This window comes from Lolium perenne, chromosome 7 (assembly GCF_019359855.2).
Source record: "Lolium perenne isolate Kyuss_39 chromosome 7, Kyuss_2.0, whole genome shotgun sequence".
Lineage (NCBI taxonomy): Eukaryota > Viridiplantae > Streptophyta > Magnoliopsida > Poales > Poaceae > Lolium > Lolium perenne.
In genome coordinates this window covers 128,608,744-128,680,832 of record NC_067250.2, presented here as the reverse complement: position 1 = coordinate 128,680,832, position 72,089 = coordinate 128,608,744, and the positions used below count along the sequence as shown (strand labels likewise).

General features: G+C 45.9%; 2 protein-coding genes and 1 pseudogene across 2 annotated transcripts; 2 read left to right on the top strand and 1 right to left on the bottom strand.

Moving 5' to 3' along the window:
• Positions 1-31,229: 31,229 nt before the first annotated feature.
• Positions 31,230-32,401, top strand: LOC127318541 (E3 ubiquitin-protein ligase RSL1-like). Its single transcript, XM_051349018.1, has 2 exons — positions 31,230-32,125; positions 32,236-32,401. Exons 1-2 carry the CDS (start codon positions 31,230-31,232, stop codon positions 32,306-32,308), a joined length of 969 nt encoding a protein of 322 aa, XP_051204978.1. The 3' UTR covers positions 32,309-32,401.
• A 7,244-nt stretch (positions 32,402-39,645) lies between these two features.
• LOC139833700 (protein FAR1-RELATED SEQUENCE 5-like) lies at positions 39,646-59,014 on the bottom strand (annotated as a pseudogene).
• Positions 59,015-60,201: 1,187 nt separating this feature from the next.
• On the top strand, positions 60,202-61,573 carry LOC127318408 (E3 ubiquitin-protein ligase RSL1). The gene is made up of 2 exons (XM_051348891.2): positions 60,202-60,879; positions 61,115-61,573. The coding sequence occupies exons 1-2, from the start codon at positions 60,299-60,301 to the stop codon at positions 61,236-61,238; spliced, it is 705 nt and encodes a 234-aa protein (XP_051204851.1). The 5' UTR covers positions 60,202-60,298; the 3' UTR covers positions 61,239-61,573.
• The last annotated feature ends 10,516 nt before the right edge of the window (positions 61,574-72,089 follow it).

Below are 72,089 nucleotides of genomic sequence, written 5' to 3'. Positions count from 1 at the left end.
CCAGCCGACAATCGAAACGTAAGATCCGATGAGTTCGACGCTGCAAAGGAAGTTAAGAAGCTGCAGGTGCACCCTACTGACCCTAAGAAGACGGTCAATACTTCGGCTAACCTCTCTGACGCATAGGAAAGCGCGCTCATCGAGTTCCTCCGTGAGCGCTGGGAGATATTTGCATGGGAACCATCCGACATGCCCGGTATCCCCAGGGAACTCGCTGAGCACGCCCTAAATGTTGACCCGACGGCCAAACCAGTACAGCAATCAATGCGACGATTTTCCGAACCAAAGAGAAGAGCAATCGACGAAGAAGTTAATCGACTCCGCAAGGCGGGATTTATTCGAGAGCTTAAGGAATCTAAGTGAGTGGCCAATCCCGTCATGGTGCCGAAGAAGGACACAACCATCCTCCGCATGTGCATCGATTACACCAGCCTTAACAAGCACTGCCCGAAAGATCATTTCCCGCTGCCTCGAATAGACCAAATAGTCGACTCCACGGCCGGATGCGACCGTCTCTCTTTCCTCGATGCATAATCCGGGTACAATTAGATTAAACTAAAGAAAGAAGACCAGGAGCTAACCGCGTTCATCACTCCACGCGGCGTTTTCTGTTACAACGTCATGACCTTCGGGTTGAAAAATGCAGGAGCAACTTACCAACGCTGCATGCAAGCCTGCCTTGGGGAACAGATCGGAAGAAACATTGAAGTTTACATCGACGACATCGTGGTGAAAACAAATCACGCAGCCACGCTCATCGATGATTTGCGGGAAACTTTCGACAATCTGGACAGATACAAAATCAAGTTGAATCCCAAAAAAAATGCTTCTTCGGAGTGCCAGGAGGACAAGTACTCGGGTATTTCATATAAGCCAGAGGAATCGAAGCCAATCCCTTGAAGATCAAAGCTATTCTTGATATGGAGCCGCCAAAGAATCTGCACCAAGTGTAGCAATTGGCAGGCCGACTAGCGGCGCTCATGTAGGATAACGTTGCATAGAAAACAAAAAATTTCCTACCGCGAACACGCAATCCAAGCCAAGATGCAATCTAGAAGACGGTAGCAACGAGGGGTTTATCGAGTCTCACCCTTCAAGAGATTCCAAAGCCTACAAGAGGAGGCTCTTGTTGCTGCGGTAGACGTTCACTTGCCGCTTGCAAAAGCGCGTAGAAGATCTTGATCACGATCCCTCCGGCGCCACGAACGGGCAGCACCTCCGTACTCGGTCACACGTTCGGTTGTTGATGAAGACGACGTCCACCTCCCGTTCCAGCGGGCAGCGGAAGTAGTAGCTCCTCTTGAATCCGACAGCACGACGGCGTGGTGTCGGTGGTGGTGGAGAACTCCGGCGGAGCTTCGCTAAAGCATGCGGGAGCTATGGAGGAGAGGGGGGCGGCTAGGGTTTGGGAGAGGGGGCGCCGGCCTCAAGGGGTGCGGCCACCTTGGTGGTTGTTGGGGTGGCCGGCCCCCTCCCCTTGGCCCTCATTATATAGGTGGAACACCCAAGAGTTGGTCTACAAGTCTTCGAATAAGACCCCAAACCAAAACCTTCCATAACTCATGAAACCTACCCAAGCTAGGACTCCCACTAGAGGTGGGAGTTCCACCTTCCTTGGGGGGGGGGGGGGGGGTGGCCGGCCCCCCTTGGGGAGTCCACTTGGGACTCCTCCCCCTTAGGGTTGGCCAGCCATGGGAGGTGGAGTCCCACCGGGACTCCGCCTTCCTTGGTGGTTTCTTTCGGACTTTTCTAGAACCTTCTAGAACCTTCCATAGAACCTTCCGCATCATTTTAATTCACATAAAATGACATCCTATATATGAATCTTATTATCCGGACCATTCCGGAACTCCTCGTGATGTCTGGGATCTCATCCGGGACTCCGAACAAATATTTGAACTCCATTCCATATTCAAGTTCTACCATTTCAACATCCAACTTTAAGTGTGTCACCCTACGGTTCGTGAACTATGCGGACATGGTTGAGTACTCACTCCGACCAATAACCAATAGCGGAATCTGGAGATCCATAATGGCTCCCACATATTCAACGATGACTTTAGTGATCAAATGAACCATTCACATATAATACCAATTCCCTTTGTCACACGATATTTTACTTGTCCGAGGATTGATCTTCGGTATCACTCTATACCTTGTTCAACCTCGTCTCCTGACAAGTACTCTTTACTCGTACCGTGGTATGTGGTCTCTTATGAACTTATTCATATGCTTGCAAGACATTAGACGACATTCCACTGAGAGGGCCCAGAGTATATCTATCCATCATCGGGATGGACAAATCCCACTGTTGATCCATATGCCTCAACTCATACTTTCCGGATACTTAATCCCAGCTTTATAACCACCCATTTACGCAGTGGCGTTTGGTGTAATCAAAGTACCTTTCCGGTATAAGTGATTTACATGATCTCATGGTCATAAGGATTAGGTAACTATGTATCGAAAGCTTATAGCAAATAACTTAATGACGAGATCTTATGCTACGCTTAATTGGGTGTGTCCATTACATCATTCATATAATGATATAACCTTGTTATTAATAACATCCAATGTTCATGATTATGAAACTAATCATCCATTAGTCAACAAGCTAGTTTAAGAGGCATACTAGGGACTTCTTGTTGTCTACATATCACACATGTACTAATGTTTCGGTTAATACAATTATAGCATGATATATAAACATTTATCATAAACATAAAGATATAAATAATAACCACTTTATTATTGCCTCTAGGGCATATCTCCTTCAGTCTCCCACTTGCACTAGAGTCAATAATCTAGATTACATTGTAATATACCTAACACCCATGGCATTCTGGTGTTGGTCATGCTTTGCCCTAGGGAGAGCTTTAGTCAACGGATCTGCTACATTCAGATCAGTGTGTACTTTGCAAATCTTTACTTCTCCATCTTCGATGTACTCGCGAATCGAGTGGTAACGCAGCTTGATATGCTTCAGCCTCTTGTGTGACCTTGGTTCTTGTGCATTGGCGATGGCACCCATGTTATCACAGTAAATGATTAATGGGTCCAATGCACTAGGAACCACACCGAGCTCTACAATGAACCTCTTCATCCATACCGCTTACGATGAAGCCTCTGAAGCCGCTTATGTACTCGATTCTGTTGAAGACTTCGCCACCGTGCACCGCTTCGAGCTTGCCCACCATCTGCAGCACCATTCAATATAAACACGTACCCAGACCGTGACTTAGAGTCATCAGGATCAGTGTTCCAACTTGCATCGGTGTAACCACTTACAACGAGCTCTTGGTCACCTCCATAACAAAGAAACATATCCTTAGTTCTTTTCAAGTACTTCAGGATATTCTTGACCGCTGTCCAGTGTTCCATTCCTGGATCACTTTGATATCTGCTAGTCAAACTAACAACATGTGCTATATCCGGTCTAGTACATAGCATGGCATACATGATAGATCCTACTGCCGAGGCATAGGGGATATTACTCATCCTTTCTCTTTCTTCTGCCGTAGCCGGTCCTTGAGTCTTACTCAAGACCTTGCACAGTAACATAGGTAAGAACCCTTTCTTACTTTCGTCCATTCTAAACTTCTTTAGAATCTTGTCCAGGTATGTACTCTGTGATAGCCCTATTAGGCGTCTTGATCTATCTCTATAAATCTTGATGCCTAATATATACGATGCTTCACTAAGGTCTTTTATTGAAAAACTATTATTCAAATAACCTTTAACACTGCTTAAAAGTTCTATATCATTCCCGATCAATAATATGTCATCTACATATAATATCAGGAATGCTACAGAGCTCCCACTCACTTTCTTGTAAATACAGGCCTCTCCATGACACTGTATAAACCCGAAGTCTTTGATCACCTTATCAAAGCGTCGGTTCCAACTTCTTGATGCTTGCTTCAGTCCATAGATTGAACGCTGAAGTTTGCATACTTTGTCAGCATTTTTAGGATCGACAAAACCTTTGGGTTGTACCATATACAACTCTTCCTCAATGTCTCCATTAAGGAACGCCGTTTTGACATCCATCTGCCAAATCTCATAATCGAAAAATGCAGCTATTGCTAACAAAATCCTCACAGATTTTAGCTTCGCTACAGGTGAGAAAGTCTCATCGTAGTCAATTCCTTGAATTTGTCGGAAACCCTTTGCGACAAGTCGAGCTTTATAGACAGTAATATTACCATCAGCATCTGTTTTTCTCTTGAAGATCCATTTATTCTCGACAGCCTTTCGGCTATCAGGTAAGTCTACCAAAGTCCATACTTTGTTATCATACATGGATCCCATTTCGGATTTCATGGCTTCTTGCCATTTGTTGGAATCTGGGCTCATCATCGCTTCTTCATACGTCGCAGGGTCCTCATCATTGTTATCCACAATCATGACATTTAGACAAGGATCATACCAATCAGGAGTGGCACGTTCCCTTGTCGATCTGCGAGGTTCAGTAGTTTCCTCGTTCGAATTTTCATGATCATTATCATTAGCTTCCTCTGTTGCCGGTGTAGGCGGTACAGGTACAACTTCCGGTACTGCGCTACTCTGATCAACGAGTATAGATTCATCAATCTCATCGAGTTCTACTTTTCTTCCAGTCACTTCTTTAGTGAGAAATTCTTTCTCAAGAAAGGTTCCGTTCTTAGCAACAAAGATTTTGCCTTCGGATCTGTGATAGAAGGTGTACCCTATAGTTTCCTTAGGGTATCCTATGAAGACGCATTTCTCCGCTTTAGGTTCTAGCTTGTCCGGTTGTAACTTCTTTACATAGGCTTCGCAACCCCAAACTTTCAGGAACGACAGCTTAGGTTTCTTATTAAACCATAATTCATACGGTGTCGTTTCTACGGATTTTGATGGTGCTCTATTTAAAGTGAATGCGGCTGTCTCTAATGCATAACTCCAAAATGATAATGGCAAATCAGTAAGAGACATCATAGAACGAACCATATCTAAGAGAGTTCGATTACGACGTTCGGACACACCGTTTCGTTGTGGTGTTCCCGGCGGTGTCAATTGTGAAAATATTCCGCATTTCTTTAAATGCATGCCAAACTCGTAACTCAGATATTCACCTCCACGATCAGATCGTTTTAATCTTCTTGTTACATTGATTTTCTACTTCACTTTGGAATTCCTTAAACTTCTCGAAAGTTTCGGATTTATGTTTCATGAAATAGATATACCCATATCTACTCAGATCATCTGTGAAGGTTAGAACATAACGATAACCACCGCGCGATGCTACGCTCATTGGTCCACACACATCGGTATGTATGATTTCCAATAAGTCAGTAGCTCGCTCCATCATACCAGAAAATGGAGTCTTTGTCATTTTTCCCATTAGACATGCTTCGCATCTATCAAGTTACTCAAAGTCAAGTGATTCAAGTAATCCATCAGTATGGAGTTTCTTCATGCGTTTCACTCCAATATGAAAAAGATGACAGTGCCACATATAAGTAGAATTATCATTTAATTCAATTCGCTTAGCATCAACGTTATGTATATGCGTATCACTACTATCAAGATCTAACAGAAATAAGCCATTCTTTTCTGGTGCTCGACCATAAAAGATATTATTCATAAAAATAGAACAACCTTTATTCTCAGACTTGAATGAATAACCGTCTTGCATTAAACAAGATCCAGATATAATGTTCATGCTCAACGCAGGTACAAAATAACAATTATTTAGGCTTAAAACTAATCCCGAAGGTAGATGTAGAGGAAGTGTGCCGACTGCGATCACATTGACCTTGGATCCGTTTTCAACGCGCATCGTCACTTCATCTTTCAGTAGTCTCCATTTATTCTTTAGGTTCCTGTGTCGAGTTACAAATATGAGCAACCGAACCAGTATCAAATACCCAGGTACTAGAACGAGGACCAGTGAGATAAACATCTATAACATGTATATCAGATATACCTTCTTTCTTCTTCTTGACAAGGCCGCTCTTCAGATCAGCCAGATACTTGGAGCAATTACGCTTCCTGTGTCCCTTCTCCTTGCAATAATAGCACTCAGCATCAGGCTTAGGGCCGTTCTTAGGTTTCATTGGAGGCATGGCAGCTTTCTTGCCACCCTTCTTGAATTTTCCTTTAGACTTGCTCTGTTTCTTGAAACTGGTGGTCTTGTTGACCATCAACACTTGGTGCTCTTTCTTGATCTCAATCTCAGCAGCTTTTAGCATGCCAAAGAGTTCAGGTAACTCCTTGTTCATGTTCTACATATTGTAGTTCATCACAAAGTTCTTGTAACTTGGTGGCAGTGATTGAAGGACACGATTAATCCCCAGTCTGTTAGGAATCACTATTCCCAAGTCACTGAGTTTCTTCGCATGCCCGGTCATGGCGAGCATGTGCTCACTAACGGAGCTGCCTTCTTCCATCATGCAGCTGAAGAATTATTTCGATGCTTCATAGCATTCCACAGCCGCATGAGTCTCAAAAATAGCTTTCAGCTCTTTCATCAACTCATGAGGATCGTGGTGCTCAAAACGTTTTTGAAGATCGGATTCCAGACTGCACAGGATGGCACACTGAACTTGAGAGTACCAAATTTTCCGAGTCTCGTAAACAGCTTTTACTTCATCGGTTTCAGTTTCTGCAGGAGGGTCACCTAGCGGTGCATCAAGCACATATTGCAGATTTCCGCCAGAGAGGAAGATCCTCACATGACGGAACTAGTCGGTGAAGTTGCTACCGTTGCTCTTAAGTTTTTCTTTCTCTAGGAACTGGTTAAAATTGATTGGGGACGCCATCTCTACAACATATATTTGCAAAAGTTTAGACTAAGTTTATGACAAATTGAGTTCAAATTTTAATTCAACATAATTAAAAAACTAAGTGAACTCCCACTCAAAACAATATCCCTCGCATTGTCTTAGTGATCACACGAACCAAATCCACCGCACCTAAGTCCGATCATCACGAGACAAGGTGTGATTTCGATGGCGAACACTCAAAGTGTTCATCATATCAACCATATGATTCATGCTCTACCTTTCGGTATCACGTGTTCCGAGACCATGTCTGTACATGCTAGGCTCGTCAAGGCCACATTTGTATCCGCATGTGCAAAACTGTCTTGCACCCGTTGTATGTACTTGTTGATTCTATCACACCCGATCATCACGAGATGCTTCGAAACGACAAGTCATGGTAATGGTGCTACTAAGGATGAACACTTTATTATCTTGAGATTTTAGTGAGGGATCATCTTATAATGCTACCGTCGCGATCTAAGCAAAATAAGATGCATAAAAAGGATTAACATCACATGCAGTTCATATGTGATATGATATGGCCCTTTTGTCTTTGCGCCTTTGATCTTCATCTCCAAAGCACGGACATGATCTCCATCATCTTCGGGCATGATCTCCATCATCGTCGGCGTAGCGTCAAGGTCAATGGCGCCATCTTCATGATTGTCCTCCATGTAGCAACTATTACAACTACTTTGAAAAACTACTCAACATGAAATTTAAAGACAACCATAAGGCTCCTGCCGGTTGCCACAATACAATAATGATCATCTCATACATATTCATCATCACATTATGGCCATATCACATCACCAAACCCTGCAAAAACAAGTTAGACGTCTCTAATTTGGTTTGCATATTTTACGTGGTTTAGGGTTTTCGAGAGAGATCTAATCTACCTACGAACATGAACCACACCGTTGATACTAATGTTTTCAATAGAAGAGTAAATTGAATCTTCACTATAGTAGGAGAGACAGACACCCGCAAAGCCTCTTATGCAATACAAGTTGCATGTCGAACGAGGAACAAGTCTCATGAACGCGGTCATGTAAAGTTAGTCCGAGCCGCTTCATCCCACTATGCCACAAAGATGCAAAGTACTCAAACTAAAGATAACAAGAGCATCAACGCCCACAAAACCATTGTGTTCTACTCGTGCAACCATCTATGCATAGACACGGCTCTGATACCACTGTAGGATAACGTTGCATAGAAAACAAAAATTTTCCTACCGCGAACACGCAATCCAAGCCAAGATGCAATCTAGAAGACGGTAGCAACGAGGGGTTTATCGAGTCTCACCCTTGAAGAGATTCCAAAGCCTATAAGAGGAGGCTCTTGTTGCTGCGGTAGACGTTCACTTGCCGCTTGCAAAAGCGCGTAGAAGATCTTGATCACGATCCCTCCGGCGCCACGAACGGGCAGCACCTCCATACTCGGTCACACGTTCGGTTGTTGATGAAGACGACGTCCACCTCCCGTTCCAGCGGGCAGCGGAAGTAGTAGCTCCTCTTGAATCCGACAGCACGACGGCGTGGTGTGGGTGGTGGTGGAGAACTCCGGCGGAGCTTCGCTAAAGCACGCGGGAGCTATGGAGGAGAGGGGGGCGGCTAGGGTTTGGGAGAGGGGGGCGCCGGCCTCAAGGGGTGCGGCCACCTTGGTGGTTGTTGGGGTGGCCGGCCCCCTCCCCTTGGCCCTCATTATATAGGTGCAACACCCAAGAGTTGGTCTACGGGTATGTTTGGTTTAAGCCCAGAGTAGCCCAACCAAAATTTTGGCATGACCAAAGCAAGGGCACGACCTAAATTTTGGTACACTATTGTTGTTTGGATTATAGCCATTGTACGTTACCAATTTTTTGGCAAAATCTTGGGCCTCCATTTGGTTTGTAGCCAAATTGATACATCTAGCAACTTGGACTGGCTTTTCCAATGGATGTTAATTAGATTTCTAGCTTGTTAAAAAAAAGGATTTCTAGCAAACTGAAAACCATAGATAGTAGAGAAGAGTCCGGAGGAAAATCGTACTCCCTCTGTTCCATTCTATAGTGCCTATTGTTTTTTGGCACGGAAATTAGCGCAAAATTATTTTTTACACAAGATCTCTAGCTGAACGATTTGAGATCAACGTAAAATTTGGGAAATCCATATCTTCATAACTTACCATAACACTTTTGGGAGCTGAACGGGGAGGGGGTAATTTAAAAAAAGCTAAGCTAAAACCTTATATTCTGACACAAATGCCAAAATATATAGGCACTATAGAAAGGAACGGAGGGAGTATATCACAGAATATAAGGGCATCCCAGCCGGGAGCGACAGTTTGCGTTCGCGTGAGCCAAAAATTTGTCTGGGACGCATCGCAACAGCCCGACGCATATTGATCGTCCGCGACGACGCAAACGCAACGTATATTTACGTCTGGGATGCGTCACGGTGGACGCTGCATGTCCCAAGTGACCGCTCGCTTTTCCAGCAGGTCCGCCTTTCAGCGAGCCATAGGGCTATATCAAGCGTATCGCTTCGGCGGTCATCGCTTCCGCGACTGCGACGCAGCTTTCAACATAATTGTCGCGGCTGCCTCTTCTGCATGTGCACTGGCGGGCGGCGGTTGGGCTTCTGCACCACCATCAATGGAATCGTGTTCCGCGCGTGCTCGGCCTTAAAAGTCGACCGGTATCATCCCTGGCATCGCCCACACCACGTAAACCTCCACTCCCACCCCTCACCGCCAAGCGCCACCGCATCACCATGGGGAAAAAGAAGAACAACTCCAAGGCGCCCGGCAGGCGGCAGGCGGCACCAAGAAGGCGGAGCGGACGCATAGGGTGCGACTTCCCGTCAACGTGGCACGGCTCATGCACATGAACTAGATGCCGTGCGCGGGCTGGCGGGACTTGCACCTACCAAGCGGCGGCTGGTGGCTCAGCTTCCTCCGGGTGCCTGTCCCGTCCGTGCCTCCGCGCGAGCCAGAGAGGAGCGCCGAGATCCGACGCAGGCGGCGGTACCTGCCTCCGAACCTCCGCGCCGATCTCACCTAGCCATCGACTACGACGAGCGCTCGAGGACTCAGGCCCGCAACCGGTGCAACCATCGCCTCCACCTCCGCCCTACAACCCGTGGGCAGCCCCACTTTCACCACCGGTGTGGGCTGCTCAACCTCCACCACCGGTGTGGGCTGCTCCACCTCCAGCACCACCGACGGCACTGGCGTATGTTCTGCCGCCGCTTGCCAACTGGCTGTTCCCGATACCGGAGCTCGTCGTGATCGAGGACGAGTAGGCGCATGCGTTCTTATGTTTTATATTTTATTTTCCTTTCTATTACTATGTAAATTATGTTTTTATGTTAAAAAATGCATAATTGAAAAAAATGGTTGTGCCGCTGGAGCCACCTCGACGCAAACGGATGCACGATCAATTTTGACCATTTAAACCGACGCGCGTGCGTATATTTTGGATACCCAAAATAACCGTTGAAGATGCCTTAAGCTGCAATAGACCTGAACGGCCCAGCCTTTGTTTTTGAGCTGAACCTGATCTGCCCAGGTGTGAATAGAGTTGCAGGCTTCCGGCCATCAAAGCATCGTTCACAAAGAAGAAGAGTAGCGAAATGGGATCTACCTTGAAGGAATCGCGGGCGTGAGCGTTGCCAATTTGTTGGCGCAGGTTTTCGCCGCCCTCAAGTTGCCAACGATTTGGCAAGAATAGCAAAGGCGCGGGCGCGGCAGACCGGGCAAGCCAAATATTTGGTGTCCATCCAAACCACAGCCAATTCTTGTTGGCTCGCCAATTTTTTGGTATGGTAGTAATTGGTTGTAAACCAAACATACCCTACAAGTCTTCGAATAAGACCCCAAACCAAAACCTTCCATAACTCATGAAACCTACCCAAGCTAGGACTCCCACTAGAGGTGGGAGTTCCACCTTCCTTGGGAGGGGGTGGCCGGCCCCCCTTGGGGAGTCCACTTGGGACTCCTCCCCCTTAGGCCTTGTTTACTTGTCTGGTATTTTTGGGTTTGGGAGGGTAAAATACCGGCCCACAACCGAATCCCGAAAATTACCAGACGGCCCGTTTGCTTCTCTGGTTTTTTTGGGTAACATCCCGGCCCATTCCAGATCTTCCCGACCCGGTGACCTACACCCTCCGGTTTTCTGAACCATGAGGTCGACCCCGTGTATTCTATCGTGGAAAGGGAGACGAGCGACGGAGGCTACGCAACGGCGGCGACCGGTGGCGGGGAAAGGCGACGGCGGCGGCAGCGGGAAAAAACTAGCAGATCAAGACGGCGCCAACGAGATCCTCCTCCGGCAACAAAATTATCTTGCTGCTTGCACTTTATGTTCCGGGCAAAACATATTTACTGCTTGTAGTTGATGTGAAACCATCCAATCTACATCCTAGAAAAGAAACTTGGTAACAGCTTGTGTCAACCCAGTCAAATTACTAGTAATTGTTGCATAGTATTATTACTATTATTATTCAAGGTAGCACATTTTGTTTTGTGACATGATATATTGAATAGGCTGATCGTAATACAGTTAGACATGCTCTGAATCATGTTTGATGCTTTGGAATGCAATTTGAGAGATCACTAGGTCAGGTTTCACGTCACTATAAACCATTTTCTGAACATCCTACTATATATGAAACAGAGCTAGAAAATATTATGGTCAATATGTAGCATTATACACTATATAAAAGTCATACACTTTTACCTCTTCATAACGATTTAAGTACTGTAGTTGAGCTAATTTCCTACGTTTTGCCTGCCCCGTAACATGACGCGTGTGCACCTGGCTCTGGTCGTTTGGGTATGACAGTTTTTATTCTTTTTATTTTTAACCGCATAGCCTACCGGTTACCGGCTGAGATCCTCTTTCCTTCGTATCCATTCAGGACTTTTCCGGTCATGTTGCTGCATTACGGTCCGGCTGAACTGTGCTACTCCTGTTTTTAGACCTAGCTTTGTCATAAAAAACGTGGCATCCGCTTAGACAAATCTAGAGATATCCTGCCTCATTGACTGCATTAGAAAACTCCGGGCCTCCACTTCTCTTTCGGTCCTTCCCACAAAAAAAAGGAAACTCCGGGCCGCATCCTGCCCTCACCTCTTCATCTACCTCTGCTACCACTGCTTTTCCGAGGACGCAAACCAAGACGCTCCCTTTGCTCACCACCTGTAGGCTGTGGCCTCACCCACCTCAAAAATTTCCCACGGCTCTGAACCTCCTGACCATGGCGGCTGGGACTCAAGGCTGAAGACGCCGTCCGCGTCGATTTCGTGGCCGGAGGAGGATGGTCACGGTGTTGGCGAAGAACATCTGGAGGATGACCCCATATGGGTGGTTGTCGTCGATGTCCTGGTGCAGCGGCACCCGAACCTGCACTCATCACATCGAGGGGGACAGGAAGACGGGGAGCAGTCCAGGGATGGGGTGATGCCGTCCCAGCAGGCAGCAGCAGGTCCCCAGCACGCCGCCCCCAGGAGCTCGACCGGAACCGGCGGCCACGAGTCCGAACGCGACCGTGATTACCACCTGGCCTTCTGGAATTCGAGGACGGGTAAGATTATTTTGACAGAACGAGGCCTACACTGGCGGCGCGGCTGCTTTGAGCACATCGTCTTTATCTTCCTCAAGACCAATGAGGTATGCAGCGCTACTGTTTGCAACAGCACTCTTTGCCTCCAATGATGTGGACAGCTCCAAATGCGGTTGTTGAGCCCCATAGATGATTTGAGGAGTCATTTCAAGGTGAGCCATGGGTTGTCTGATCGTATCTGTGATTAAATTTGGGGATTTCAGGTTTTTACACAGATCTCTGAACTCATCCTCTTTCATTGTGTAGGATATTTGGATTAAATGAAAAGGTGGAGCAGAGGTGAAGTGTGGCCAGTTTGAGAGAAATACATGGATATTCAGAATGCAATCCGATGAATTTTGCTTCTGTTTTTTCCTTTAAATTGAACCATGTTTGCATTTGAATGATATTTTGCAGTTACAATAGCACGAACCTATCCATCATTCCAGTAAACACAAGCAACAAGTATATGTCTTTATTTCAGGCCCATCACTCTTCAGATTTTACGCCACGGGCGCGGCGTGCCGCCGTGCCAATGCCTCCTAGTCATTTTATATGGGAGGCGCTCTAGTCTGCCGTGTTCGTATCAGCCTGCGTTTTAAAGTACTCCTACCTGATTATTTTAAAGTAGCTTGGCCAATTCAATCATGTCTGAACTCTGAACCTGACCACTAAAATTATTTGCATGTTCATTCTTCAGTTTGAGTGCCCAGGGATGCAGCTGTGATATTCAATTTTATAGTACTGTGCAAGAATAATCACTCAAACTGATCAATTTTCTACTGTTTGGTAGCTTCGGTTACTTTTTACTGTAAGCAATGTATCAATACTAAATTTTACCTCTGCGTGTATTTTTAGCTGGAGGTCCTCTGGCGGCGACGTGGTTTCCGGCGTTCGGCGAGAAAACTTCTAATGTTCTTCAAACTGTATGACAATGAGTTTATGGCGACTTGGTTGCTCATCTGTTGGGTCGAGCATTTATTTATATGTGTGTTCTTGTTTGAGAAAATCGCATGACAAATTTGCATGACACTAAGTTTATGTTAAAGCCGAAGTTTTTAATTTACTGATTGTCCATTATTACTTCTTGGGATGCAAAGATTGACTTTATATTTTCTGATCACAATCCTCTCATATCCCCCCTCATCCCAAAAATAAAGTAACTAGAGGCTGTGGGGGAGGGTGTGGTGAAATGAGGGGAAATTAGGGGAAAAATAGGGATTTGGTGAAACGGGGGTTTTCACCCAATCCCCTCTCATCCCCAAACCCGTAGGGGATGGAAATACCCTAGGAGTAAACAAGGCCTTAGGGTTGGCCGGCCATGGGAGGTGGAGTCCCACCGGGACTCCACCTTCCTTGGTGGTTTCTTCCGGACTTTTGTAGAACCTTCTAGAACCTTCCATAGAACCTTCCGCATCATTTTAATTCACATAAAATGACATCCTATATATGAATCTTATTATCCAGACCATTCCGGAACTCCTCGTGATGTCTGGGATCTCATCCGGGACTCCGAACAAATATTCGAACTCCATTCCATATTCAAGTTCTACCATTTCAACATCCAACTTTAAGTGTGTCACCCTACGGTTCGCGAACTATGCGGACATGGTTGAGTACTCACTCCGACCAATAACCAATAGCGGGATCTGGAGATCCATAATGGCTCCCACATATTCAACGATGACTTTAGTGATCGAATGAACCATTCACATACGATACCAATTCCCTTTTTCACGCGATATTTTACTTGTCCGAGGTTTGATCTTCGGTATCACTCTATACCTTGTTCAACCTCGTCGCCTGACAAGTACTCTTTACTCGTACCGTGGTATGTGGTCTCTTATGAACTTATTCATATGCTTGCAAGACATTAGACGACATTCCACCGAGAGGGCCCAGAGTATATCTATCCGTCATCGGGATGGACAAATCCCACTGTTGATCCATATGCCTCAACTCATACTTTCCGGATACTTAATCCCACCTTTATAACCACCCATTTACGCAGTGGCGTTTGGTGTAATCAAAGTACCTTTCCGGTATAAGTGATTTACATGATCTCATGGTCATAAGGACTAGGTAACTATGTATCGAAAGCTTATAGCAAATAACTTAATGACGAGATCTTATGCTACGCTTAAATGGGTGTGTCCATTACATCATTCATACAATGATATAACCTTGTTATTAATAACATCCAATGTTCATGATTATGAAACTAATCATCCATTAATCAACAAGCTAGTTAAGAGGCATACTAGGGACTCTTTGTTTGTCTACATATCACACATGTACTAATGTTTCGGTTAATACAATTATAGCATGACATATAAACATTTATCATAAACATAGAGATATAAATAATAACCACTTTATTATTGCCTCTAGAGCATATCTCCTTCAGCTCAGCAGGTTCATAGCAAAGCTAGGGGAGAAAGCTTTGCCCTCAGGGGCGGCTCTGGCCCAGGGCAGCGGGTGCGACGGCCCGGGGCCCAGCCAAACTAAGGGCCCATAGCGAGTACTGCAGTACAGGAAAAAAAGCGTCAGAGGCCCATCTATCCAATGGAAAGCTAAAAGCAACGCCTTCCCGGAAGGGCCCATCATCTATCTACTCTCAACGCTCACGCACGACAACTTCCATTCCATGGTTCTCTGGAGTCCTCTTTGTTTTCCTACATCCCAAAACGCACAAAGAGTCAAAGACACAGGTGATGACGCGACTGCTATGGCCTAGGGATGGAGATCGGACCAGTGCAATTTTTTACTGGTAATTTTCGAATTAATTTCTATTAGGCCTGGCTCTGCCCTCAACTTTCTTGAGTTCTCAAACCAAATTCGGCATGACACTACCTAGAATTCTAAGCAATTATATGTCAACAATGTCGAAGCACAACATCATGAGAATTGAAATCTAGTTGAGGGAAATGACGCTGATGCGATGAAAGTACAAAAATTTGTAGAGACCATGAGAATCGTGGGATATAGATGAACACTAATTTTGTGTATGTAATAGATATTTTCTCCAGTATAACTGTAGGGCCCATTCGTAGAGTTCGCCCTGGGGCCTCTGAAAATCTAGAGCCGGCCCTGTTTGCCCTTCTACAACTTGATGAAAAAGTCGGAAAAGTTCGAGTGGACAAAGGAGGCACAGGAATCCTTCGACAACTTGAAGAAAATCTTATCAACCTCCCCAGTGCTTGTGACTCCGCGCGAGAAGGAGACGTTGCTCATGTACATAGCCGCAACAGCACAAGTCTTCAGCAGCGTTTTAGTCGTCGAACGAGAAGAAGCAGGGAGAGTTCATGGTGTGCAGAGGCCCGTTTACTACCTCAGTGAAGTGCTCACTCCCGCAAGGCAGAGGTATCCCCATCATCAGAAGCTGGCGTACGCAGTATGGAGGTCAGCCCGCAAGTTGCGGCACTACTTCACGGAGCACCCGATTATCGTTGTAAGTGAAGCACCCCTGAAGAGCATAATGACCAATCCGGAAGCCACAGGTCGAGTGTCTCAATGGGCTATCGAAATAGCGCCATATGACATAACTTACGTTAATCGAACGGCGATAAAATCCCAAATCCTCCCAGATTTCGTGGCAGATTGGATCCAATCACAGACGCCAGCAGCACCCGACATGTCGGGATCATGGATAATGTACTTCGATGGGTCAAAACGGAGTACAGGTGCAGGAGCAGGAGTGGTGCTGATATCACCGTAGGGAGATAAGATGAAGTATATACTACGTATGAATTTCTCTCTGCCGACGAACAACGAAGCAGAATACGAAGCGCTGTTGCACGGAATGAAAATGGAAAAGGCATGTGGTGCTACTCGTTTAGAAATCTATGGAGACTCAAACTTGGTGGTACAGTAGTCGATGAACCTGTGCGACGCGGACAGCGACAACATGATCGCCTACCGGCAGCTGTATCAGAATATGGAAGCTAAATTCGAAGGATGCGAGCTCAAACATATCAGCAGAGCTAGTAATGAGGAAGCCGACACTTTGACAAACATCGGGTCTACGTGCTCCCCCATCCCAGACGGGGTGTTTTACGAAGTGATCACTCAACGATCAATAAAAGAAAAGACGTCGGCACCTCCAAAACCATCGGCTGATGAATTGGAGGCAAGCTCGCAGCAAACTCCTCCGGCTGAAGAATCTTCAACTCCTCTTGCCGAACAAGTCCTCCTCCTCGAGCCACTATGGACCAAGCCGTTCCTAGCGTATCTGACAAAGCAAGAGCTGCCAGAGGACTCTGTGGAAGCAAGGCGAATCGTCAGACGTTCGAAGGCCTTCGCCGTGCTAAATGGTGAGCTTTACAAGCGTAGCATCTCAGGGATCTTCCAAAGGTGCATCGCCATTGACGATGGAAAAGCACTATTGCGCGAGATACACGAGGGAACCTGCGGGCATCACGCAGGGAGCAGGGCCCTTAAGGCAAAAGCCTTTAGGGCAGGATTTTACTGGCCAACGGCAGCGTCGGATGCTAGAGATCTAGTCATGAAGTGTGATCCCTGCCAACGTTTTTCACCAAAACCACACGCTCCTGCAACGGACCTAATGACAATACCCTTGGCATGGCCCTTCGCTCAATGGGGACTCGATCAAGTTGGACCGCTGCCAAGATCGTCACCCGGAGGACACACGTACTTATTGGTTGCAGTCGACAAATTCACTAAGTGGATCGAAGCAGTACCTGTGCGAAACCAAAAAGCTGAAACGGCGGTTCAATTCTTCAAGGGAATAACTTGTCGATTCGGTATGCCCCACAACATCATCACAGACAACGGCTCCAACTTTGATTCCGAGGAGTTCAGGAAATTTTGTGATGATGGAGGAATCAAATTGAAATTCGCGTCAGTCTCTCACCCCCAGACCAACGGCCAGGTGGAAAGGATCAATGGTCTAATAGGAGATGGCCTCAAGAAACGCCTTATAGGCGCAGCCGGAGCCTGGGTCGTACCATCTGTACTCTGGAGTTTGCGTACCACACCCAACAGGTCGACTCAATATACTCCATTCTTCCTGGTGTACGGAGCCGAAGCAGTTCTACCGGCCGACGTCCGATTTGAAGCTCCTCGAGTGACAGCATACACAGAGCCCTCCTCCAACATCGCGCTACAAGATGCTGTCGATCTCCTTGACGAAGCACGAGATATCGCCTTGACAAGAACAACCGTATACCAGCAAGCGCTGAGAAACTACCACAGCCGACGAATACGCAGTCGAAGTTTCAATGTTGGGGATATGGTACTTCGGCTGAAGCAAAAAAGATCCTCGAAGCTAGAATCTCCATGGGAAGGACCATACATCATCACCGAAGTGATACCAGGAGGAGCATATCGGCTCAAAAATCCAGCTTCAGGAAAAGACGTCAAGAATCCATGGAACATCGCGCAGTTGCGACGATTCTATACTTAGGACACGATTGTTTTTAATCATTCAACAGCCTATAAGGTTGCTTTTACATTATGAATAAAGATCTAATCAGATTTTCTACCTTTTTCCTGCTCCAGGCTTTGGCACCCGAACATAACGTTTGGGGCCCCTACCATCGGCTCTAACTCCCATCGGGAGCGTTGGCCCAAAAGAAATGTGCTCATAGTGTCATTAATTAAATACTCTCAGCGAGAGCTAAGATTAATGACACACAAAAACAACCAATCCAAGCCTCGAGAAAATACGCGAGTGCTGCAGTCGATGGTTACATTATCACAAAATAAGGCTCAAACCGGTGCACCGCGTAACGAAGCCAAGCTCTCGCAAAAATTACATATCGACTTCGCAATAACATTGCGTAAAATTCAACGAAGTCATCGAGAAAGCAGGTTGAACTGATCACTCAGCCGCACTCGACAATAAAATATCAATCAAACTAACATAGCGTGCAGCGCACGCAGTAAACAATCTTATGCAGATACAAGGTTATTACATTCGTGATCGGGTTCCCCGGTCCCAGTGGGCCTTCAGTTCCTTCTCAAGGCATGACTCCATCCGAGAAACAACGGTGTAAGCAGGACCTCTAGCAACATCATAATACTGGCAGAAATCCCTCTCAGTATTTGCTACGGCTTTCAAGTCTAAAGATTGATGGCACGCCAATATCGAAGCAAAGGCAAGCTCAGCACCAGCCAGAAGCTCTTTCCGCACCAACTGTCGAATCCTCTCAGGAGACTTGAATCGGGTGAACAGGCCAGATAAGGTTTCGGGTGCTTGGTCCAGAGGAAACAAGGTGTTCCAAACCATCGTGAGATGAGCATAGTACTTATCAAAATAGTAATGCGCCTTCATCACCCGGTACTTAAACTTCGCCATGACGACAGCCTTCGGACGATGCAGCCATAAACCATGCGTCGGGTGCACAACATCGGTCATCGCTTCAACCACTTCATGAATCCTCCTGTTCTCTTCAGCTGCATCCGAAGCTACGACTGGAAAAGGAACGAATGTCAGTTAAAAGAACATTCAAGCTATGCCAGAAATTAGAAGATGGGCTAACACTTACAGCCCAAACTTTCGGTAGCAACATGAAGACCATCGAGAGCGTATTGTTCGACAGCGGTCGCTATCTCACCCTTTTTCTTCACTAAGGCTGCCATCGCGCGAAGAGAAGTGATGTCTTTATTTAGACAAGACACCTGATCACGTAAGCGACGAACAAGGCATGACTCGTCATTACTCGAAGGGTTCGGAAAGAGCTCGGCACGGGAAGAAGATGAAGGAATCTGCAGTACAGTCCCCAGTTCAGACCAAGCATTAACATAAAAACTCCCATCGGGAGCGCTCAGCATACATTATACAGACAAAAGGATGTTTGAATTGGCAACAGAGCCGAATTTTAATTGAGCTACGTCGAGTTACGGATGATCTTATTTACAACAAGTCAAATAACAGTTCAAGGGTTCGCTGACGATGAACCAGGGGCAGACTCAGGAACAGGCTTGGCTTGCGCTTCATCCACCAGCTTCAGAAGTTGGTTGGCGCAAGTTATTGCCAATCTTTTGAAAGGCTTAAGGTCGACCAGATGGTTGTCATCATCAACAGGCACTGCCTTAGAAAACTCCTCCAATTCTGACCCCATCCCATGGCCCATAAGCAATTGAAAAGTAAGAACCGCCCCAACCAAGTGGCTACGGCGTTTCAGTACCTCCACGGGCTCGGAAGGATCAACAAGGAAAGCATCCGCCATCTCGTCGAGAGTCTTGTCCTGCTTCATCTTCGGGAAGATCATCGAATATAGCCTCGACAATGCTCCCTTGGTCTTTTGCAGTAGTCCAAGGACCTGGACATTAGACTCAGCGGCAAGTGACAAGGCATCGGCTGTGGAGTCCTCCCGAAGCTGATGACGTCGGCTGACAGTTATATTGGCGGCCTCTGAAAGAAAGACATATCAGTAATCAATGAAGAAACATCAAGAAAAAGGCGGAATACCATGGATTTTTACCTAATAAATCCTTGACGGATTCACGGAGGACGCCTTCCTTCTCATCGACTGCAGCCGCCGCTGCACGCCTGGCATCTTGTTCATCCTTCATCTGCCGCTTCAGCCTCTTCACTTCCTCCTTCAACAAGGCGTTCTCATTCTTGGCATCGGTAGCAAGCCTGTTGGCCTCAAGCACCTGGCCAGCCGAAGATTTGAAGGTCTTCCGAAGTTGGGAGTTTTCAGCCTCGAGGCGAGTGAATTGCTCGGCAAAATCCGCCACAGCATCGACTGTAACGTAAATCGGCTGCAGCCAGAAAAATCAAGAGGAATCAGACGACAGAAACTCGACAAAGCCAGATAGATTAAATACTTACATGATCGCGGCCAGTCGATGGAGTGGGAGCATCATCGGGAGGAATGACTTTCGATATTGGAATCTTCTCCACACCCGTTCGCGAGGGAGGTGTTGACTTGGCGGGAGAAGGATTTGACTCCTTAGCCGATGCTGCTCTCTCAGAGACTAACTTAGCCCTCTTCGCGAGAGGAACATCCTCATCATCAGAGCTACTTAAGTACAGTGCACAGTTAGCATGCAGGATGACAAGAAATAAATCCAGAAAAAGAGTATAGATGCTCACAGGTCTAGATCATCTTCGCCCGCGAAGAAACTTGTTGAACTCTTCTTAACAGGAGGAGGCGAAGCAGCTTCATCGGCATCATTATCTCCTCCTCTAGGACTTGATTCAGCCGATGTGATAAAGTCGTCATGTACCTGCTTACGACGTCTGCTCCTGAGGAAGGCGTCATCTTCGACAGCTTCCTCCTCTTGGACATCACTGTCCTCAAGAACATGCTGAGCGTCCACGGTTCCCTCAGAATCATCATCATCATCGTCCAGTACCACGCCACTCTCGGGTGAGGGAGGATAACATTGAGCAACGGTGGGAGCCTGTCGAAGGAGAGAAACTTGTAAGGCACAACAGAAAAAGAAGTAATAACAGCAAGCGAGGAGCGGTAAGATTACCTCGGACGGGAGGTGGTCGAAATCATAGGGAGGACGAGCCGATGTCAAGACGATGGTGTCCTTCGTACTGAGGCATGTTAGGCGACGAACCTCGTCCCGAAGCTCATCTGCCGATAGGTCGGCAGAGTTGATCCTTGACTTGTCGTCGTTGCCAGTATAAAGCCATAACCGGTGAGGGCGGGACATCAGCGGCTGTACTCGACGTTGTAGGAACACTGAAACTACTTCAGTGCCGCACATCGTCAGGCCTCCTGTATTCTTCAAAGTGACTATCTGCTCAAACAGTTCGTCAGCTGTCGCCTTTTCTTCGGGAGAAAGGGCGTTTTGCCAAGACTTCTTCTTCTGAGTTACCAAGACGTCATCAAAGGGAGGAAGATTTGAACGCCGCCCAGAAACGGCGGGATCTCGCAGGTAGAACCACTTGCTGCGCCAGCCCTGGACGGATTCCTTCATTGGGTAGTCGAAGTAGTCGACCTCCTTCCTGACGACGAAGCCAACGCCACCGACAACGGGGGGGGGGGCATTACTATCGTTGTCACGCTTCACATAGAATATCTTCCTCCAAAGACCCCAGTGAGGATCAATGCCGAGGAAGGCCTCGCAGATGGTAATAAAAATGGAGAGGTGGAGGATGGAACTTGGGGTCAGCTGCCAGAGCTGAATCCCATAGAAGAAAAGGAGGGAGCGAAGGAACTCGTGGGCCGGAAGAGAGAGGCCACGAAACAGGAAGGCAGCAAACATGACAGTGAAGCCCTTCGGGGGCTTTGGGCGAGAAACCGAACCTGGAAGACGAATGTCTTCCTCAGATGCGGAGATGAAGCCGAGGGCGCGAAGCTTGCTGATGTCGCGGTTGGAAATGGCGGAGGCGCTCCAATCGCGGCTAACTTTGGCCGCCTCCGAGGTACTGCCGCTCTTCTTCTTGCCCATGGTGAACGGAGCTTCTGATGAAGAGGCAGAGGAACAGGAAGGCTTGAGAAAGAAGATGAGCAGTAAACGGGGTAAAAGATAAAAAAGAGAGGAGGCCCCCTATTTATGCTGTAAGAATTTGTGCCAAATCGTGGCCATAACTCCACAAAGCGTCGTGGGAGGTGGAGCAGATCTGACTGTACACGTGGCGCTTAAAGAAGGAGTGGAACCAGCGGCCCATTATTCCCACGTTGTGCGAAAATCGAGGAGATGCCTCGATCGCCACGCGTGCATTGGTCAAGCCCTAAAAACTGCCCGCGCAGAGCTAGGGTGGGCCCGTCAGGTCAAGTCCTGTCAATCAGCCCACAGCAGTTACACGTCAACAGTGACGTCATAAAAAACCTTGAGGCATTCGAAGGAAAAATAAAAAGTTATCGGATGAAGGACTTGAGTCTACGCCCGGCTGCAAACATCCGTACCTAGACTCGGGGGCTACTCCCATCGGGAGCGCTGACGCGCACCCGATAGAATGAAGACTCGAAGGAAGAATGCTTTAGAGGAAGAGATAAGTGCTCGACTTAAGTCTGCACCCGGCTGCAAACACTCGCGCCCAGACTCGGGGGCTACTCCCATCGGGAGTACGTGATGCGCACCTGGCAGAATGAGCAGTCGAAGGGAGAGGGGATTGAAGAAAAATTGTTTGAATAGCTCAAGTCTGCACTCGGTTACAAGCACTCGCACCCAGACTTGGGGGCTACTCCCATCGGGAGCGCGTGACGCGCATCCGATAGAAGTTTTTTGCACTCCAGGATCATGCCCGGGGACTTGATTCTGCGTAGGGTAACGTTGTTTTGCCATCGGCAGTTAACCAACAAAAGTTGGGCATGTTACTCATTATCCCTTGCATAAAGAAAATATATCGGATGACCTATGAAGATTTGCAGAAAAAACTTTGGTAGGACGAAATATTCGAGTGGTACAACTTGAGTCTACGGACGGATTGCAAGCATCCGTACCTAGACTCAGGGCTACTCCCATCGGGAGCGCTGACGCGCACCCGATAGAAGAAGGTGAAGCAGATTCAAGATGAACAAGGACAATGAAGGAGAAGAACATCAGGAGGAGACGTGTTTTAGTCTCTACCCGAACTATCTTCGGCTAGACACTCGGGGGGCTACTGACGTGGGCATTACCCTTCGGGTAACCGACATTGCCCTATCCTGTATTGATTAGTTGGAGGCCCATGAAGACACCTGAAGGCAAGATGGGCCACCTGGGCGGCGCACAAGAGGAATCCTTGGCGGGCAAGACAAGGAAGCGGCCGAACAAGGAAAGATTAGATCTAAAACTACTGTAAATCTAGTCGTATTCGGTTAGACCTCTTGAGACCCGGCCTCCTATATAAAGGCCAGGAGAGGGGCTGCCGAGGGACACGATCAATCTTAGCAATCTTAGCCAACAAAAGCTTAAAGCTAGGTCACCTTAGCGATTAGCCATCTCGACGAGATCTCAGCCGAACTATTCGGCACCCCATTGTAACCCATTATCATCATAATCAAGAACAGACAGGCAGGACGTAAGGGTTTTACCTCATCGAGGGCCCCGAACCTGGGTAAATTGCTCTCCCCGCTTGTCTGTGAACCGATGTCTCGTGTCAGCTTGCAGGATTCCATCAACCCTAAGCCCCTATCGGAGGGCATTGACGAGGAGTACCCTCGACAACGGTATTGGAGCGATTTTTCTACTGGTAAGATACCACGAAGAACACGCCACCAGAAAACCCTCACTTTTGGAACCACCTGTAGCTTCCATAGCCTGTTCCATAACTGTTTTTCAGAAATTGAAGTACCTGTATAAGTCCCTTCCGCTAGAGCAAGATGCTTGTTCCGCGTCACCAGAGCACGATATGCCGTTTTAACAGAGTAACAACCTGACTTCTCCAAAATCCCGGCCAATAAATCATCTCCCCTTCCCGAGCTCAAAGGTATATTCAGAATAGCATCAGCTTCAGGAGCAGTAAAGTTGTTTCTTACCACATCTTGCTTCCAGGTCCAATTCCCAGTATCAATCAACTCAACCGCTTTGGTAAGGTGTGCTTGTCCAATCTGAGCTGACGGTGTCATCAACCGAATACCCGGAATCCACTTATCCGTCCAGATAGAGACCGATGAGCCATCCCTAATCCTCTTGATCAAGCCAAGCGACAGAGCCTCCCTCCCCGCCACAATCGCACGCCAAGTTGCAGATGCGCTGCGAGGGATCGTCTCCTGCATAAAGTCCGAGTTGTGAAAATATTTGCTCTTCATAACTCGACAACACAATGACTCAGGCTGGGTAATGAACCTCCACCCATGTTTCCCTAGAAGATATATGTTGAACAATTCCAGATCTCGAAAACCCATACCTCCCTGACATTTCGGTTTCACCAATTGAGGCCATGCAAGCCAGTGCATTGACCGCCTATCAATGGAGCTACTCCACCAATATCTTGCCATGTACGAGATGATCTTCTTGTACACCCCTTTGTTCAGTTTGAAACAGCCCATGCTAAAGGTAGGTATAGCCTGAATAACAGTTTTCAGAAAGATTTTCCTACCTGCACATGCAATCATCCTCTCTGATCCCCCATGGAGTTTGCTACGAATGCGTTCTCCAATATGATCAAACGTGCCACTTGTTATGCGACCCACATCAGTAGGGAGACCCAGGTACCTCTCCGAAAATGCTTCCACTGCTATGGCCATAAGATGTTTCAGTGATTGCCTGAGAGCCAAAGACGTGTTTGGACTAAAATAAATTGAGCTCTTGTCCCTATTCACCCTTTGTCCCGAGCAATCGTCATAGATTCTGAGAATCTCATTAAGTCTCTCAGCGCTTGCCACTGTTGTTTTCATGAAAATTAGACTATCATTAGCAAATAAAAGATGATTAATCCACGGTGATCGAATGCTTACCCTGATGCCGTTGTCAACAACAACATAACCAAACGAATTCAGGAGGGAGGTAAAGCCTTCACCACACAGTAAGAATAGATACGGGGAAATCGGATCTCCTTGGCGTAGACCCCTAGTTGGTTCGAAGAAAGGCAGCATTTCTCCATTCACCCACACTGTAAACCGAACTAAAGTTACACACTTCATGACCAACCTCACAAAAAAGGGACTGAACCCCAGTTTGAGCATAATTGCTTGCAAATAATGCCATTCAACACGATCATAGGCTTTCATCATGTCTAGATTTACAACACAAACATTATTTTTGCCCTTCTTCCTTTTCTTCATCGCATGTACACTTTCATATGCAATCAGCACGTTGTCACTTACCAAACGACCAGGAATGAAAGCACTCTGTTCCTCTCCAATAATATTCCCCAAGAAACCCCTCAAACGGTTTGCAATACATTTAACGGCTAATTTATATAGGACTGAACATAGAGAGTGTAGGATAACGTTGCATAGAAAACAAAAATTTTCCTACCGCGAACACGCAATCCAAGCCAAGATGCAATCTAGAAGACGGTAGCAACGAGGGGTTTATCGAGTCTCGCCCTTGAAGAGATTCCAAAGCCTACAAGATGAGGCTCTTGTTGCTGCGGTAGACGTTCACTTGCCGCTTGCAAAAGCGCGTAGAAGATCTTGATCACCGGCGCCACGAACGGGCAGCACCTCCGTACTCGGTCACACGTTCGGTTGTTGATGAAGACGACGTCCACCTCCCCGTTCCAGCGGGCAGCGGAAGTAGTAGCTCCTCTTGAATCCGACAGCACGACGGCGTGGTGTCGGTGGTGGTGGAGAAATCCAGCGGAGCTTCGCTTAAGCGTGCGGGATGTGGTGGAGGAGAGAGGCCGCTAGGGTTTGGGGAGAGGGGGGGCCGGCCACTATAGGGGTGCGGCCACCTTGTGGTTCTTGGGTGGCCGGCCCCCTCCCCTTGGCCCCTCATTATATAGGTGGAAGCCCCAAGTGTTGGACTACAAGTCTCCGAATAAGACCCGAACCCAAAACCTTCCATGTGATAGGGAAGCCTACCCAAGGTGGGAATCCCACTTGGGGTGGGATTCCCCCCTTCCATGTGGGGGGGGGGGGGTGGCCCCCATAGGGGGAGTCCACTTGGGACTCCTCCCCCACTAGGGTTGGCCGGCCATGGAGGTGGAGTCCCTCCGGGACTCCACCTTCCTTGGTGGTTTCTTCCGGACTTTTCTAGAACCTTCTAGAACCTTCCATAGAACCTTCCGAATCATTTTAATTCACATAAAATGACATCCTATATATGAATCTTATTCTCCGGAACTCCTCGTGATGTCCGGGATCTCATCCGGGACTCCGAACAAATATTCGAACTCCATTCCATATTCAAGTTCTACCATTTCAACATTCAACTTTAAGTGTGTCACCCTACGGTTCGCGAACTATGCGGACATGGTTGAGTACTCACTCCGACCAATAACCAATAGCGGGATCTGGAGATCCATAATGGCTCCCACATATTCAACGATGACTTTAGTGATCGAATGAACCATTCACATACGATACCAATTCCCTTTTTCACGCGATATTTTACTTGTCCGAGGTTTGATCTTCGGTATCACTCTATACCTTGTTCAACCTCGTCTCCTGACAAGTACTCTTTACTCGTACCGTGGTATGTGGTCTCTTATGAACTTATTCATATGCCTGCAAGACATTAGACGACATTCCACCGAGAGGGCCCAGAGTATATCTATCCGTCATCGGGATGGACAAATCCCACTGTTGATCCATATGCCTCAACTCATACTTTCCGGATACTTAATCCCACCTTTATAACCACCCATTTACGCAGTGGCGTTTGGTGTAATCAAAGTACCTTTCCGGTATAAGTGATTTACATGATCTCATGGTCATAAGGACTAGGTAACTATGTATCGAAAGCTTATAGCAAATAACTTAATGACGAGATCTTATGCTACGCTTAAATGGGTGTGTCCATTACATCATTCATACAATGATATAACCTTGTTATTAATAACATCCAATGTTCATGATTATGAAACTAATCATCCATTAATCAACAAGCTAGTTAAGAGGCATACTAGGGACTCTTTGTTTGTCTACATATCACACATGTACTAATGTTTCGGTTAATACAATTATAGCATGACATATAAACATTTATCATAAACATAGAGATATAAATAATAACCACTTTATTATTGCCTCTAGGGCATATCTCCTTCAGAGAGATAGGTCTATATTGAGATATCCTTTGTGGGTGTCAAAGTGATTGATGTATCATTCAACCCCACAGGTAGCTCTCCACCATTGAGAAACTCTAGAATGGCCGGTACAATGTCAACCTTAAGGATCGGCCAGTGCCTCTGGAAAAAACCGGCAATGAATTCATCAATGCCAGGAGCTTTTGATGGAGCCATTTGTAACAAGGCCTTACTAAATTCATTAGCAGTGAACGCTCTAGTCAGGTCCTCATTCCTTTCATTGATCACCCTTACCGGGACCAAATCAATCAACTCATGCATCTGTCTATATCCCTGAGATGTATATAAGTTCTGGTAGAACCCCTGGACTTCTGCAAAGTTATCTTCCCATGATACACACATGGAACCGTCGTCACGCTGCAAATTATCAATTTTATTTTGACGCTTTCGCTAAGCTGCCTGAGCGTGAAAGTAAGCCGTATTCCGGTCACCATCTCGTAACCACTGAACCCTGGATCGCTGGGGCATCCAAATTTCTTCCTGGCGAAGAGCTTCCCTAAGTTGCTTAATTATAGATTTCTCCTCGTCATTCGGCCCATGGCCCACTGAGCGGCGGCGCAAATTATGTAATTTCTCGCGGAGCTTTTGAACTTTGCGCGCCAAGCAGCCAAACTCTGCAGAACCCCACACACTAAGTTTTCCTTGCATAGATTTCAGGACCTGGACAACTCCTTGCAGCCCGTTCATACCTGAGCCTTTATTCCAATTATCACACACCAACCGATCATAATCAGTGTGTGTTTGCCATACATCTTCGTATCTGAACTGTTTGGTTCCTCTCACTCTTTCTTCAGCCACATTCTCCCGAAACTCCACAACAACAAACAGTGGTCCGATTCAGTCGAGACAATATGCCTAACCTTATATTGAGCGAAGCGATTAACAAAGTTCTCATCACCAAACGCTCTGCCCAAGCAAGCTTTTACATTAGCATTACCCTCTTGACCATTATCCCAAGTGTATTCAACACCTGACCAACCCAGATCGTGGAAGGAACAATCCTCCACAACTTCTCTAAAAGCCCTCATCTGCCACTCCGGCCTTGCTGCACGGGAGAAATGCTCAGAAGCAAACATCGTCTCATTAAAATCTCCTACACACAACCAAGCCGGATGTGCAACTTCATTTAGATTCCGTAAGGCCCTCCAGCTATGATGCCTATAAGCAACCTTCGGCGCCCCATAAAAGCCAGTAAACCTCCAGCTAGGGTCACTGCTGTTCTTCTTTTTCACCATTGCATCAATGTGACCTTAGCTGGCATTTTTTACGTCAACATCCATATCTGCTGACCAATAGAGGGCTAGCCCCCACACTCAAACCATCACTATTAACTACGAAGCAACCTGCAAAGCCAAGAACTGGTCGCAGATCCTCCATTCTTTTTGCCGCAATTTTAGTCTCCATAATATACAAGAGACTGGGACCTTCCTGCTTCAAAACACCTCGAAGCTCTCGAACGGACACAGGGTTCCCAAGCCCCCTGCCATTCCAGAATAGGCAATTCATTGCTCTAGGCAGGGCTGCAACACAGCCACTGCCGAAGTTTCAGAGTTTGTAGGAGTAGGTCTTTTCTTTTTAGGCTCCTCTTCCTCAAGGTGGTCTTTCTCCTGATCGCCCCCATCCAAGTTCTGCTCCTCGTTCATAACAACCATTGTATCCTTCCCCGCTTCCCCTACAGTAATAGCCAGGGTCAAAGGATCCCCTTCCTTTTGCACCCACTGCGAGGGCATCTTTCGTTTATTCAGCTTGCTTTGAGAGTTCCTTTTAGCCGGGGAAGTCAACTCAGTTCCCTTCTCAGCTGCATTACTCGAAGAATGAGACTCCCGATTACTGGTTTGCGTAGATGCCTGCTCTTTCGACGAGTTACCCGCTGAGCTAGATTTCCTGCCATCATCAGCACGTAGCTCTAGCCCAAACAGCCATTTACCATCTGCATTTCGACTACCCGGAGTCGGACAGTAGCCATCAGAATGCCCCAGCCGCCACACGAGAAACAGAAGAATGGGATATTCTCATATTGTATGTCATACCAATATGTACTCTGTCTCCTGGCCGAATCAATCAACATACCTCTTCTCAGGGGCTTATTCACATCCACTGTAATACGAGCCCTCAGATAGCCACCCACTGGGTCAATCAGCATTGAAGAAGCATTCTTGTTGAGCTGTTTTGCAATTGCCTTCCCCCAATCATCATTCCTCAAGTTAAAAGGCAGATTGATCACTCTAGCCCAAAGCTGGAGTTTGTCAAATTTCAATTCAGACGGCCTCATAAGATCCACAAACACTTCAAGGATAACATCATTGTTATTCACATGCCACGGTGAACCAGTCATAACACGATCACGATCAACGTTGGGTATCAAAATCTGCTACCAACATATTCCTACCAACAGATCGAAAAAGCAGCCCCTTTGGATTACCTCAAGCTGGCCGCAAAATACTAGAGATCGTCTGGATATGGAAAAAATTCCTAGAGATCGTCGGGAATAGCATGAGCCCCAAAAAAAGCCAACGGCAGGCTCCTAAATTCTGGACGCCTTTGGCGACGCCACGGGGCTCCGCACCAACCTTGCCAAGTCGGAGGCATTCCCGATTGCCTGCTCAGAGGAGCAGATTGTGGCAGCCCTGGCAGTCTTCCCTGCCAGAAGGGGGAGCTTTCCATGCACGTACCTTGGCCTACCTCTCCACCACTCGCGCCTCAAGGCCGTCTACTTCCAGCCGCTCATCGACAAGATCGGCAAGAGGCTTGCTAGGTGGTGGGGAAAGCTTTTCACAAGGGCCGGAAAGGTGATTCTTTGCAGATCGGTCCTCTCATCCATGGTGCTCTACCACCTCGCTGTTTTCAAACTGCCTACCTGGGTGCTGAAGAGGATTGAGAAGATCATGAGATCATTCCTGTGGATGAAGCCGGGGGCGACTCCGGGGGCGCCGCCTCATTCGCTCGTCAATTGGCGCACGGTTTGCAGGCCAAAGGAACTTGGCGGTCTGGGCGTTCTGGATCTCGAGAGGTTTGGGAGGGCGATGCGGCTCCGATGGTTGTGGTACGCCTGGACTGACCCTGCCAGACCTTGGGTTGGGACAGACCACCCTTGCGACGATGCGAACATGGCTCTTTTTCGCGCCTCGACGGTGATCACGCTTGGGGACGGGGCTAGGTGCCTTTTTTGGCACGACCAGTGGAGCCCGGGCGGTGCACTGCGCCACCAGTTCCCTGATCTCTTCGCCATCTCTACTAGAAAGAGGAGAACGGTGCAAAAGGAGATCCACCAGCAAAATTGGATCAGGTCTCTTGCACGCATTGCGACCATGGCGCAGTTGCAGCAGTTCATTGCGCTTTGGACAATCATGCAGGGGGTGGTACTGCAGCCACACCCAGACTTGATTCGCTGGAGATGGACGGAATCAGGCGTTTACACGACGGCTTCTGCTTACCGCTACTAGTTCACGGGATCTTGCGCTCCTTTCCTCTCGGCCAAGTTCTAGAAGTGCAGATTCTTCGCGTGGCTAGCTCTACATGGCAAGGTGCTCACGGCCGATAATCTGGCGCTTCAAGGTTGGCCACATGACCCGATCTGCAAGTTGTGCCATATCCACCAAGAGACGGTGCAGCACCTCACCCTTGACTGTCATTTCTCGACCACCGTGAGGGAACAAATCTTCGCTTGGAATGGGACCTTCGGCGTCCCACCGCCTCCAGGCGGGAGGCCGCTTAACGACTAGTGGGATGAGACGATCTTCCACCTCCCAAAGGAAAAGAAGCGAGAGGCGAGCGGTGCGATCATCTTTTCCATGTGGGGAGTGTGGAAGGAGAGGAATAGGCGGGTGTTTCAAAACACCGCATTGCAACCGACGGCCGTGGCGGCTCTTGTCAAGGAGGACATTGCCCAGAGGGCGTATGCGCACACCCAGGATCCCGGGGACGGGAATTCTGCCTAGTGCTTCTAGTGCTAGTGCTTTTGGTTTCCTTATTGGTCCTTTGTTTTTCGGTCCGCATGCGGATCTTTTGTAATTAAAACTCTTTTCTATCTAATCGGATGGCAGTTCGACTGCCCGTTCCTTAAAAAAAAAAATCTGGTATCGCCGCCTCGCAGGAATACCAAGACGAGTAGACGATGTATTGGCTCCTGTAAAGACGCGACGTATTGGCTTCGACATTAACCATCGAATTAGTGGATACTTAAACACTGCAAGTCTGCAACAGACCCCAGATTAAGAGGCTATCGACCTCCTCACCTCGCAGAAAGAAATGGCGGCCGAATCTTGCAACCCAGACCTCACCGGCGTCGTCGACGACTTCTACTTTTCAGCCCTCGCCCACGCTCGGAACAACGCCGACGTCGCTGAAGACGATGAGCTCTTCCCGATATCCGACGAGAAGTACGCCGCCGAGCTCCAGCTCCAGGAGGTGATCATGTCATCCGCCATCGCGGCTTCCACCTCGGCCCGTGCGCTTCTCCCAGCACGTCTCGCTTCCAGCACCAGCAGTAGTGCAGCCCCCTTCGTTGCCATAGGTGAGTGCTCCTCTGCCGGTGAATCTTTGTCTTCGTCCTCGAGGCCCAATGCCACTGCCGCGGCCGCCTCGGCGCTCGTCTTTTGCAAGATCTGCATGGACGCCGTGCCTGCGTCGGACGCACACCGCGCCAGCAGCGGCTGCGCGCACGCCTTCTGCACGGCCTGCCTCGGGGGCTACATCGGCGCCAAGATCCAGGATAGGATCGCCGACGTCAAGTGCCCCGAGGAGCGGTGTACCGGCGTCCTAGACCCGGCGCTCTGCCAGGACATGCTCCCACGGGAGGTCTTCGAGCGCTGGGGCGCCGCGCTCTGCGAATCCATGATGCTCGGCGCCAAGAGGACCTACTGTCCGTTCAAGGACTGCTCGGCGATGATGCTGGTGGACGACGCCGATGATGGCAATGTCTCACAGTCGGAGTGCCAGGTGTGCAGGAGGCTGTTCTGTGCGCGGTGCGGCGTGCCGTGGCACGCTGGCGCCGACTGTGCCGCTTACAGGAAGCTCGGCAAGGGTGACAGAGGCAAGGAGGACATGATGCTGCTGGAGATGGCCAAGGGGAAGAAGTGGAAGAGGTGCCCCAAGTGCCAGTTCTTCGTCGAGAAAACCGAAGGCTGCTTACACATTACCTGCAGGTACATAGCTAGTGCTAACATTATTCTTCTGTTTGTTGCATAACTTGCATTGCTTTTGCATAATAATGTTTGTTGCTGAAATTTCTAATGGTTCCTTCTTTCATGCACAGGTGTAAATTCGAGTTCTGCTATCGATGTGGCAACCAGTGGGGCGGGACTCATTCTAGCTGCACCACAGCATGAGAGGAGAACACGAGACGCAAAGATTATGACGGAGTGGTGCCTCTGCAAACTTTGCATCTTAGAAACTGAATTTTCTTGGAATGGAGAAAATTTTCCAAGTTCTAAGGAGTTGAAACCCGTTATATGTGGGTTTGAGTTATACTATTTTCTTGTGATTCGAACAGCGATGTAGTGCTGAACCGTGGAAACATGAAGCTGGATTTCGTCTTAGATCCCACTTAAATCTAATGTCCTGATTAATAATGCTTCGTTTTTATTCTGGCATTTTAGACTAAATTATTTTGTTAGCGAAAAAAGTAAACAATTGTGTTCTTATATTCTCATCAAACCCTCTTATATATTACCATGGAATGTTATTTCACTAGACAATGGAGTTTTCCCATGAACGATGGGACGTCCTGATCTACCAATCTATTTTCCACAAGTTTTATTTTATGCATTTGCAACATCTTGCTTTAACAGTTTTTTTTAACAAGGTAGGGTATCCAGCACCCTAAACTGCATTCAACTCATAGCCATTGTATATATTGAAATACAGTTATTGGTAACTGTAAGCGCTGAACTGGCATAACTATAGGACATGCTAAGTTGATATGAATTGTGTTCCTACAAGAACAAATGTGCTATGTAGTCCTTCCTACCATTACCTGTTGTGCACAATTGTGGGCAACTATGTTGAGATCAGTTCTATTGATATGGATGATCTTTGCTCCAAGAGGTTGGACTAGGTCCTGCCGCTGCCTTTGCAAGACTGAGGTTATCCGTGAAGTAACTGGGATCCTGCAAAAGAATGTAGGAGGCAATTTGGGCTGACGTGATGAGAGCAGCTGCTTTAGCTTGCAGTGGAGATGCTATATTGGTGGTCTTGGCTGCAATAAACACATCAATTACTTGCGAATTAGCTTCCCAGGACATGTAAATTCCAATTCCCACCTTTGTTGTTCGTCTATTGGTTTGAGGCCTCCAAGCTGCATCATCCAGAAATACCTTTGGTCCTGCATATGTTAGCTCCTGTGGAAGAGCAATAGGTTTGTTTGGTGGATCAATAGAAGTATTAATTTGCAAGCTATTTAGCAAGACATGTGTTCTTATGATAACCTGGTTAGGTAAGCCCTCTTCGTTGGAGAAGAGTTTTTCATTTCTCATTTTCCAAAGGCACCAAAGGAAAGTGAAAATGTGTTGAATAGTATTTGTTGGGTGGTTGATTGCAAGCAAATTTGAAATGATAGTGGTTATGGTGTTTGAATTTGCAGCAATAATATCAGTTCTAAGGTGCAAGGGAGAATGGAACCAAGTAGCTCTAGCAAAAGTGGAAGTGAAAAACAAGTGTATATCATTTTCTTGAAGTCCACATCTGCAACAAATATTGGATATGTGTTTAAAATACCTTGAGGCCTTTGCCCCTGTGGGAATCGCTCTCCTTATTATCCTCCAAGGAAAAGCTTTGATTATCGGCATCAAGTGTTTATTTTCCCATACCTTTTTAATAATTTTCATCACTATGTTGTTTGGTGGAGTTGGCTTTGGCGATCCTACATTAAAAAAAAAAAAGCTTGCAAACACAGTTTGTAAGACTATCCACAATGGGAGTATCATGTATGCCATGTTGGGCAAAATCTGATGTGGCGCATCAATTAATGAGGTGAGAGATGAGAGTGATATCATAATATGATACCGTATCATAGCACGTAAAACTAGAAAACTTAATGACAAACACATCATGTACACAAATTTCCATTATGATTAGTCTAAATAGATTTGGAATTGCATGTTCCATTCGGGGTTGGCTTCCAGCAAAGGATCAGGCCCGACGATAGGCCCGTGCGAGCTGGGCGACCGCACTGGGCCCCCAAATTCTAGGGGCCCCCAATTCCCTGGCATGTAGCCCATACTGGTACACTTTGCCCTGCAGATTTTGGCCCATACTGAGGTTTATGCGTTTCACCATTAGGCACTAGCAGCTCCAGTGCGTATGTTTCCTGGGCTCTAAGGTGGCCCATCCTCGCGAGTCTCCTACTCCCTCCGTTCTTTTTTAATTGACTCGGATTTAGTACAACTCTATACCTAATAATAAAGGAGCTAAGGTTTCTGCCAAAATTTTCGTCAACGCTTTTTTTTGGACCGTTTTGCCCTCCCACCAAAATCCATAATACTGCAGATTGCCCCGGTACCGGTTCGTGTCTTATTTTTTTCGAGATGGTTGCTTTTGCCTTCGTCCGTGGTCGGGAGATACACGAGCGCTCCGATTGCGCTGGGCCAGGTAGCTGGGTTGCAAGGACTGGTTCGTTCCTGATCGCTACCGCTGTAAATAGTCCCACATCGCTCTCCTATGCCAAGTCCCACCGATTTATATGCCCGAAATTTCTGGATTATGGCAAGCCGCCTTAGAAACAACAAAGCACCTATATCGGAAAGGAGGAATCATACAATGGTGGCATGGGGAAGAAAGGCAAAAGGCAAAAGGCAAAAGAATTTGGGAAATCGGAAGCGAAAAAAGAGGGCTAGAGGTGGAAGGGATCATGAGAATTTGGGCCGGGGACGTGCAGCGCTCGCGCGCGGGCGTCGAAGAAGCACGGCCGCAGACGTGCTCGAAAGGGACGACGCGGCCATGGGAGGCGCTCGCGTGGCCGGCGAGGGAACCAGATGTCGGGGAGGAGCGGCGGCCGGGGCGGAGAGCGACGGCGTCGACGGTGACCAGAAGGAGGAGAGGCGCGCAGGTGGTCGGGGTCTCCAGGCAGAGCCAGGGTGCCAGCGAGGAGGAGGCCCGGGGAGGCGGCGAGGCTCGAGGAGAGGGGGGGAGGGAGCCGAGGGAGTTGGGCGAGACCTGCGCGTCGGCTCGCAGAGGAGCAGAGAGCGAGGGGGAGAGCAGGGTGGAGGGACCCGGTCGCGAAGATTTTCGGCGGCGGGAGGGGGTAAATGCAAAAGTGCCAGGGAGGAGGTGCTTCGCCGGTTAGGGTTTGAGAAGGGTCTCCAGGTGGGCCAGGGAGAGGTGGCCGGCTGGGCCTTGCTTGGCCTGGCCGGTTGGGAGATTGCTTCGCTGGTTATTCTGCAATTTTCCAATCTTTTCGCCCTTTATTATTTAGCTATACAAAGGGGTGAAGCCCATAGGCATGTGCTCTAGGATAATTTATAGCATGCTATTTGGACTATAAAATACAACGTATAAAATAAATGGCTACATGCTATTTGGATCCAATCGAACGCGCGCACGCTACGATACGTTTAAAATGATATTACTCCGTATATGATTTTCACTAATACATGATATAATAGACATGTTAATTAGAAGCTCCATTCTATTTTGCATTTGATCATCATACATATGAAAAGAACCAATTTAATTTGACACCGTAGCAATGCACGGGTTTTGTGCTAGTTTGTACTAAATTTGAGTCAATTAAAAAAGAACGGAGGGAGTACTTCGCTCGATCCGTGGAAAAGGCAGGGAGCGACCTAGTCACCAGCATGTGATCGGTACTTGCGACTTGCGAGCAGGTCCGGTCCGGGACGGTATTGATTCAGTTCTCTAGTTCCATTTCTCTTCCCTTAAAAACCTCCGATCTCATCTGATTGCACCGAGCGCCAGCGCTTGTTCGCCGAGCGCGCAATCGCATTCTCGTTTCCCTGTGCCCCAATTCCATCGCTCAACGCAGTCTTTCCTGGACCAAATCGATCGATCATGCAATTCCCAACCTCAAACTCAAAGCTAATCAAAATTTCACGTTTCACGTTCGTGGTACTTGTAGTACTTTCTTGTGTTAACTTATGTTGACAATTGTCAAGTTAAATCTATCTACTTCCCAAAATTAAAATCATTTAAATTGCTATTTTTTCGTTTATAAACATGAAGAATCATGAGAAATGATTCCGGTGCTGCTTCTCAAAGAGGTGCTCTTGAATATATGATTGAATATTTTATTTCAAGAAATAACAGAACGAATAATGCTATTTGGTAGAACTTGAGGTTAGTTTGGTGCTTCAGAGGTATCTTTTAGTATAGATTAATGTTTGATATCTCTCATATTGTATGGAATTTACGTATAACGAATTCGTATAATATATATTTTTTGTTTTAGTTATTATTCTTATGTGAAATTTTCAAAATTAAGGGCCCTGTTTTGTGTTTCGCACAGGGGCCCGATTTCCTGGAGACGGCCCTGCAAAGGATATCATCCTCTTCAGATGAGATGATGGAAATTGATTTTATTGCAGACGGGCTGTAGGTTGGTGGAAGAAGGAATCAATAAGGGAGTTGTTCCAATTTTTCGTGTTTGGCATCCAAAGGTCTTTTACCATAGTCTGGTAGGTGTATATTTGGTCCTGAATAATGGGATTATCATGAATGTTCTTCCATGTAGTACACCAAGGGAACTCCAGATTGATATATTTCCTTTGGAAATTTGGTAGAACAAATTTTCTTGAAGCGAACGAAAGACTTTGAGAATGGAGGTCCAAAAGGCAGATTTTGGTTTGTTTGGTTTAGTAGTGTAGGGGGAGTATTTGGATTTGAGAATTTCGTGTAATTGACTGTTGCGCCTCTCCGCTATCCTCCAGGCTGAACCAAGAATGAGCACATGATTGACAACAGTAAATTTCGAATGCCAATGCCTCCTTCTTCTTTTAGCGCGCAAATGTTTTTCCAAGCTGTCAAGTAGATCGGAGTTTACCCCTGTCCACCAGAAGTTTCTGATAATAGAGTTAATTTTTTGTAGGAACTTTTTTGAGAAAATAATGTTAGACATATAATAGACAGTGATTAAAAAAATATTGATTTTATGAGTTCTAGCCGAGCACCATGGGAAAGAAAACTTGCCTTATAAGTAGAAAGCAGATATCGAAGAGGGATGTCGTTGCTCTTCCGTGGAGTTCGCACTCCATTCCGACGGTTCGCGCGTTGATCGATGCGGTTGCAACTGCGACAGTTCCCCTTCCCGGCAACTACACCGTCGTTGCGCACCAATAATAGCTCCGTCGCGAGGTAGGCGGCGGTTGGACATCGTTCGTGTTTCAATGACGCGCCAGGCTCGCCACTCCCCGCCTCGCTTCTCGCTCTGTCCAGCGCGCCCGAAACGTCCCCTGTGGAGTGGGGACAGGCTCGAGACGTTGGACAACGTATTGGGCCGCGTCAGGCGGAAGGAGGCTATGGGGCGCGTGACAGGAACCGAAAAAATGTCCGGCGCGTCCAAAAGACCATTGGGGGACGCTTTGGAGGACGCGACTGGAGATGCTCTAAGAATTCCTCCATGGGCCAGCTCATTTATCAGTTCTCTATTTTTATTTCGTACCGTTATGGATACTTGGATTGTACTGTTCTGTTTGTTCTGTTGGTTGAAGTGTTTTCAAAATACAATTTTTTGAACAAATTCATAATGTAAAAAAACCCGTTATATTCAATTTCTAACAAATTCAAAATTTGAACAAAATTCAAAATCCAAACAAATTTGAATGTTTTCAGAACATTTTTCAAATCTAAATAGATTTGAGTATGAACATTTTGCAAATCTAGATTTTTTTAAATTTAAATTTTCAAAAATCTGTATTTTGAAAATCTAAACATTTTAAACAAAATCAAAAACAAAAAACGGAAGAAACAAACGAAACAGAAACCCGACCAAACCAAACAAAATCGGACCAAACCGGAGAAAAAACTGTACCCACGAAAACAACACGTCGCCGATTTTGGTCTGTTCGTTGGCATCGAACGGCAGCATGTCCAACCCATGAAAATGGACCGCACAGTCGGCCCAAAGCCCAATCCAACGAAGGGAGAGGAAAGCAACGCTCTAGCTGAGAGGAAAAAAATATCTCCCTTCTAGAATTCCCCTTCACTTGCTGGCACCCTCGCCGACACCCCTAGCTCCACAATGGCGGGCGGCTCGATTCCGCTCTCAACCAGCGCCCGTGCCGACCTTCTCGCCGCGGTCAACCTCTCGCTGCCACTGCCTGGCGCACGCCGACGGCATCCTCAAAACAGGAGCAGCAGCGCGTGCCGTCTGGTCGCCGCGGTCGACCTCTCGTTGTCGTGAGTATATAGAACTACTACTTTTCGCGTAAAATTTCGAAAAACTACGAGTTTACGTTTTTATGCAAAAAAAAAGCTACCATAAATCGTTCCAGTTGTTTCAAATAGCACTGATTTGAAACTGACTGTGAATTGACACGATTTCTGACAAAAATGGCCCACTATCAGCGGTGACGTGGCAAAAATTATCTCAGCTAGAGTGGGTCCCACGTGTCAGCACAATTTATAAAATCAAAACAAATAAATAAAAAGAGGAAAATGAAATTTGCAAATTAAAAAACGACGTTGCTTGAGCGGGCGGCAACCCCATTGCCCCGGGCGGACGGCGCCTCCGCCCAGTCGCCCCCCGCGGCGGCGTAGGGCCGGAACGCTGTTGACCTGCTCGGCGCCCACGGCGGCGCCGCCACCTCCTTCCCCCTCCCAAACTCCTCCATCCGCTCCCCGCAACCACCTCCTAGCAGGCAGGCGCAGGCGCCCGCGGAGATCAAGTGTCGTACAGCAACGACAACATGTCAGCCCAACCCGCACCAGCCCAGGCTCCTGTTGGGATCACGGCGGCGCCTCCGGCGGGGAGGGGCAGCGGCGGCGGACTAAGCGGCCGCCGTCGGAGTCAAGCTGCATCCTATGCGGCGGCCATCGCGCAATGCTACTCCGACCCGCGGCCCCGCCGATCCGATCTCCCCGGCCCCCCGCCTCCTCCCACCGCTCTGGGCTCCCCCGGGCGGAGCCAGCAGCTCGGGGCCGGGCGGAATTGGGCGGGTAGGGTTCTGGGCGGAGGGCGACGGGCTGCTGGCGCTCGCCGTGCTTGGGGCGGCCGCGCCAGCGAGCTGGAGGCAGCGGAGCAGCGGGGAATTTGGCGAGTCCCAATCCCCTCCTCTCCATCTTTCGTCTCCTTTCTTCCTTCCCTTGCTCGTCTCCGTCACCTCTGGGTTTTTTCTTTCCAGCTCCAGCCATGGGGCAGTGGTGGCCGCGACGGGTACGACATGGCACAGGTGCACGGCGGCGCGGCGTCGGCCATGTCGGGCCAGCGCAGCGAGCATGGGTCCGCCTGGATGAAGGTCAATGGGGGCTTTTTTCCATTTTTAAATATATCAATTTTAGTTTTCCATTTAGCTGACACGTGGGACCCACTTTAGCTGAGATAATTTTTGCCACGTCACCGCTGACAGTGGGCTATTTTTGTCAAAAATCGTGTCAATTCACAGTCAGTTTCGAATCAGTGCTATTTGAAACAACTGAAACGATTTGTGGTAGTTTTTTGCGATTAAAACGTAAACTCGTAGTTTTTCGAAATTTTGCCCGAAAAGTAGTAGTTCTATGGTATATACTCCGTTGTCGCCGCGTTGCCGCACGCCGGCCGCATCCTCCAAGAGGAGGAGCAGGAGCGTGTCGGGCTGGTCGCCACGCTCAACCTCAGCCGTAGCACGCCGGCCGCGTCGTCCAAGCGGAAGAGCAGGAGCGGACATGTCGTCGCGCTCATCCTCTCGTTGTCGCCGCCCTGATGCACGCCGGCTGCGTCGTCCAAGAGCAGGAGCAGGAGCGCCCGGCCTGGTTGCCTACTCAACCTCAGCTGGCGCACAGAGGCCGCGTCCTCCAAGCGGAGGAGCAGAAGCTAGTGTGTCGTCTCCGTGCTCATCCTGTGTAAGAAAGAAGTACGTTTTCTACGTGTATTCCCTGCATTCAGTCGGCAGTCTAGTGTTTGCTCAATTGTTATTAATAAATTGGTGTTCACCTATTGCTCCAATAGACTTTATGCTAGTGCAAATAGAACGAAAGTTCATACATCTGTGGAAATATGAACTGAGCTGAACTAAATGCAACCCGTTGCTGCTAACTGAATTTGAACAAAATGCTATCCATAACAGTATTTGAACAGACTAGCACCCACATCTGAATGCAAATCGTTGGTGCTAAGTGCTAACTAAATTTCAACAAAAACTGAAGTAAATGGTATCTATTGCCCACAACTGAACTGAATGGCACTAGGACTAAACTAAATGGCAACTATTGCCCATTACCGAAGAACTGATTGGCATTCAAAAACAGAAATATGTTACCATAGCCTAGTAAAAACGTCATCTGTGATCGGTCCCTATAAATTACCTGAGAATTTAGTAAGAATTTTAAACAATTATAATCTGTAAAGCTGTAAGCTAACTATACAAACAAGATTACCGTTAAGAGTTGAGTGAAGCTAATATTGCCATCGCAAACTTTAGATTCATTCTCTTTGCCTGTACAAACACTATCATTTGCAACTTGTGCACTATCACCACGTGCCTCTTCCTGAACCTTTTGTATCTTGTAATGAAATCAAATTGTACAATTATGAAAATTGATGGACATATTGATAGGATTGAAAACATAATTTTTATCGAGCAACATACCTCTTCCCTGAACTGTGATGTAGTTTGGTTTTGTCTCTTTTTTCTAATCTTGTGCTTCTTATCTAGCCAACTTCTTCTTTGTTTTGACGTTTTTGTTTCGACCTCCTTTTTCTTTAGGCGTGCATTGGTCAACAAATCATTTGGTGGGCTAGCATTAGTTGGACTTGTACCTGGAAACCGTGGTGTGCCTGTACATGCATTGATTTTTTCTTCAATTTGCTTACCAAGGATGTCTAGTGTCATATCTACCAACACGACACACTCTGGAAAGTTGGATGCTCGGTCTGCCAAATTGTGAAATTTACGGGACATATATCTGTAGCTAAGCATGGCATCCATATTTGGATTTTCTATTATGTTTCTCCCCTCTTCGTCTTGTACAGTTTCACTCCGAGCTTCCCGTGTCCATCGCTTTAACACATGATGTGGTGGTAGTGATTTGATTTTCATTAAATCAAGAACTTTAGAGCATGACCACATAATATACCAATTTTATCAAATTGCCGGCAGCTGCACACAACTATTTGTTTCGAAGGATCACCAATAACTTTATACTCCTCCTCAAAGGTAAAATCTCCAACTAGATATTCATTACACCCATCCATTGTCTTGGTGCAAGCTGACAATGATCTTTCATATTCACCTTGAAAAGCTTCAAATATACCAGGTGTATACAACTTGCTAGCCTGCACCAACATAGGTGGTGGTCTCCTCATACATAGTTTAGGCAACTTTTTCCTTGATTCAAATTCTGAATGCAATTCGTTATTCCTTTTTCCTTGTACCACCCTTTCAAAATGCTTAAAGAACCGAATGATATCAAAATCTGATTTGAAATGGATTTTCAAGTCATTGTTCAAACTCATTGTGTACTTCTCATTCCTAATGTGAAGACATCCTTCATATAACATTCAACCCATTTTTCTTTTAGCTTATATATGCTATCTGTAATGTCCCAGGTTTAGAGACGATCAAGGGGTAGATTTTAGAAAGGGATGTGCATTGCATTGCAAATTCTCGGGAAATTTCGCGCTTTTAAACAAAAACTGCATCGAAGGGGGACAAGTTTCTCTCTCGACACCTTATAGGGTTAGGGTTTCGAGAGTGCGACAAACCTGTTCCTTATTCAACTAAACTAGGGTTTTGAGAAGAGAGGGGAGAGTTTGCATCACAAACTTAAGTTGCAAGATTGAATTCCAAATTAAGTTGTATGATTGAATTCAATCCAAGTTTGAATTTGAATTTCAAATTCAAACATCAAATGAATATCACATTATTCAAACTTGAGATAATTTAATAAACAATTAGCCTTAATCAAGAATTATAAATCACACAACAATAAAGTAAAGCTCATTAAGGAAAACTTGAGCTTTATTAATAATCACACAAGATACATTGTCACTTACAATATTCAAAATTGGAACAAATGAATATTACAACATATTACAAGAATTGGACAAAATGGAAAATGAAAAGAAAAGAAAAGTACAAGTTAATGTTCTATCCTAACACTACAACCTAGTCTTCATTTAGCCTTGTACTTGATGATCTCCCTGATTCTTGGAGCATCAGGTTGATCCCTGCAAATAACAAAACATAAAGCATATTATGCCAAGTGGCATTGCCACTTGGCAGGTTAGCAAGGAAATAGTGAACTAGAGAGGATATTATCAAGTTCAGCCAGGGAACCACACAGGCAGCTCACCAGGCTATGTGCATGCACAACAGCACACACAAGCCAGGGGAGTCACCAAAATGGTGCCAGGCTCAGCTGTCGACCAGGAGAGCAAAGAGAGGATGATATAAAACCTTTTTCCATCCAAACCCTAAACATTCCATCGACACAAGCTCCTGGGTAAGTTCACCAAGAACAGCAAGAACACTTAGAACCGGAAGAACAACAAGCCACCAGAAACCATCCAGGGACAGATTCATCAAGAACTGTCAGCTGTGAGCAAGTACCAGATGGAGTAAAGCACCACAAGCTTGCAAGGAGGAGCAGGGCAAGCAAACCAAGCATCACAGAAGCAATCCTCTACACCAACACCTATTTCTAGGAGCTGGAGTGAGGTATACTACACAAGAGCCTGAGCAAGATCATATCTTGCTCATACTTAAGCATGCTTGCATCACAGGAGCACAGCAGGGTAGGAAAACCCTGGATGTATCATCATTTGGTTACTAAACCAATTGGTGCCAGCAAGTATAAACAAGGCTAGAAGGAAACTAAACCAGGGAACACTGGTTGTGACAACACAGTGTCAAAACCAGAGAAATCCAGCATGGATTTACTCCTTGTAGCCATTCAAATTTACAAAGCACCTATTAGCCTAGCTAAACCATCAGATGGACAGGCAACATGTGCCTATCCTGTTTATCAACATCTAGGCTACTGGAAATTCACTAACTGACTAGCCAGTAAGCATCTATCCATCACAGAAAGCCACCAAATAGGGGAGCTACCCTAGGGCAGCATATGAATACTGCCAGGGACACCTCAAACCCTAGATCAGCCAAACCAACAAGCCAAATACAAATATCATCACCCTGATTGGGTTCAAAGAAGGGCTAGGGTTCCCAACCACTGTGGGCATCCATCTAGCCTAATCCAACCAATTGTGATGATCATCACTGTACAGTTCACATCAATTATCCACTCCATCAATTAAAACAACATAGATAATTGATATCAACAAGCAAACCTTGAAATAAACATTTGCTAATGATCCAGAGGATCACTGCAAGTGTCAGCTGATGCTTGAGCAAGCACTAGCACTGATCTGTGCCACACACATACACATAGATAGGTAACAGCAATGCACAGGCACAGGTAAGCAAGCCAATTACCAGCTGCTGATGATCACATGATCATCAGAGCTTGCCATAGCATGCTAGGGCATGCTAGAGCATCACTAAGCAACAGAGCATGGACCAGATATTAAATTGGCCACAGATAATCAACAAGTGTTTCACAGATAACCAATTGGCTAATCAAATGATTGTATCCAGAAGCACATCCAAGGCTGGATGAACCACTGGATCAAGATAAATAAGTAAAGCACTTGGTGCTCATCACTGAATCATACAGATAAACCAGCAGTAATGCTCAATCAAGCATACACATGAAATTAAGCACAAGAGACAGCATACCATTACCCTGGAACTTGCAAATTGCAAGGAATACACATGGTAATCAAGCCAGGGCAGCCAAATTGAATACACATGAATGTCTAGCAAGAACAAGAACTCAGAACAGAGGCACAGAGATGAATTCGAGCCAAAAAATGCAAGATTAAACAAGCATGTGGCTCGGAACATGCATGTAAATGTGCACAACCAAGATAGCAAGAATTAAGCATAGCTAGTGGGCGTAATAGAGCAAAGCACCGTAGCAAGAATTCATGGCAAAGCAGTACGCAGCCACACAAACAAAGACAAAGAACTAGCACGGCTGTAACCTCTACGAGGACAAGCAGGCCATGGTCAAACTAGGCGAAGAAGAGGTGAGGAAGAAGAAGAAGAAGAAGAGAAGGAGAAGAACTCACCAGGGAGGAGGTGGCCGACACGGGCATGGCGGCCAAGGCGGCGCGCGCCGGAGCACGGCAAAGACCGAGCCTGGCCAAGCCAAGCCTCGGCGACCACCACCGCACCTAGCGCTACACCACGCGCAGGGGAGGCGCCTGGATGAAGGGCCACAGCCTCTCCAACGCGCGGCGGCGGCGGACGCCAACGGCCTGGCGCACTGGAGCGACGATGGCGAGCGAACGGCGACGCCCGCGACAGATCGGCGCGGACCATCTGGTTCGCCGTCGAACGGCGACCCAGATCCACAGCACCTCGTCGCCGGCGACGGCCTGGGGCGGCGGGGATAAATCGGCGACGGCGGAGGCGACTCTGGTCGCCAGAGCGAGAGAGAGAGATTAGGGTTTCGCGTGCGAGGAGAGGGGAGCGCGTCTGAGTCCGACCGAGCCGGTTGGAGCGGCTCGGGTTTGACTCAACCCTTTGGGCCACCTGACAGGTGGGGCCCAAGGGTATTTTAGGTATTTCATAATTCATATATATGTTGAAACTTTGAAATTTAATAAGAAATGCTTAGAAGCTCAAAAAAATAAATTAAAAATGTGAAAATGGATCAGCATAAAATTCTCTATTTGAATAAAATACCAAACAAAAATTTTGAAGACAATTAAGAATAAATCCTACTTTGATGATTTAAATAAGAATTTAAATTACACATATTATTTTCTAAAAATGAAAATAAGTCCATTAATGCATTTGGATTTTAAAAACAGTTTGACAATATTTCAAGGTTGTATTTACCCTAAATTAAGTATCTCCAAGATGTTCTTAGTATTTAACCTCTCACATGAAATTACAACGACATCGGAAGGGGGGAACAAACCCTAAAATTGGAATCATGCATAATTGCTTCTTTAACCATTGCCCTTATCGGACAATGATGCTATTTTTCAGAGACAGAGGACAAGGGTCAGTCCACACCATCCAACTGCAAAACTTTGCAGTGTTCAGGCAAGTTCATCACTTGCTCATGTCATTTGATTATTTCTATCAAATTACTTGCAAAGTATTATGGTTATCACTATCACATAAAAACCAAAACTAATATTTTCATAACTATGAATATGACTATGTGGTGGGCAATGGAACCATGGATTGTGTTGATATGGTGGAGGTTCCATTGCACGGGCTTATATCCATCTAGGATTAAACAACAAATGTCGCCAGTGATTCTTGTGCCGTAATACCCGTGTTAACCATAAGATCCGGAGTGGGACGGAGTAGTCAAAAGTGTTTCCACCTCTCGTTCATCAACGGATGCTCATTACCGGGTGCTCATGATCTTGCGAGACTTGATGCAGGGGTGGGAACCCGTAGAAGTCCCAACGGTAATGAGGTCTATGATGGGTTGCATCTGCCGGCGTAGGAATGTATGGTAGAGCCCTGCATTGACGTCGTGGTCGGAGTCCACCTTGAAATCTATGGGAATAATGGGGCCGGCGTGGACCCAGGGTCGGAGTATGCAACAAAGGGTGGGTGTTCGAGGTAGCGGAGGAACATGATTGGCTAGACCTTATACCGGGCCTCACACCGAAGGAAGTGTGGATGGGAAAGCTGCCCGGTTGGCACCAAGGTTAAGATCTCTTATGGGTAAAGCAACACACCTCTGCAGAGTGTAAAGAACTGTGACCTGTCACTCCCTGTTCCGGGATGAGGAACTGCGAACGCGGCCGGAAAGGAGCTCCATGAAGTTCTAGTAAACCGGTGAAGACTGACGGACATAGCTCTTTGGAATAAAAGCAATCTCTTGAAGAAATGTTTATCAAAACCTGCATTGGTATTAAACTTTCTGGTTTAATATCGTAGCTAGAGCATTAAACACCTCTTATCTATAATGAACTTGTTGAGTACGCTCGTACTCATACCACTCTTAAATCCCATGCTTAGATTGTCTGAATCATCTAGAGGAGGACTACGACAACAATGAAGGAGCCGAGATCATCGGCTATGAAGAACCAGACCTCTCTGGAGGTATCGAAGGCGTAGACTACCTCATCGTCTACGGATCCGGGGAGGCTTCCGGAGGAGATCAAGCCTGAACATCTCGAGTAGTAGTAGTGGCCGAGCAGCCCGAACTCTTAGTATTTAGCTGCTCGAGGAAATAAATGTATAACTTAATGAGACTCTTATATTGTATGCTAAGTTGGGTTCGCCTCGAACCCAGGAGTATTCCTCTTAGGACCCAAGAGGAGCTCCGAGACGACATGTGTATGATATTTGTAATAATAAATGAATGAGTTATGGACCTGCTATGTTCTGTTGTACTACTCTGAGGGATGTAATATTTGCGGAATGGTACTTCGTGAATGTTATATCAACGACTGGCATACTACAACATGCAGTGGTATGCAGGGTCACCACAGTTGGTATCAGAGCAAAAGCTTTGACCTTAGGTTGGAACCTAGTAAATGGGACCAAACGTTAGGAGTCAAATAGGATTAGTAAAGAATTCTCTAAAAATATGGTGTATATTCAATTGAGAATACAACAATCATATCTTTTAGTGCGATAATTCTTTATTATCTCTATTATGATGCATTATTACTAATCTCATAATCTTTCTATTTCTACAGCCAACATGGCAAGTTCACGTCCCGGACGAAACGTGAAAGTGATGGATTCCACACTGAGTGAATACGAAGGAGGACTTGCAGATATTCTACGAGCCATGTTACTTGAATTTGGGTGTGATCCCCAGATCCAAGTAAAGAAATACATGTACTATGATGGTACTGTATTGGCCAAGTGTAGAGTAGGACTGCGACTTCCCGAATCTTTGGGAATGAGCGTAGTAATGCCAGCAGGGGAAGCCAGAACTATCAATACAGCCTACCACATAGCCATTATGAGAGCCATCACAGATATTCGGGAGCATAAGACGAAAGAGCTTATGGGTTCCGAATTTACCCACATTCCTCATAATCAGGAGGAAGAAGATCCCATGCTTAACCACTACAAATATGCAAAACGCAAACCAATAGCAGCTGCAAAATACATGGACAATAGCCGCAACTTTATATCATTGATCTTTCAGTTGAACCATCATCTGACGGGAGCAATTGATACGATGCTAGAGGAGTTTACTGAACCCAAGGAGGAGATTAGGGGGAAAGAACCTATGGAGAATGTGGTGCACACACCAGTTTACTCAGCTGGTGACTACATTAGTATTGATCCTCTTGAGCGTGAAACTACACCTGTTACACCTGGGAACTATCTGGGAAGTTCCTATGGGGGATATGAGGGCGGAGAGGAATCCGGAAACAATCAGTGTTCCGAGACTCCAATAGAAAATTCTACGGGTTGGCGTTGGGGATCTGATACTGGAACTCATAGTACTTCAGTGTATTATGACGGAGAGATGAATGATGACGCCACAACCCAGAACCAGAGTCATCCTAGTAATGAAGGAGTTGATGGGGGGTATCCGACACAGGTTGAGTCGGGTACGAGTGTTGGAAACACCTATGGTGGAGCTACCGGGGAGTACACCCGATGGGTGGACTATGATGGACTTAACGATCAGTTTGTGAACACTGACTTCTCCCTAGGATCATCATCTGATTCGGACTACCAGCCAACGGGGAGACCTTATGTTCCAGGGTCTATCAGGAGGACGACACGTTCGACCGGATGGACGCCTGGGATGTACCGGGAGTGAAGATCGACTAGAGTCCACCAAGGGAGGCGAGACTACAATACACAAGTACCACGTGTATTGTAGTGTGTAATATATGTATAAATTTGTACATATACTTTAATAAGTGAGTTTGCATACTCACATCGACTTGAGTATTGTAATAAGACCACTTAAGTATGTATATACATGGTATATGTTTTGTATGATTTGGATTTGCTTCTTGATTTCCATTGCGTGACTAGTTCTGTGCACAAAGTTGAGCTCAGAAAACTTGCGCATGGAGTAATTATGAGTATCATCTTGTGTTGCAGAACTAGGGGGTTATGTCGGGAGCGTTAGGAGAGGAGACCGAAGCGCAGCGCATGGAGCGTGAAGCAAAACAAAAGGAAGAGGCTGAGGGAGCAGCCAGAGATCAGTTTCCACCACCACCACCCATGACGCAACAGAATTTTGTCCAGTACATGTAGCTGGTGGAGGAAAGACAACGTGTAACGTTGGAGCAGCAGAACAAATTCTTCCAAGAATTGCTGCAACAGAACCGGGTAGAGAGACCCGAGAATCCGGGAGTCACCTTAGCAGAATTCCAGAACACCAAGCCTATATCTTTCGCATACGCGCCCGAGCCAATGGACACGGAAGATTGGCTTATGGATACTGAGCGAAAGCTCAATACCGTTGGATGTAACGACCAAGAGAAGGTTCGTTATGCTACCCATCTGCTGTGTGGACCTGCCGCATCATGGTGGGACAATATCGTAGCCGTTTATCCGGCTGGAAAGGTATTTACATGGGAGGAGTTCGCAAGGAAGTTCAGGGAATCCAATGTCCCTGAAAGTATTGTGGAACTGAAGCGTCGAGAATTCGAAAGTCTCGAGCAGAAGGACAAGGCCATCCTGACTTATGTCAGGGAATTCTCAAAACTGTCCCGGTATGCGGTTGAAGAAGTCAACACCGAGGACAAGAAGAAGAAAAGGTTTCTGAGGGGGTTAAGTCCCCAGTTCAAGGTTCAGCTCCGTATGATGAGAGCGACGGAGTTTCAAGAGTTGGTGGATGCTGCCATCACTCTGGAAGATGATTTCAGACAACTGCACGATGAAAAGAGGAAGAAGGCCAAGTTTGAGCCTAAGAGGTTTGTTAGTAGCAAGCCCAATACCAGCTTGAGTTTCAAGCCAAGATACAACAACAACAACAACAACAATAACAACAACAACTACTACGGTAGCAGGAAGAACCAAGCATTCCAGACTGCAAATAAGACTGTATGCCGTAGCTGTGGAGGTACGGGGCATTTCTCCAAGGACTGTAAGAAGCCCAGGATCATTTGCTTCGGGTGCCGTGAGGAAGGACACATGCTTAGGGATTGCCCTAAGAATAAGAATAAAGGAGGTCAATCTGGAGGGGGAGCAAGCCGAGGAGGAAATAACGGAGGGAACTGGAAGAATAAGAAGCCCTTCGGCAAGCTGAACTGCACCAGTCTGGAGGAGGTGGTCAACTCCGATCAGGCGGTGATAGGTACGCTCCAGATACTCACTCATCCTGGCAAAGTACTTTTTGATACTGGTGCAACTACATCATTCATTTCTCAACAATTCATCATCAAACATGGGATTAGTTGCACTAAGTTAGATACACCCATAACCATACTTTCATGGGGAACGATAGTAGTAACCCATACCAAACAAAAACAAGTCATCATGATCAATAAGTGCGCGTTTGACGCGGACCTGTTCATTTTACCGATGAAGGACATTGATGTCATTCTTGGTATGAACTGGTTGGAAGCTAATGGAGCATTGATCGACTGTGTGAACAAGACGGTATCTTTGAAAAGCCCCGATGGAAGTAGAATGATTTACCAAGGTGACAAACATACACAGATTGAAGTGGAGCTACAGCTGAATAGCATGAAGGAAGTGAAATTGGAAGATATACTTGTAGTGAATGAATTCCAGGATGTGTTTCCTGCGGAATTACCGGGTATGCCACCAGATAGGGAGATAGAATTCACTATCGACCTAATTCCAGGAACAGCTCCGATTGCTAAGGCACCATATAAGATGGGGCCCAAGGAGTTGAAAGAACTTAAGGAGCAATTGTATGACTTAGAACAAAAAGGATTCATACAAGAGAGTGTTTCACCATGGGGATCACCTGTGATCTTCGTGGATAAAAGGGATGGAGGAAGAAGGATGTGCGGAGATTACATGAATCTGAATAACATCACGATCAAGAACAAGTATCCACTTCCAAGAATACAAGATCTTTTCGATCAAGTAAGAGGCGCAGGAGTCTTTTCCAAAATTGATCTAAGATCCGGTTATCACCAGATAAAGATCAAGAAGGAAGACGTTCCGAAAACTGCCTTTGTCTCAAGGTATGGACATCATGAATACCTTGTAGTACCTTTTGGATTAACCAATGCCCCAGCAATATTCATGAATCTCATGAATAAGATTTTCATGCCATATCTAGACAAGTTTGTCATCGTATTTATTGATGATATCTTGATCTATTCCAAAGACAAAGCTGAACATGCTGAACATCTGAGGCTAGTGTTGCAAACACTAAGGGAACATCAACTCTATGCCAAATTTAGTAAGTGTGAATTTTGGCTAGATCAAGTGGAATTTCTTGGTCATGTCATTAGCAAAGATGGAATCGCTGTTAACCCGAGCAAGGTAGCAGCAGTTCTAGAATGGGAAGCACCCAAGACTGTCAAGGAAATCCGAGGATTCCTAGGAATGGCAAGATATTATCGGAGATTCATTGAAGGATTCTTTAAGATAGCAGGACCTATGACGAAACTGTTAAGAAAGAATACACCATTCGTGTGGTCCGAGGAGTGTGAGAAGAGTTTTCAAACTCTGAAAGAGAAACTCACCACAGCACCGGTGTTAGCAGTGCCGGAAGTTGGCAAGGATTACACCGTGTACTGTGACGCATCCAAGCACGGATTGGGTTGCGTACTCATGCAAGATCGGAAAGTGATATCTTATGGATCGAGGCAACTCAGAACTCATGAAGTAAACTATCCAACACATGACTTGGAATTAGCAGCAGTCGTATTTGCACTCAAAACTTGGAGACATTTTCTCTATGGAGCCAAGTGTGAGCTCTATACGGATCATAAGAGTCTCAAATACTTCTTCACTCAGAAGGAACTCAACATGAGACAGAAAAGATGGCTTGAACTGATCAAGGATTATGATTTGACCATCAATTACACTCCAGGGAAGGCCAATGTTGTCGCAGATGCCTTGAGCAGGAAGAGCACCGGCGGAGTGGAACAAGAAATCTCACCGGAGTTGAGGAAGGAAATAAGTCAAGCCCAAATACAACTTTGGGAGAAGGAAGCCCATGAAGGATTATCGGCGTTGCAAGTAGCCGATGAATTAAATGTTAACCTGAAGAATGAGATAATGATGGGTCAGCTGGATGATCCATTCATCGTTGAGGAGATGAGAAGAATAGATGAGGGAAGACCATCAGAATTTCACCGCGGAGAATCTGGATCATTATGGTTCCAGAAGAGAATTTGTGTTCCGGATATTACTGAAATCAAGGAAGTAATACTCCGGGAAGCCCATCAAACACCATACTCCATTCATCCAGGAAGTACAAAGATGTACATGGATCTAAAGGAGTTATTCTGGTGGAATAATATGAAGAGAGAAATAGCACAATATGTGGCGGAATGCCATACCTGCCAGAGAGTGAAGGCTGAACACCAGAGTCCGGCAGGAAAGTTACAACCTTTACCTATTCCAGAATGGAAATGGGAGGAAATAGGGATGGATTTCATAACCGGACTACCCATGACTAATAAAAAGAAGGACATGATATGGGTAATCGTGGACCGGTTGACGAAGAGCGCACACTTCTTAGCGGTAAATCAGCAGGACAAAGGGGAGAAACTCATCGATCTTTACATCAAAGAGATCGTGAGTAAGCATGGAGTGCCTAAGAAGATCGTGTCGGATCGAGGATCCGTGTTCACATCAGCATTCTGGAAGCAACTACACGAAGCTTTAGGATCCAAGTTGGATTATAGTACCGCTTATCATCCCCAGACAGGTGGACAAACCGAGAGAACCAACCAGATCTTAGAGGATATGCTTAGGGCTTGTGCCCTAGACTTCGGAGGATCATGGGAGGAGCACTTACCACTAGCAGAGTTTTCATACAATAATAGCTATCAAAGCAGCATTAAGATGGCACCGTTTGAAGCTTTGTATGGAAGAAAGTGTAGGTCACCAATATGTTGGTATGAAGCCGGAGCAAGTAAAGAGTTTAACCCTGATTATATCAAGGAAAAGCAACAGATCATTGACATCATCAGAGATAGGCTCAAGATAGCCCAGAGCCGACAGAAGAGTTATGCCGATCAAAAGAGAAGAACATGGGAGCCACGAGTTGGAGACATGGTATACCTTAAGGTGAGCCCGATGAAAGGACTTCAAAGGTTTGGAGTGAAAGGAAAGCTAAGCCCTAGGTACATCGGACCTTTCAAAATTTTAAGTCAAAACCGAGGGTTAGCCTTCGAATTGGAACTACCGGGAAGGTTATCCCAGGTTCACAATGTATTTCATGTGTCGCAACTCAGAAAATGTTTGAAGACCCCAGATGAACCAGTATCACATGAAGAGCTTGAGTTGCAACCAGATTTGACATACATCGAGAAGCCAGCCAAGATTCTCGAGGAAAACTGGAAACAACTCAGGAATCGAGCGATAAAGTACTGCAAGATACAATGGAAGCACCATCCCGAGAGGGAAGCTACCTGGGAAAAGGAGGAAGACCTGAGGAAAACATACCCCAAACTCTTCAGGTATTACAACCACAACTTCGGGACGAAGTTTTCTTTAAGGGGGAAAGGCTGTAATGTCCCAGGTTTAGAGACGATCGAGGGGTAGATTTTAGAAAGGGATGTGCATTGCATTGCAAATTCTGGGGAAATTTCGCGCTTTTAAACAAAAACTGCATCGAAGGGGGACAAGTTTCTCTCTCGACACCTTACAGGGTTAGGGTTTCGAGAGTAAGACAAACCTGTTCCTTATTCAACTAAACTAGGGTTTTGAGAAGAGAGGGGAGAGTTTGCATCACAAACTTAAGTTGCAAGATTGAATTCCAAATTAAGTTGTATGATTGAATTCAGTCCAAGTTTGAATTTGAATTTCAAATTCAAACATCAAATGAATATCACATTATTCAAACTTGAGATAATTTAATAAACAATTAGCCTTAATCAAGAATTATAAATCACACAACAATAAAGTAAAGCTCATTAAGGAAAACTTGAGCTTTATTAATAATCACACAAGATACATTGTCACTTACAATATTCAAAATTGGAACAAATGAATATTACAACATATTACAAGAATTGGATAAAATGGAAAATGAAAAGAAAAGAAAAGTACAAGTTAATGTTCTATCCTAACACTACAACCTAGTCTTCATTTAGCCTTGTACTTGATGATCTCCCTGATTCTTGGAGCATCAGGTTGATCCCTGCAAATAACAAAACATAAAGCATATTATGCCAAGTGGCATTGCCACTTGGCAGGTTAGCAAGGAAATAGTGAACTAGAGAGGATATTATCAAGTTCAGCCGAGCTGATCCACCAAATGGACCAAGTCCCAACAGGGAACCACACAGGCAGCTCACCAGGCTATGTGCATGCACAACAGCACACACAAGCCAGGGGAGTCACCAAAATGGTGCCAGGCTCAGCTGTCGACCACGAGAGCAAAGAGAGGATGATATAAAACCTTTTCCATCCAAACCCTAAACATTCCATCGACAAAAGCTCCTGGGTAAGTTCACCAAGAACAGCAAGAACACTTAGAACCGGAAGAACAACAAGCCACCAGAAACCATCCAGGGACAGATTCATCAAGAACTCACACCGTGAGCAAGTACCAGATGGAGTAAAGCACCACAAGCTTGCAAGGAGGAGCAGGGCAAGCAAACCAAGCATCACAGAAGCAATCCTCTACACCAACACCTATTTCTAGGAGCTAGAGTGAGGTATACTACACAAGAGCCTGAGCAAGATCATATCTTGCTCATACTTAAGCATGCTTGCATCACAGGAGCACAGAAGGGTAGGAAAACCCTGGATGTATCATCATTTGGTTACTAAACCAATTGGTGCCAGCAAGTATAAACAATGCTAGAAGGAAACTAAACCAGGGAACACTGGTTGTGACAACACAGTGTCAAAACCAGAGAAATCCAGCATGGATTTACTCCTTGTAGCCATTCAAATTTACAAAGCACCTATTAGCCTAGCTAAACCATCAGATGGACAGGCAACATGTGCCTATCCTGTTTATCAACATCTAGGCTACTGGAAATTCACTAAGTGACTAGCCAGTAAGCATCTATCCATCACAGAAAGCCACCAAATAGGGGAGCTACCCTAGGGCAGCATATGAATACTGCCAGGGACACCTCAAACCCTAGATCAGCCAAACCAACAAGCCAAATACAAATATCATCACCCTGATTGGGTTCAAAGAAGGGCTAGGGTTCCCAACCACTGTGGGCATCCATCTAGCCTAATCCAACCAATTGTGATGATCATCACTGTACAGTTCACATCAATTATCCACTCCATCAATTAAAACAACATAGATAATTGATATCAACAAGCAAACCTTGAAATAAACATTTGCTAATGATCCAGAGGATCACTGCAAGTGTCAGCTGATGCTTGAGCAAGCACTAGCACTGATCTGTGCCACACACATACACATAGATAGGTAACAGCAATGCACAGGCACAGGTAAGCAAGCCAATTACCAGCTGCTGATGATCACATGATCATCAGAGCTTGCCATAGCATGCTAGGGCATGCTAGAGCATCACTAAGCAACAGAGCATGGACCAGATATTAAATTGGCCACAGATAATCAACAAGTGTTTCACAGATAACCAATTGGCTAATCAAATGATTGTATCCAGAAGCACATCCAAGGCTGGATGAACCACTGGATCAAGATAAATAAGTAAAGCACTTGGTGCTCATCACTGAATCATACAGATAAACCAGCAGTAATGCTCAATCAAGCATACACATGAAATTGAGCACAAGAGACAGCATACCATTACCCTGGAACTTGCAAATTGCAAGGAATACACATGGTAATCAAGCCAGGGCAGCCAAATTGAATACACATGAATGTCTAGCAAGAACAGTAACTAGAACAGAGGCACAGAGATGAATTCGAGCCAAAAATGCAAGATTAAACAAGCATGTGGCTCTGGAACATGCACAGAAATGTGCACAACCAAGATAGCAAGAATTAAGCATAGCTAGTGGGCAGAATAGAGCAGCACCGTAGCAAGAATTCATGGCAGTAGCACAGCAGCCACACAAACAGCACAGCAACTAGCACGGCCAGAACCTCTACGAGGACAAGCAGGCCATGGTCAAACTAGGCGAAGAAGAGGTGAGGAAGAAGAAGAAGAAGAAGAGAAGGAGAAGAACTCACCAGGGAGGAGGTGGCCGACACGGGCATGGCGGCCAAGGCGGCGCGCGCCGGAGCACGGCAGCACCAGGCCTGGCCAAGCCAAGCCTGGCGACCACCACCGCACCTAGCGCTGCACCACGCGCAGGGGAGGCGCCTGGATGAAGGGCCACAGCCTCTCCAACGCGCGGCGGCGGCGGACGCCAACGGCCTGGCGCACTGGAGCGACGATGGCGAGCGAACGGCGACGCCCGCGACAGATCGGCGCGGACCATCTGGTTCACCGTCGAACGGCGACCCAGATCCGCAGCACCTCGTCGCCGGCGACGGCCTGGGGCGGCGGGGATAAATCGGCGACGGCGGAGGCGACTCTGGTCGCCAGAGCGAGAGAGAGAGATTAGGGTTTCGCGTGCGAGGAGAGGGGAGCGCGTCTGAGTCCGACCGAGCCGGTTGGAGCGGCTCGGGTTTGACTCAACCCTTTGGGCCACCTGACAGGTGGGGCCCAAGGGTATTTTAGGTATTTCATAATTCATATATATGCTGAAACATTGAAATTTAATAAGAAATACTTAGAAGCTCAAAAAAATAAATTAAAAATGTGAAAATGGATCAGCATAAAATTCTCTATTTGAATAAAATACCAAACAGAATTTTTGAAGACAACTAAGAATAAATCCTACTTTGATGATTTAAATAAGAATTTAAATTACACATATTATTTTCTAAAAATGAAAATAAGTCCATTAATGCATTTGGATTTTAAAAACACTTTGACAATATTTCAAGGTTGTATTTACCCTAAATTAAGTATCTCCAAGATGTTCTTAGTATTTAACCTCTCACATGAAATTACAACGACATCGGAAGGGGGGAACAAACCCTAAAATTGGAATCATGCATAATTGCTTCTTTAACCATTGCCCTTATCGGACAATGATGCTATTTTTCAGAGACAGAGGACAAGGGTCAGTCCACACCATCCAACTGCAAAACTTTGCAGTGTTCAGGCAAGTTCATCACTTGCTCATGTCATTTGAGTATTTCTATCAAATTACTTGCAAAGTATTATGGTTATCACTATCACATAAAAACCAAAACCACTATTTTCATAACTATGAATATGACTATGTGGTGGGCAATGGAACCATGGATTGTGTTGATATGGTGGAGGTTCCATTGCACGGGCTTATATCCATCTAGGATTAAACAACAAATGTCGCCAGTGATTCTTGTGCCGTAATACCCGTGTTAACCATAAGATCCGGAGTGGGACGGAGTAGTCAAAAGTGTTTCCACCTCTCGTTCATCAACAGATGCTCATTACCGGGTGCTCATGATCTTGCGAGACTTGATGCAGGGGTGGGAACCCGTAGAAGTCCCAACGGTAATGAGGTCTATGATGGGTTGCATCTGCCGGCGTAGGAATGTATGGTAGAGCCCTGCATTGACGTCGTGGTCGGAGTCCACCCTGAAATCTATGGGAATAATGGGGCCGGCGTGGACCCAGGGTCGGAGTATGCAACAAAGGGTGGGTGTTCGAGGTAGCGGAGGAACATGATTGGCTAGACCTTATACCGGGCCTCACACCGAAGGAAGTGTGGACGGGAAAGCTGCCCGGTTGGCACCAAGGTTAAGATCTCTTATGGGTAAAGCAACACACCTCTGCAGAGTGTAAAGAACTGTGACCTGTCACTCCCTGTTCCGGGATGAGGAACTGCGAACGCGGCCGGAAAGGAGCTCCATGAAGTTCTAGTAAACCGGTGAAGACTGACGGACATAGCTCTTTGGAATAAAAGCAATCTCTTGAAGAAATGTTTATCAAAACCTGCATTGGTATTAGACTTTCTGGTTTAATATCGTAGCTAGAGCATTAAACACCTCTTATCTATAATGAACTTGTTGAGTACGCTCGTACTCATACCACTCCTAAATCCCATGCTTAGATTGTCTGAATCATCTGGAGGAGGACTACGACAACAATGAAGGAGCCGAGATCATCGGCTATGAAGAACCAGACCTCTCTGGAGGTATCGAAGGCGTAGACTACCTCATCGTCTACGGATCCGGGGAGGCTTCCGGAGGAGATCAAGCCTGAACATCTCGAGTAGTAGTAGTGGCCGAGCAGCCCGAACTCTTAGTATTTAGCTGCTCGAGGAAATAAATGTATAACTTAATGAGACTCTTATATTGTAAGTTAAGTTGGGTTCGCCTCGAACCCAGGAGTATTCCTCTTAGGACCCAAGAGGAGCTCCAAGACGACATGTGTATGATATTTGTAATAATAAATGAATGAGTTATGGACCTGCTATGTTCTGTTGTACTACTCTGAGGGATGTAATATTTGCGGAATGGTACTTCGTGAATGTTATATCAACGACTGGCATACTACAACATGCAGTGGTATGCAGGGTCACCACACTATCCAACCAAATCTGCTTGCTCACCTTTTTCCTTATGAGGTCAAACTTTTGTTCAAATTCCTCCGTGTCTTCGTACTCAAACATGTACGCGCTAAAATCTGATAGAATACTCGTTTCTTCATTCTCCTCTATTTTGTTGTACTTATTTTTCTCTTTCTCTTTCTCTTTCTCTTTCATCTTCTCCTTTTTCTTGTCCTTTTTCTTCTCTTCATCCTTCTCTTCGTGTAGATGTTTGGCAGCATTTTGCATAATATGAAAAGTGCATAATCCATGCCACATTTCCGCAAACACTTCCCCAACTGCCTTTCCCATTGTAGCATCTTGATCCATATAGAATGTATTTGGCGCCTTTCCTTTATGAGCATCTAGAAAGGCCTCGAACAACCACTTGAAGCATGCAAAGGTTTCATCATACATGAGAGCAGCACCAAAAACCACAGTTTCTCTAAAGTGATTGAATCCGACAAAAACACCAAAAAGGCCTGCTCTCCTTGTTTGTTCCAACAGTAGTGTCAAAACTAACAACATCACCAAAATGTGCATAGTCCATGATCATTTTAGCAACAACCCAAAATATATTTGCTATTGTTCTTCACAATCCATTTGCAATGCATATTGGAATGATGGGTTTTCAACAATCTTGTCTTGAAAATACTTAAGCATGCTACCAGCTTGGCCATATGCCATTTCTCATTGGCTCTTAGTCCGCAAATAATTCTTGTGATCACGGAGGGTATAGCTAAGACTGGGTCGTCCACCAACTTGGCGACTTGCCAACTCATGTGCTGCTTTTGGCCTAATACCTGAATCGTCTGCCATTCCAATTTCAAAAGGTTGTAACTCCGAAATTTTCCTTTGTGACACCATTAGGTGTAAAGTTTCTGGCAAGTGTAGTGTGTTATTGTGTTCCAAAGCTAGCTCAGACACTTTGAGGTTTTCCTTCGTTCGGTCCATTTTAACATTCATGTGGACTTGACAATTGGTTCTAATTTCAGCTCGAGGGAGCTTAGTTAATAATCTCTCTTGTCTTCTGATCGAAGACCCTCATTTGCACAAACAAATTTACATGATGTAATCATCGGATGACCTTTTGTCTGTATACCTTTTCTTGACCTCGAAGCCTTTCTGCCCGCTGTAGCTCAACCAAAACGCCCAAGCCTCATCTGAATTTCTAAACTTCATGCCCATATGAGGTACCAAACTAGGCAGTACAACTCTGCAATGTAAAAAAACAAAACAAGTATTACTTAGGGGTATGAAAAACTACAGCGGCGCTTACTATAGTATGTGACATCTCATTGCAAAGTACTTGTGATAATTGAATTACCGATTGAATTCCGAACCATGAGCTGATGTGTTTATCTCTTGTGCCATATCTGTTTCTTTCTCAGTTTCTTCTTCCATTGGCAAATATGATGCTTGATGAAGTTCAACCAACTATTTCCAAGAGAAGCACAAAAATTGATCAAGTTCTAAAGAAATCTCAAGCCGAGAGTTTGATTTATTCAATGCGAGAAACAGATACTCAGAATTTACCTAAGAATGACGGGCAGAGCAGTACGTGCCTGCTCTAGGTTCTGGCGAAAACTAATCAAGTTCTAAACAAATCTGAAGGTAAGAGTTTGATTTATTGAAGATGAGCTCCAGATCCTGGCGAAAACTGATCAGGAATAAAACAAATCTAAAGGAAAGAGTTGATTTATTCAATATGGGAAACACAGAAATCTAGGCTACTGACAATTTACTTGTGAATGATAACCAGCAACGCCAGCTCCAGGTTCTGGGATCCCTTTTTCTCGTAATTTTTATTTCCGTCGATGATTCTCGCGCTATTTACTTTGTTCTGGCGGCTTTTTTGTGCTGGAGTGCGGCACAATCGTTTGTTGGGCTGGGCTTTGGGCCGACTATGCTGTATGGTTTCCTGGGTTGGACATGCTGCCGTTCGATGCGAATGGACGAACCAAAATCAGCAAAGTCCCTCTACAGTAGTTTAATGTATGTCAGAGGATCTCGTTCCAACAACAATGCGCTAAGTGGGAGGTTGGCGGTGGGAGGAAGAATATCGCGAGAGAGAGGGGGATGGTTCTCCTTTCTTATATATTTTTCGGTTGTATATTTTTTTGTTTGGATTACAGATTCTCTTGGGTTCTCCTTTCTTATAGTGTCAGATATTTCCGTTAAAACGGACTAATTTTCCAACAAATCGTGTGAAAGGATGATTCCTTCTCCGTCGGCATCGGTCAATCATGTTTGAAATATGGAAATATCTGATCACATTCGCTCTTGTTAGAAAAAAGAACCGCTAGCCCTACAAGCCAGCGTAAACACGCTTCGGCAAATACCTGGAAGGTCTCCCCCAAATAATGAAATCCCAACAAAACCTAATAATTATCGGAGAGATCGAGACGGCTTAGTATTTTTTCGATCAGTATACACCAAACCGTCAGAGACTCCGTATCTCCTCCAATGGCGGATGCCGCGGAGAAGTCGCCGAATCCCTGCAGCATCTGCGATGAGCCAATGGCGGCCTCGGAGGTCCACCGCGGTGGCAGCGCCTGCTCTCACGCCTTCTGCCCAGCGTGTCTTACGGGCCACGTCCGCGCCAAGGTCGAGTCCGGCGCCGCCGCCACCGTGCGATGCCTCGACGCATCCTGCACCGGCACTCTCGACCCAGAGCTGTGCCGCGCCGCCCTCCCGGTCGACGTGTTCGAGCGGTGGTGCGCCGCGCTGTGCGAGACCATGTTTCTTGGCGCGCGGCGGACTTACTGCCCCTTCCCCGATTGCTCGGAGATGATGGTGGCCGACGACGACGGCGAGCCCGTGACGCAGTCCGAGTGCCAGGTGTGCAGGCGGCTCTTCTGCGCGCAGTGCAGCGTGCCGTGGCACGCGGGCGCCGATTGCGCCGCCTACAAGAAGCTCGGGAGAGGGGACAGGAGCAGGGAGGACTTGATGCTGCTGGAGATGGCCACGAAGAAGAAATGGAGGAGGTGCCCCAAGTGCGACTTCTTCGTCGACAAAAGAGGTGGCTGCTTGCACATTGTCTGCAGGTAATTGCCCTTTTCTTTTTGGGTGACTGTACTGATCTATGGATCTCCTTCTGCCAAATTGTAGATTAGATCTTATTTTAGGTTTGGGAGAACAACTTCTACTAATAAGTAGTAACATAACATAGCACGCGAGTTTTCTATGTGGAGTAATTAATCTGTAAGTAGTCGAACAAGTGTTTAACGGCTTTGCATGAAAACTTGATGCCTAAAAGCTTAATGGTTGCGTGATCGTCAGGTGCGAATTTCAGTTCTGCTATGGATGTGGCAATGAGTGGGAGTCTGACTCATGTACTTGCGATGACCGGGATGACGACGATAGTGATTCCGAGGATGAAGACGATGAAGACGATGAAGCCTGAGTCGATCTGGTCCCATTTTGATATATGTGACCTTGTCCTGATGTTATAAATTTCCTCCAGACTAGAGTAATACTTTGAAGTGTTCTTTGGTGCATGATAGATCACTCAAAATGGTTAATGGTTTCGTGACCATGCGGTTTTGAAAATTTTCATTGATATAGTAAACCATTGTTCTTGGTCATTGCGTGAATTTTCGGCAACATGTTAGCATCCATCTCATATGTTTAGAAATATGTCCTAGAGGGTAGTTATAGAAAAGATCATAGTTCTTTGTTCTTGATATTTGTTGGATATATGTCCCATGTTTCTATATCATCGTATACGGTTAGCAAGTACTCCTATGTGGCTTGCTTGTGAGACTCCCAGATAAGATACCCCCGCAATGATTATTCTAAAATTTCGTCACCAGTGGAGTCTCACATGACGATACATGTGAATTGTGTATTAGCATTTTTTTTATTATACTAACTTAATGTCCATGGGTTGTTACAGCATAACAAAATAATTGATCAAACAATTATTTTAATATCGAAAATATGTGTCAAACACGGCCACATGTTATTTCCATTCATATAGTGACATTGGTTGTCTCTATTTATCTTCTTCCTCCTTGATGACCACCATACCTTTTTCTTTAAGAATGTGTTGTTTTTTTCTTCTTAACCACCTTTTCTCACAAGAAGACAAAGCCGCATCATTCTCCTAGCTGGTGACACCGAGGATGAAGATAATGAGAACGGTTGAACCTAAGTATGCCCAATTTTCATATGTGTGATGTTGCCATCATGTTATAAATTTCCTTCATGCTAGAGTTATACGTTGAAGTGTTCTTTGGTGCATGATAGATCACTCTAAATGCTTAATGCTTTCGTGACCATGCGGTTTTGAAATTTTCATTGATACACTAGTAATATGGTAGTTATAATGATAACTTCATTGTTTGCAATAGAGCATGGTACTAGAAAGAATCAATCACGATGGAATTTAAACCTCTGTACAATGAGAGAGCTGTAGTTATCATTACTTCAATTAGTTCTTGAACCTATTACATAGAATATCAGATTGGGTCGGTGTAAGTAAAGGGTGAGCTCCAAACTTCAGTGAGAAAGGCCGAGTATACACCAAACATACTTTGAAGTAAAAAAGGAGATCCTAAGTCGGAAAATAAGGCATCAGATACCTATACATAAAGTCTTTTGAGACACGTGATCAGCAAAGATTGGTCGAGCTATGCCTCAGCTATCCAAACAAGGATGTCTCATACTCACCTTTCACTTGATCCATATTGTTGGGTCAAGGTACATATATGTGATTGCGAAGGTTTGTTCGATTGTATAACTGTAGTTACTACTGAGTATCTTCATGATGAATTGCTCTAGTACAACCCCTTTCCCCCAAAACTAAAAAACTCATCAAGGGTTGAGATTATTTTGTACCCCTTCATAAGCTTAAATATGAAGGGATACAAAACTATCTTAGTTGTTAATATGTTTGAGTTTATGGGAGGGGTTGTACTTGAGCAAACGCCTTCCAAAGGTTGATAGGGGACGTGTAGGTACCTATGTGCATAGAAGGTATTTAGCCAACATGGCAAAACGAAACCATCTGAAACCCATCATTAGTTGCTTGTTATCTTAGAGTAGATTCACAATTTTGCATATGTTGAATTAAAATGAAAAGTGAATTTAAGAAAAAAGTAATAAAAAATCCCAAGTTAAAATTAATTGTGAGACGGTTCCTCTAATATTATCGTGCAAAACTGCTGATCCACCGAACATATGGATCATCGAATGTTTGCCCAAATTATAATTCCAACTCAAGTGTTATTGTATGTTCTGAATGGTAATATCAAGGTTTCTGACTTTCTTTTTCCTGATAAAGGGCAAGATATCGATACCACGATGTTGTCTAGTACTACAACTGGTCTCTGTAACAATATGAAGGTAAGAGATAGTCCATACATCAAATAAACACAGAGCCAAATACAAAAATGGATGAAGATAAATGAGCCGTAGAGGTCAAGGAAAGGAGAACAACCCGCTACAGAAAAAACATGAACATCAACATGTGACGTTAGTAACACCCAAGTGTATGTACATGAACGAGTCGGCACGTGATGCGGATATGGCGACATGCCCCATACCTCATCCGAAGCCCCGTGCCAATGTCATTCAACCCAACACCAACCAATGAGTGTCACAGAGATGTCCTCCCCTTACTGAATCTGAGCATGTTTACGCCTAGACACTGGTCTTTTAGACATGGCCTTAGCCGAGGCTAATAACTACTATACTAAAACTGAACAACTTTTATTTTTGACAGAATTTTGAGGCATGTTTAGAATTAACGTCGAGCTAACACGTATGTGATTTGGCTATTCTGGTTCCTACTTATTCTTTTATGTGTACAGTTGGGGGTCCTGCAGCGTTTTGGTGGCAGGCTGGTGCGTGGTCTTTGTTGAGTTGCTGGTGTGGCTGTAGTTGCATCGAGCCTGAAAATGTGGTGGTCTATGTTGGGGACTTTGATGTGATACCGCGGTGCTCTCTATCGATCTGACTCGAACAATGGAGCAGCTCCACCGCTTAAGCGTTTAACGGTAATCTGGTATATTGCCGTGATGGTTTGCATTTGTTCCTTAATTATTGCATCGAGAGTCTTCCACCCATTACTTCCCCTGCCGTGAGATTTTTCCTGACCAATCACCCCCGGCCGCCGACTCCATCCGGGCATCCCATGGTGAACTCGTGAGCCCTCTCCATCTTCGCCGGCTCTCCTGTCTGCCCATCCTGATGTCCCGACGTTCGAGGTTGGCTACGAGTCTGCAATGAACGCCGACGGAAACGATCTTTCCCGCTGAACCCGGCAGGCGACACCGCCTCCGCGGAAGCGCGGCTGCGGTGGGAGGGGACATGCAAGACTATCTCTGCACGCCCTACGTGCCCTGCCATGGCTCTCGCGCCATCGCAGGTGGGCCAGTCGAGCACCCCGGTTCGCACTTCCCTAGCGCTCTCCTGGCCTCTCCCTGCTTCACCTCCTCTCCCTCTCGCGCGGGCCTCACCTTCCCCTCTCTCATAGTAACTTAGATCGGAGAAAGATGCACGCCCTACCAATTACTTAGATAGAGGACCCCCTGTGCAACTGTTCATCGGGTTGACATTTTCTTTTGGCGTCATTGGGTGACGTCGGGGAGGATGAGGAGGGATGAGACAAGGTGGCAACTAGGGTTTTTTCTATATGATTTCATTTTTTTATTGCGCTAAAGAAAAAGAAATTACTAGATGGTTGAGTGGATGTTATTTTTTCTTTAAAATGTAGTAGAAACATCTCATTATTTATATTATATAAACCAAACAACTTACATAGTGAAATCACTATAAAAACCTTTGAAACAAGCCCTCGATCATGTTGTTCATTGGATCAGAAGGTATCTATCGAAAAATGCTACAAGTAGAAAATCTACAAATATAGTGGGGAAATTCTTCAACCAAAATAGCTGAAGTAAATAGTATGTTGGAACTAAGTGAAAGACTGCGGAATATTAATTGTATCCATTGATGATAACTAATTACATTGTGAGCCTCCTTGATGCCCTTAACCGGTACCATGAGGATTCCAACAATCTCACCGAAATCTACACGGTATTGACTTGGAGACACCCTCCTACACGACGTGCGCGAGAAAGTACACACGTGATGCAAGATGAATTATCAATCAAAAGTAGTTATATTACAATAAGTTCATGACGGAACCACATAAAAATATATTTCAACAACAACTCCAACGAGTCAAGAATAAAATATACAATACAAAAATTCAAATCATACAGAAAGCCAAATATATCAGAATACAGACAAGAGTACAAATTAGACTGAGATTCCTAAAGATAACCAATAACGTTCATAACCCTACCCAGACCAAGCCGAAAGGGTAACCTTGGTAACGTCATCATCTCATACCTGTCAAAAATCGGGCCAAAGGTTGCCGACAAAAGGGAGAGGAGGAAGCGAAGGCCGCCGGGTGCAGATGGCCAGGAAAAGAAGAGGGGCAGGTTAGGAATTAGGTTAGTGTTTTCAAACAAAACATTTGAAAATAAATTTATTTTGTCAAAACATGTAGATGACGACATACGCATGATGGTGAAAACTTCGGAATGACTCAGAAAAACAAGCAGCGAAGAAAAATCATATTAGGATTTTTCCAAGTCGTTACAGCCTCTTGGGTTGCTTCTTATAGTATTAGTAAAGATTTCGAAACTAAGAAACCTAGTAGAGTTGGATCTAGATTACCATCTTAAACTACCAAATATGGCTAAACTGTAATATACTCTACCCCCTAAGTCAGATTGGTAGTGACGCATACGGTCTGACTAGAGCATAAGCTGGAGGTGAGGTGGTAGTCCTTGTTGCCGATGTCGATGTAGCTGAGAATGTGGGTGTTGTAGTCATGGTTGATGGTGCCGTGCTTGATGTAGTCTCCTTGGAGAACATAGTTGAGGTAGATGGTGTTATGGTCGGTGTCGGTGTCGTTGTGGAGCCTGGGAAGACGCTCAGAAGGAAGGAGCTTGCCGGACTCGGGACTGCGCCAGGAACAAAGGCATGTTATGGTGTTGCAAGTACCGGACATGCGAAGGTAGGGACCATCATTAACCATGCGCGCCAGAGTCGGATAGAGTAGAAAAGATTATCTCCATGAATGGTCGGTGTGTAGAAGTTGTCCACCGATATGTCAAAGTAGACGAAGTAGCTTAAAGAAGCAAATTAAGTGCACGTGTGCAAACAAAAAATAGACCGCAACTCTAGTGGTGAGATCGTGGTGGACAAAAACGACAAGGTAGTTGTCGAGGGTACTCCTCGGCAATGACCTTCGATTGGGGCTTAGGGTTGATGGAATCCTGTAGGCTGACACGAGACGTCGGTGAACAGACAAGCGGGGAGAGCAATTTACCCAGGTTCGGGGCCCTCGATGAGGTAAAACCCTTACGTCATGCCTGTCTGATCTTGATTATGAGAATATTGGGTTACAATGGGGTGCCGAAGGTTTCGGCTGTGATCTCGTTGAGAGGCTAAGCGCTACGGCGACCTAGCTCTAGACTTCTGGTGGCTAAAGTTGCTATGATTGATTCTGTCCCTCGGCAGCCCCTCTCCTGGCCTTTATATAGGAGGCCAGGTCTCAAGAGATCTGCCCGGTTACGACTAGGTTTACAAAAGACCTAGCTCTAAACTTTCCTTGTTCGGATCCTCTCTGTCTTGTTCTTCAAGGAACCTTCTCCAGCACCGTCCTAGTGGCCCGCCTTGCCATCGGTTATCTTCATGGGCCTCCAGTTGGGCCGCACAGGATAGGGAAATGTCAGTTACACGAAGGGTAATGCCCACGTCAGTAGCCCCCGAGTGTCTAGCCGAAGATATTTCGGGTAGAGACTAAAGCATGCCTCCGCTAAATGATCTTCTCCTTGATTGTTCTTGTCCATCTTGTAACAGTACCATCTTCTTTTATCGGGTGCGCGCTCAGCGCTCCCGATGGGAGTAGCCCCTGAGTCTAGGTACGGATGCTTGCAATCCGTGCGTAGACTCAAGTTGTACTACTCGAACATTTTCTTCTGCCGAAGTTTTCTGCAAGTTTTCATGGGTCACCCGATACATTTGTACCAGGGCTCGTATTCTTCAGTAAGGTTTCAACGCGTAAAGGATATTGATTAACGTGCCCAGCTTTGCTGGTTAACTGCCGATGGCAAAACAACGTTACCCTACACAGAATCAAATCCCCGGGCATGATCCTGGAGTGAAAAATTTTTATCGGGTGCGCGCTCAGCGCTCCCGATGGGAGTATCCCCCGAGTCTGGGCACGGGTGCTTGCTGTCGGGTGTAGACTCGAGCTGAACATTCCATCCTTTTCTTTAAACATTTCTTCACAGGAATATCTTCGAGTTCACGTTTTATCGGGTGCGCGTCCAGCGCTCCCGATGGGAGTAGGCCCCGAGTCTAGGTACGGAAGCTTCCAATCCGTGCGTAGACTCAGGTCCACCATCCGATACCTTTTATATTTCTTTGAATGCTTCCGGTGGTCTTCACGACGTCACTGATGACGTTACTAATACTTTGATTTTGACTGACAAGACACGACCCATTGGGCCCATCCTACTTCTACATGGCTCTGTTTTTAAGTAATATCCGCCTTTCTCGTACGGTTACCAAGGCGCCTCCTCGATTTCCGCGATCAACGATGAAGAGAGGGTCCTTTTAATGAACTGGAAGCAACGACACGTCCCCACGCAATCCTCAAGTTCCCCCATACTTAAAATCTCTCAGAGCAAAATCCTTAGTATTCTCTCACACCGTCGTAGCATCCTCCTTTCCTTCTTCCACCCTCTTCTCTCATAACCGCTGCGCCACCACCGCCATTTTTAGATCTTCTCTAGATCCAACGATGGTGAAGAAGAAGAACCCCGTTGCCGCCGCGAGTTCCGCAAGCGGCGGCGACGCCGCCAAGGCCTCTTCAAATCTTCCGAAGAGAAGCGCTCCAGACGCTCCTCCCCCAGCTCCGGCGCCGCCGGCGCCGTCAAGCTCCACGGCTGGGACCAATCCCGGAGATCGGCTGGCGTCTTCCATCACGAACCGTGATGAAAAGAGGGCCCGAAGCCTTGGTCTAGTCTCCTCCGACGAGGGGAATGTAATTCTCCCAGGTGCGATCTCTCGGCCTAATCCTCCTGCTGGTTTTACCGTGACGTTCTTGTCGTTCTTGTATCGAGGTCTCTCGCTTCCTTCCCACAAGTTCCTTCATCACCTTCTGCGGTCTTACCAAATCCAACTGTGGCAACTCGCCCCCAACTCAATCCTTCACCTTGCTGTGTTCATCACCCTTTGCGAAGCGTTTTTGGGCATCGAGCCTCACTTTTGGTTGTGGAAGAAAATATTCTTTGTTAAGAGATACAGAAGTAGTAATGGACCCTTTGTCATTGGGTGAGTGGGGTTCGTTGTCCGCTCATAAGTCAATTATTTCAAATTTCCAATGAGAGAATTTGTGCAAGGATGGAGATCGAAATGGTTCTATATTAAGGATTCTTCAACAACCGAATCCCAGCTTCCTCGTTTTGTCGACGTTCTCGAAGCCAAACCCAAGCACTCTTGGAAGAACATCCTTTCTCCCGAGGAAAGGACAACAGCCGACGAGTTATTTGTCAAATTCCTTCGGATCAAGGAAGTCGATGGCCATACCATGATCGGCACAGAGGTAGCTGCCGTGTTCCTAAAACGTCGGGTTCAGCCAGTCATGGCCAGGGTTCACCCGATGTGGTTATATTCGGGTCCGAGGGATGAAACCAGAATAAATGTTGCTGAACTATCGGAAAAGGAGCTGCTTGACAAAGTTCAACGCCTTACTCTCTTCAGTCAAGAAGACTCAATTCCGCTGATATCTTCTCATCCACCTTTTGATGCCGATCATCCGCCAATGGAGGTAAATTTTCCTTCACATACTCTTATTACTCTATTCTCCTTGATCAACACGACTATCATAGTTCTTACATGTTTTTCTTTGGCAGACCCTCATAGCTTCTGGAAACTTGCGTGACCCGCTGATACGCGTACAGCACGCGTCCGTTGGGAACCCCAAGAGGAAGGTGTGATGCGTACAGCGGCAAGTTTTCCCTCAGTATGAAACCAAGGTTTATCGAACCAGTAGGAGCCAAGAAGCACGTTGAAGGTTGATGGCGGCGAGATGTAGTGCGGCGCAACACCAGGGATTCCGGCGCCAACGTGGAACCTGCACAACACAAACCAAGTACTTTGCCCCAACAAAACAGCGAGGTTGTCAATCTCATCGGCTTGCTGTAACAAAGGATTAGATGTATAATGTGGATGATGATTGTTTGCAGAAAACAAGAGAACAAGATTACGATGGGATTGTATTTCAGTATAGAGAATTGACCGGGGTCCATAGTTCACTAGAGGTGTCTCTCCCATAAGATAAACAGCATGTTGGGTGAACAAATTACAGTTGGGCAATTGACAAATAAAGAGGGCATGACCATGCACATACATATTATGATGAGTATTGTGAGATTTAATTGGGCATTACGACAAAGTACATAGACCGCTATCCAGCATGCATCTATGCCTAAAAAGTCCACCTTCAGGTTATCATCCGAACCCCTTCCAGTATTAAGTTGCTAACAACAGACAATTGTATTAAGTATTGCGCGTAATGTAATCAGTGACGACATCCTCGAACATAGCACCAATGTTTTATCCCTAGTGGCAACAGCACATCCATAATCTTAGAGGTTTCTCTCACTCCCCCAGATTCACGGAGACATGAACCCACTATCGAGCATAAATACTCCCTCTTGGAGTTACTAGCATCAACTTGGCCAGAGCATCTACTAATAACGGAGAGCATGCAACATCATAAACAACACATAGACATGAATTGATAATCAACATAACATAGTATTCTCTATTCATCGGATCCCAACAAACACAACATATAGAATTACAGATAGATGATCTTGATCATGTTCGGCAGCTCACAAGACCCGACAATTAAGCACAATGAGGAGAAGACAACCATCTAGCTACTGCTATGGACCCATAGTCCAGGGGTAGACTACTCACACATCACTCCGGAGGCGACCATGGCGGCGTAGAGTCCTCCGGGAGATGATTCCCCTCTCCGGCAGGGTGCCGGAGGCGATCTCCTGAATCCCCCGAGATGGGATTGGCGGCGGCGGCGTCTCTGGAAGGTTTTCCGTAGCGTGGCTCTCGGTACTGGGGATTTCGCGACGAAGGCTATTTGTAGGCGGAAGGGCAGGTCAAGGGGCGTCACGAGGGGCCCACACCATAGGTCGGCGCGGCCAGGGCTTGGGCCGCGCCGCCCTATGGTTTGGCCACCTCGTGGCCCCATTTCGTCTCCTCTTCGGTCTTCTGGAAGCTTCGTGGCAAAATAGGACCCTGGGCGTTGATTTCGTCCAATTCCGAGAATATTTCCTTACTAGGATTTCTGAAACCAAAAACAGCAGAAAACAGCAACTGGCACTTCGGCATCTTGTTAATAGGTTAGTTCCAGAAAATGCACGAATATGACATAAAGTGTGCATAAAACATGTAGATATCATCAATAATGTGGCATGGAATATAAGAAATTATCGATACGTCGGAGACGTATCAGCATCCCCAAGCTTAGTTCCTGCTCGTCCCGAGCAGGTAAACGATAAACAAAGATAATTTCTGGAGTGACATGCCATCATAACCTTGATCATACTATTTGTAAAGCATATGTAGTGAATGCAGCGATCAAAATAACGTATATGACATGAGTAAACAAGTGAATCATATAGCAAAGACTTTTCATGAATAGTACTTCAAGACAAGCATCAATAAGTCTTGCATAAAAGTTAACTCATAAAGCAATAATTCAAAGTAAAGGCACTGAAGCAACACAAAGGAAGATTAAGTTTCAGCGGTTGCTTTCAACTTGTAACATGTATATCTCATGGATATTGTCAACATAGAGTAATATAACAAGTGCAATATGCAAGTATGTAGGAATCAATGCACAGTTCACACAAGTGTTTGCTTCTTGAGGTAGAGAGAAATAGGTGAACTGACTCAACAATAAAAGTAAAAGAATGGTCCTTCAAAGAGGAAAGCATCGATTGCTATATTTGTGCTAGAGCGTTGATTTTGAAAACAAGAAACAATTTTGTCAACGGTAGTAATAAAGCATATGTATCATGTAAATTATATCTTACAAGTTGCAAGCCTCATGCATAGTATACTAATAGTGCCCGCACCTTGTCCTAATTAGCTTGGACTACCGGGATCATCGCAATGCACATGTTTTAACCAAGTGTCACAAAGGGGTACCTCTATGCCGCCTGTACAAAGGTCTAAGGAGAAAGCTCGCATCGGATTTCTCGCTATTGATTATTCTCAACTTAGACATCCATACCGGGACAACATAGACAACAGATAATGGACTAATCTTTTATGCATAAGCATGTAGCAACAATTAATTTTCTCATATGAGATTGAGGATATTGTCCAAAACTGAAACTTCCACCATGGGTCATGGCTTTAGTTAGCGGCCCAATGTTCTTCTCTAACAATATGCATGCTCTAACCATAAGGTGGTAGATCGCTCTTACTTCAGACAAGACGAACATGCATAGCAACTCACATGAAATTCAACAAAGAGTAATTGATGGCGTCCCCAGTGAACATGGTTATCGCACAACGAGCAACTTAATAAGAGATAAAGTGCATAAGTACATATTCAATACCACAATAGTTTTTAAGCTATTTGTCCCATGAGCTATATATTGTAAAGGTAGAGAATGGAAATTTAAAGGTAGCACTCAAGCAATTTACTTTGGAATGGCAGAGAAATGCCATGTAGTAGGTAGGTATGGTGGACACAAATGGCATAGTGGTTGGCTCAAGTATTTTGGATGCATGAGAAATATTCCTTCTCGATACAAGGTTTAGGCTAGCAAGGCTATTTGAAACAAACACAAGGATGAACCGGTGCAGCAAAACTCACATAAAATACATATTGAAAACATTATAAGACTCTACACCGTCTTCCTTGTTGTTCAAACTCGATACTAGAAATTATCTAGACCTTAGAGAGACCAAATATGCAAACCAAATTTTAGCATGCTCTATGTATTTCTTCATAAATGGGTGCAAAGCATATGATGCAAGAGCTTAAACATGAGCACAACAATTGCCAAGTATCACATTATCCAAGACATTTTAGCAATTACTACATGTATCATTTTCCAATTCCAACCATATAACAATTTAACGAAGAAGAAACTTCGCCATGAATACTATGAGTAGAGCCTAAGGACAT

Bases quoted from the DNA above. Each gene is read 5' to 3' on its own strand.
- LOC127318408 (XM_051348891.2), top strand. From the start codon at position 60,299: ATGGCGGATGCCGCGGAGAAGTCGCCGAATCCCTGCAGCATCTGCGAT. The intron at 60,880-61,114 runs GTAATTGCCCTT...CGTGATCGTCAG, and splicing joins TGCTTGCACATTGTCTGCAG to GTGCGAATTTCAGTTCTGCT.
- LOC127318541 (XM_051349018.1), top strand. From the start codon at position 31,230: ATGGCGGCCGAATCTTGCAACCCAGACCTCACCGGCGTCGTCGACGAC. The intron at 32,126-32,235 runs GTACATAGCTAG...TTTCATGCACAG, and splicing joins TGCTTACACATTACCTGCAG to GTGTAAATTCGAGTTCTGCT.